General features: G+C 37.3%; 2 protein-coding genes across 2 annotated transcripts; one reads left to right on the forward strand and one right to left on the reverse strand.

Annotated features, from left to right (window-relative positions):
• Window positions 1-3529: 3529 nt before the first annotated feature.
• On the reverse strand, window positions 3530-40815 carry LOC127027754 (uncharacterized). The gene is made up of 13 exons (XM_050913593.1): window positions 40698-40815; window positions 18780-18980; window positions 15010-15137; window positions 12927-13007; window positions 11119-11241; window positions 10365-10457; window positions 8135-8195; window positions 7512-7660; window positions 6812-7015; window positions 6245-6411; window positions 5664-5815; window positions 4925-5002; window positions 3530-4094 (listed from the first exon to the last, which is right to left on the reverse strand). The coding sequence occupies exons 1-12, from the start codon at window positions 40813-40815 to the stop codon at window positions 4938-4940; spliced, it is 1542 nt and encodes a 513-aa protein (XP_050769550.1). The 3' UTR covers window positions 3530-4094; window positions 4925-4937.
• Window positions 40816-41629: 814 nt separating this feature from the next.
• ANXA1 (annexin A1) lies at window positions 41630-59429 on the forward strand. Its single transcript, XM_050913464.1, has 13 exons — window positions 41630-41691; window positions 45610-45688; window positions 47860-47953; window positions 48726-48820; window positions 50463-50576; window positions 51173-51263; window positions 52257-52336; window positions 53283-53339; window positions 54677-54770; window positions 55392-55487; window positions 56561-56619; window positions 57524-57646; window positions 59039-59429. Exons 2-13 carry the CDS (start codon window positions 45623-45625, stop codon window positions 59096-59098), a joined length of 1029 nt encoding a protein of 342 aa, XP_050769421.1. The 5' UTR covers window positions 41630-41691; window positions 45610-45622; the 3' UTR covers window positions 59099-59429.
• The last annotated feature ends 4758 nt before the right edge of the window (window positions 59430-64187 follow it).

The raw sequence follows: 64187 nt of genomic DNA on the forward strand, positions 1-64187 counted from the left end.
AATCATTTCAGAGACATTTCTAATGCTCTAAGTATAAGTAATATAAAAAAGAACTGATAGAAAAGCTCCAGACTTACCAAATTATTATACAATAAGTACCAGTAATGACATCTTTTGAGCTGGTGGGTATTAATAAAGTCATTCTAAGTTTTTAATTGGTATTCGCGGGAACTTTCAGGGTATTTTAGAATAGGGGGTTGAAAATTATTGCAGGCCTGCTTCTTTTTTCATATATGCCAGTGTTTTGTAACTCAACCTCATTGTCTTCCCTGGTAGATATTAGACAACCCACATATCTACATTCTGAGAGTTTTATCTTGTATTTTACTGCTGATGTTTTTAGTGTGGTGGTTTTTTTTTTTTCCTCCATGATCAATTTTTTTGTCACAGTGGCTGTGGTGAATCTTTACAGGACATTCAAATGCAATTTCAATGAGAAATTGATATGATCATCTTTTACTCAAAAACAATTCATTATTTTATGAACTAGATTAAATTTTTTCATTTGATTGTTTGCAGGTTAAAAGATTAGATGTGCTAAATAAGAGTTATGTTATATAGAAGTTTTCCTAAAGAGTACTTGACTTCTACAGCAAAGATTCTTCCATAGTGCGAGAAAAGTATTTTTAAATGAAGTTTCTGGAGAGCGTAATTTTTCTAATTAATTATTATTTGTTCTTTCAGTACATTGGCCTTTAATTTGATTACATTATTTTTTAATCTTTTTTTCTTTGTTTCCATGTACCAGAGGAATAGTAAAATAAAATTATCAGGGATTTATAATGATGCTGTGATGTATCATGATTTCCTGGTTTCGGCTAGGACAGAGTTAATTTTCTTCCTAGTAGCTGGTATAGTGCTGTGTTTTGGATTTAGTAGGAAAAGAATGTTGATAACACACTGATGTTTTTAGTTGTTGCTAAGTAGTGTTTATACTAAGTCAAGGATTTTTCAGCTTCTCGTGCCCAGCCAGCAAGAAGGCTGGAGGGGCACAAGAAGCTGGGAGGGGACACCATCAGGACAGCTGACCCAAACTGGCCAAAGAGCTATTCCATACCATATGACATCATGCCCAGTATATAAACTGGGGGGAGTTAACTGGGAGGGGAGATCGCGGCTCAGGAACTAACTGGGCATCGGTCAACGAGTGGTGAGCAATTGCATTGTGCACCACTTACTTTGTATAGTTTAATTCTTTTAGTATTGCTATTGTCATATTATTATTATTATCATTATCATTGTTTTTCATTCCTTTCTGTCCTATTAAACTGTCTTTATCTCAACTCACGAGGTTTTTTTTTTCCTGATTCTCTCCCCCATCCCAGGGGTGGGGGGGTAGTGAGCGAGCGGCTGCGTGGTGCTTAGCTGCCGGCTGGGGTTAAACCACGACACATGAGCATCTTTTAGAAGAGCAAACCAGGAGAAAATTTGCATAGGATAGAAACAGTCAGAATTCTGTGGAAATACAGTGGCTTTTTTTTTTTTTTTTTTTTTTTTTTTCCTCATTTTTATCAGTTGAGGATGATATAGGTACCCTTTTTTTCAGCTTCGGTATTTAAGTTCCTATTTTAATCTTGCTTAAACTAAAGTTCATTTTTTTTGTGTGTAAAAATGCACTAAAATGCATTGGTCCCTTCCAAACCAGGAAGCAGTTTGGGAGCGGATAAGGTAGAAAGACTGGTTTTCTTTTCAGTTTAAAAATAAAAATAAAGCAGGAAAGTATGAGAACTACTGAAAAATACCCCAAATAATTAGTCATTTGTTCTTTAAGACATTAGAAACTAAAATTTACTGTACTTAGTAGAATTTTCATTTTTCAGTTCTTTCAATAGGATCTAGATATCTCAGCTGTCTCTATCAGAGACATGTTTTCGCATTTTTAGCTTCAGAAATACAATTAAATATCTGGCCCAAGGGGATGAGAAACAAATTGTCAATTCACTAATCTCAGCTGGTACATCCTTTACTTGAATGATTCTTATCAAAATCAAATCAAAATGACATTGTTTTCTTATTCTTTTTGTCACTTATGGTATATTGGTTAATTTAATTAAGTTTAAAGTATGTAACAGCTGCTATTTTAAATGCTATTTTGTGAATCATTTTAATTAAATTTAATTCCCAGCCTTAATGTTGACATTAACACTAAGTAAAAATCAATTGCCTAGTAAAGAATTTAATCCTTTTCTATCTGTTGCAGAATTAAAAATGGATATAAAAGCTAGCAACTTGAACAATTACATATGAAGCCATGAAATTGCTTCAGTAAACTTGCATAGACATGAGATTAAGTGAAGGAAGGAGCTAAATTTTAAGTTTTAGTCAGATATTCAGAAAGGTTAGAAAAAAAATAGTAAGAATTGTGTCAAATCTTCTTCACAGATACAATCTTTTCACATGAGGACTTTGTTTAAATAGTTAACAAAGCTAACCAATACAGTTAATAAAGAAGTTATTTCTTTTTGGACAGTTTATTTTATTTTACACTACTATACCTAAAATATTCAATTGCTTTACACTAGACAGATTGATAGCTGCACCACAGTTCGAAAATCTCTTCTGATTCACAACAGAGCTCTGGCTTGTTACATGACTTCCATTCTTTAAAGCTGATTTAAAACTGCCCTTAACTGTGTCATCACCAAATACATCAAAATTCTAACTGCAGCAGAAAAATCAGTTGGTGGTCTATGTGTACATCCTGCATATAGTTTTTACAAATGTTTAGTTCTTTTCTCTGCCTGTGGTGAACTGGCACTGGTCCAGTCCTGTCTAATGCTTGGACTTATCAATGGTGCTGCATCCTGTAGTGGTACGTTCATCACTAAACACTCACAATCACCCTCTTCTTTACCCACTCTAGTTGTTTTTCTCTTGAGCATCATCACCATAATGCATCTACATTTTAATGACATCTATGTCCTTATTTCTGTTCTCTTGCATTCCCTTCCAATAGCCTTACTGCAGAAAAGTGGACTAACAGCTCAATTGAAACAGGCCATAAATACATTAATGGCACTCAGGAACAGACATTGTGTTCCCAGCAGTACCTCTTTACAATACACTTATCAATTTGTTTGCATAAAAGCTCCGTCATAGGTTTTGGATTAAAGGTTGTGGATGTTACCTTCTGAAAGCCAGGTCAGTGCTGGAATACAACTTGTTTTCAACTTAGCATATAGGCAGTAACGTTAGGGACTTGACTCAGCTGACTAGTGCAAATAAACCACTCATAGCCCCAGGTAGCTATGCTTGGCAGCTGAAAAAACCACCAACCCTAAGAGTGCACACTTGGTATCTAAATTTGCAGTGTGCACTTTCTTCCAGGAACTTAGTATTATCATCTTCAACAACCATTTGTTACAGACAACAAGTGGTTGTCTTCAACAACAACAACCATCATCTTCACCTTGATTTGTTCTTTGATTAATTAGAACTATGATTTTAAAGTTTATATTTCTAAGCTTTTCTTCGTATCTATGATTTCTTCAATTTCATTTTTTATTGAAAAAAAAAAAAGAGGGTGAAGACTTAAAACACTTACTATGCTACAAGAGCCAGCACTTTAAAACAACCACTGAATAGTATTTTGAAGTGGGACAGAGTGAAGTTTATTTTGGAGGCTTGTGCTTCACAGAGAAAAATTACCCTTTGGAGCCACCTCTCTGCATATGTTGCTTGTAGAGACATGTTAAATGTCCCATTTTAGGCAGCAAAAACTTAGTGAGATGCATCCCATCCACTTGCTAGCAGTTCTATAGCTGTTTTTCTCAAGGACTTCTTTGTTCAGTCACAGGCTCTTTCAGGTTATCATAATGCTGGTTTTTTGTTGTTTTGTTGGTTTTTTTTTTTTTTAAGATGTCTTAAAAATATTTCTTAAAAGGGGTAAAATTTTCAAAACACTTAAAAGCCTGCACAAGTTTTCTGATATTTAGTGAACGATGGGCTTTTAATTCTTCCAATTAATTTTCCACTCCAGAGATACTGCAGAAAGCGCTCTTCTGCTTCAAGCTTTCTCTCCAATGTCCCTCTCTAAACTGGGGACCTTGTTCCAGTGTTGGTATCTCTTACTGTTCCTTTGTTCTTCGGTAAACCTAAAAAACCAAAACCAAATCAAGCAAAAAAATGCAACCAATGGTATAATTAATAATTACCAACATAAATATTTTAGAGTTTGTGTTCATTACTTACCAATGAAGAATTTCTGTACATTAACTTGACATGATGGCTGTTGTGTTAATGTCTATGTAGGGGAGGTAAAGATTTCAGGCAATTTTGGGACTGTTCACTTTGAGATCCAACAACAGCAATATGATAAATGCATTATTGCACTCTGGTTTTTGTGGCATCACTAAAGTGTGTGTTTGGGTCACTTTCAGCCAAGAAAACTCAATTCAAACAGTTATTTCTTTCAGTTATTTACTCTGATGTAAATGCAGATGAGACAATATTTCATTTGTAACCTACTACTAAACAGGAAATCTGTGCATCCCAAATCATTAGATATATGAAAGACACTGACGTGCTGGAGCATGTCCAAAGAAGAGCAATGAAGGTGGTGAAGTGCCTAGAGAACAAGTCCTGTGAGGAGCGGCTGAGGGAAGTGGGAATCCTTTCATACACAAGAAAGGTGTGACCATATAATTCACTGGTTAGCAAAGCTATGTTATTCTTTAATGTAAATGTGCTTAGGGGCTACAGCTATATAACTGCAGATCTCTGTACATAATGCCCATTTAGATTTGCTCTTTGGAAAAAGATGCACATACAGACATCACAGGATATAATCCAGAGCAATAGAATATACTATAATAATATAATTTTGAGATATAATCTCAAATCCCTTAAGAACATTTAGAAAAAAGAGGGCATTTTTTAATATCCTCTTTAAAACCATGTGGGATGATACATCATAATATATTACCTTGATTTCCATTTTAAACTTCTGCACGAGTTCCTCTGGAGAGTGGCTCTGTCTCCTCAGAGCATGTTGCAGGGTCTTCTGGAGAGTTCCAGTAATTATATAGTTACATATAATAAACATATAACCCAGTAAATCTCGTAAATTAGAAATAGTCATTCTCTCAAACAGAAATTCACAACTGCCTTCCTTTCACTGCCTAAACCACTGAAACCAGGTTTTGTGTGGCAGAATCACAGAAAAAGCAAGCCAAATATTTGAAAAATGTTTTCTACTAGTCCTCTTAGAAGAACACAATGTGTTAAATTCATGCAATGGATATTTTGAAGTTTTCTTCAAAAGGGGTTACTTCCTTCTGAACTCTGCATTTGCTGTTGCATTCAGTGCATGGCTGTCAAATCTGGGGGGATTCTGGGTGTGTCTACCTTGGACACCCACTAAGGTATTTAGACACAATGTACAAAAGACACCTGATTTTCAAAATGACAAAGACACCAAAGAAAAGATGAACAGTGGGATATAAATGTGGAAACCATATGTTTACAAGCCATGACCCCGTATTAAAATTCATATAGTGATTCATTAAAATACCCATAACTGAAGATGTTTCATGGAAGACCTTATGGCATGGCAGCAGCATGCATCTAAACACATTTTACTGCTGTACTGTGTCTTCCTATATTCAGAAGTGAGTTGGCTGAGGATAATTAGGCTTCTCTGAATTGACAAGAGGATTTCTCACCTGTCAAGGCTACATAAAGACAATCCCTTTTAATCCAGTTGGGGATTTCCCCCGTCTGGATACAATCAAACACAATTTTCTCTGTTTCAACATATTCTAAATCAGACTTGGCTTTCCCAAGATTCCTGAAAAGGTTCGTTGAGACCTGTGTCCTGTCATTCAAAAAAAAAAAAAAAAAAGAGTTTGTAAGGAACTGGTTACTTAAACCAAAAGAAAGATGCAATTACCCAGAATATGAGGAAGAAACATCCTGTAAAAATGTAGGAAGAAAAAGAAGTTGATGTTGTAGCACAGGCTTGCCAAATAAGCTTAATTCAGCACATTTTATAACACACTGGATAAAACTTGCATAAGCCAGTTACGTTGAAATGTTTTTCTGCTTTTTGTAGCTGATGTTTCTAAGTTCCCTGATTTCTTTCTTAATATAAATGTAGACTCTACTTAGATTTTTTTTTTTCCCCCACCATAACTATGCATGGAAATTATAATAGCATTCTTTAAAATGTATTTTCTCTCTGTGAAAACCGCTCATTATTTTTCTGTATTATTTCTATCTTTGTTTTATTAACTATTGAATATACCTTTTGTCATCCATAGGTTCATTTCCATAAAATACTTCATAGGACAGAATGTCAGCCTGAGCGTTATTAAAGGCGTCTTTCCGATCAGCCCTTTCATCCTCGTTCTTCCTGATAAGCTGACTGATGTACTGTTGTACCCCAGGGACATCACAATATATGGTGTGAACCTACCATGGATCAAAAATTAGATCATATTTCCTGTAAAGCTAGCACAACTGTTTCAAATTCATGTAGTCCTAATAACTGGAAGGATAGAAAAAACATGTTTTTTCCCATGATGCCATTCTCATGCTTCACTAATTTATCTTTTAAAATAATGCCAGTTAAGCAGGGTTCAAGTTGGTCTAATCAGTTTTCTGTAGGCTGACTTTCAGTGGGTATTTATGGTTCTTTAATTCCATGTGTTATTCTGAAAATCTCACCTGTAGCCTTTAAATCAATGTATACAAAATAACTTTTCCAATTTTTTAAGACAATAACAATACTAAAACTGCACTTCTTTCCTTATTGAACTTTTTAGAAAACCCAGTAAATAATTTTTCATCTTTGCAGTAATCGAGTTCTTACCTTCTTGACAAGAGTTTTCAAGAATATCAGCACTGTGATTTGAGGATTCATTGCCTTGTTACACCTTCTTTCGCTTTGTAGGAGCTCAGTGACTTCTCTCTCTCGTTTCTGTAAAGATTCCTGTATCTTTTGCAGCATGGTGTGTGCTTGCCAAAGATATCCCTTTTCCACTGACCATTCAGGTTTCTCTTCTTCATTAGCTATCTGGGGGGCAACAAAGAGAACTCTTATATGTTAAGCCAGGATCTAGATTTTCCTTCCTTTCATATGAAATTGCCAAGATTTTAATGAGCAAGATAGAGCAAAAATAGAGAAAAGCAAAAGAAATATCGAATAAGAAGGGCTACTTGGTTCCAACATTCAGAATACAGTTTTTACAATTCAAGAAGTAGAATAATATAATAAAGAAGTAGATCTTTAAAGGATTTTGTAGCAAAGTTTATACTATCTAATATTATAATGAGAAAAATAGCACACTATCAGTGATTTCAGGAGAACAAGAATTAGTTTCATTACTGTGGTGTTTTAATCATTCATCATCAATTTATCATTCTCAAGCCATGTACATATTTGCACACAGTTTTTACTATCAGTTAGTCCCCTGGCTTACTTCAGCCTTTGCTAGAATCAGCCTGATTGCCTTTGAAATACCTGCAATAAACGTAAAACCAACCAGTTACATTTCCATTTTTGTGCTCACTTGTTCTGTTTTTAATTCTAAAACCTCTGACACATCTGCTTTTTCTCCTTCTGTCTTTTCAGACTTTTGCTGAAGAATTTTTATCTGGAAATTCATGAGGTCATGCACTCTTTCCACATACAGATTGATGTTGTGAAGTTCCTGCAAAGCTGAATTGAAAGCAATAGGAAAAACAGGTAAGAACAAGTTAAGCATTTCTAATCTGCAGTTCCTAGAATATTGTCTAGGTAGGCCAAATTATCTCCCTTTAGAGATCAAGAATTTATAATGAACTAGTACATTTTAATAATCAATAATTCCATCTATTTATTAAAATGCAAAGAATTTTAGAGAGGTCATGCTTTGTTTTGTTTTAAAGTTCTAAAGGGAAAGCTACAAGTGCCGAAATAAACCTACTCAAAACTGATGCTGACTGTAATAGCTAGTTATGCTAAGGAATTTGGAGTCATGACAGACATTATTTGTAGCTTCAACATTCCTTTATTATTCCATCTGTGACATAGTATTGCAATAGAAAAGCTTATATTGACTTCAGCTGGTATGCACCTCAGTGTAAACAGAAAAACAAACAGGAAAGAAAATAGAGAGATCAAGAAACTCTGTATCTGAAATACAAAACTCACTTAGTGTGTGCTGGGTATAAAGATAATCTAGGTTTTTACCCAAATTTTCTAGAATCCAGACCTGCAAGACAAGAAAATAAGATAGAAGAAAATCAATGTTACCCTTTTTCATTATATTTCCTTGGGGAGAATAATCAATAACAGTGAATTAATGTTTGTTGTGATTTAACCCCAGCTGGCAACTAAGCACCACGCAGCCACTCCCCCCCTCCCTCCATCCACTGGGATGGGGGAGAGAATCGGGGAAAAAAAACCAACCCAAAACCAAACTCATGGGTTCTCGTGGGTTGAGATAAAGACAGTTTAATAGGACAGAAAGGAAGAAAATAATAATAATGATAATGGTAATAATAAAATGACAATACTAATGCTAAAAGAATTAGAATATACAAAACAAGCGATGCACAATGCAATTGCTCACCACTCGCCGACCAATGCCCAGTTAGTTCCCAAGCAGCTATCCACCCCGGCCAACTCCCCCCCAGTTTATATATTGGGCATAACGTCATATGGTATGGAATATTCCCTTGGCCAGTTTGGGTCAGCTGTCCTGGCTGTGTCCCCTCCCAACTTCTTGTGCCCCTCCAGCCTTCTTGCTGGCTGGGCATGAGAAGCTGAAAAGTCCTTGACTTAGGATAAACACTACTTAGCAACAACTAAAAACATCAGTGTGTTATCAACATTATTCTCATACTAAATCCAAAACATAACACTATACCAGCAACTAGGAAGAAAATTAACTCCATCCCAGCTGAAACCAGGACGATGTTGTTGCCACTTACAGGCACAGTCTACACAAACGGGCTGTTGTGTAGTAATTGGCTGTTACTAGAAAAGAAAATATAGAAATAAACCAGACACTGCTCAGAGTCCAGTGTTTTCACAAGAGCCTGTACCAAGATGTCCTATGCTTATATTTTCTTTAGCATTTGTCCACACTACTGGAATAAGAGAAGAGACAAAAATTATAGAGAATCCTGCAACAGTTGAAGAACAAAAGGTTTTGGAATGACAGTCCTAAGGCAGCCCTGAAGAAAAGGTGGTGTGTGTCAAATCTTACCAGCATTCTGTGGTCTAACAGAAGGTATTCCTTCTTCCTGCAAGCCTTAGAACATTGTATCCTCATCACTTTTTACTCCTTATTACAAAATTTTTGCTATATTTGTTTCATATATAACAATTAGGTCAAGGGATTTGTAAAACCTGTGATGTTTCACAGTTTATCTATCAGGAATAGGGTATTATTGTGGTAGACCTTGTTAAAAATGTTTGAAAAGAGAAAACCTTAATTTTAAATACTGGTGCTATGCAAAATTTAATCAAAAGATGGTGCTATGTCATCTGAAAAAAAATAACTCTTTCCTGAGACCTTCACTCAGAAATCCTACAGAAATCTGCATTCAGTTTCATAAACGCAAAAAAGAATCTGGCTCTGAGACTCCCTGCCCCCTGCCCCACCACAAGGTTAGCTAAGATCTCCCTGAATAAGTGTCTTGGAGTAGTGCAGTGAAAATTGGTTGTTATAAAGCAACGTTGAAGACTTGAAAAATTACAGAAAGACTTGCACATATTACGTGGAATAGAACACTACGCAGAAAATAACAATTATCAGACCATGCTCACAGATGCTATCTATAGAAAACCAACAAATTTATTTCTTTTTCCACCTCTGCAGTCATCTCAGATCTTTAGTAAACTGAACTTGCATTATTACAGAGAAATTTGGAAAACCTGAGGAATTTTAAGCACATCGCTTTTTCCTGGGAACTACCAAGTGAGTTAGTTTTGCTGCTAGGTCAACCAGTTGCATTGCAGTGTTGTAGTAGCTTAGATGGGGTGAAGTTTTTCTTGATTTTTAATGCTAATAGCTAAACAAAAAATAATCTATGCATCCTACTGTGATTTTAAAATTCTTCAAAAGACATGAAACATGAAATGAGAGAGAGAAATGACAATCTAATAATTTTTAGTGGAAAGACTAATATAGTATGACCAAAAAAAAAGTATGTCATCTTCATTGGTGGTTAAAGGCTGAAAAACTACTTGGGTTCTCTGAAAAAAAGGAAGGCAGGTGCACAGCAGTTCAATCTTAGCTGATTTAGATGTACATGTCTAAAGGCAGACAGTGTGGTTTCCATGTCTCTTAGACCCCTGGAAACAGCACACACTGGAAAAGGTAATGAGAACACTGTCTAACTCCAAAAAGAAAATCCAAACTGGCTTTGTTCACCTTTTCTTCTTCCCATTTCTCTGTTTGTTGCTTCATTTGGTGCAGAAGATCTTCCTTCTCTTGGATCAGTTGTCTGTTTCTCTCCCTCAGGCTCTGAAGGCAGTAGAATAAGGCAAAAGGGATTACAATTCCAACACCAGTGCTTCATTTTTCAAAAAGGCCTGCAGTTTCAGATTTTTTGTTCCATGCATGTTGAGAAGTCATAACATTTGGACCAGGCTGCTAAGTCCTGGGGATCTCACACAAAAATAATATAAATCAACCGATTTGCAATGACCACATGTGACCAGAGGTGGCCTGCTTCTAAAGACCCTCCCTAAAGGCGTGAACAGGCTGAACCTTTTCCTTGGTAGCAGAACAGAAGGAGGAACAGGATAAACCTTAATATCTGTTCATCACAAGGAAAAGCATTACACATCCTATATATTCTGTGAATATTTTTACACTTTCTTTTCATAAAAACAAAGCTATTTCCAAGTGCGTAAGCACAGACAGTACAGGAGAACCCCACACTGAGTTTTCATCAGGGGCATGAAGATAGGCCAAGCTATGAAAGCTGTTTTGGAAACATAGTGTGTAAGGCTTTATTCATCTGCAGGAGACAGACATAGTTTCGTATTAATTTCACAAATTGTGTGTCTTCATCTGACTGTCTGTCCCTGAGAAGAAAACATTACTTACACAGCCTGTTCCTGCAACCTCTGCAAATACCTGCCATTCTTACTCCCATGTGAAAATTGTACTTCTTGGTTACCTTAACTGTATCTTGCCAGTGTGTGTTGCTCTTGTTCATCAGCTCTCGGTAAGCTTCTAACTGGGATTTCAGAATCCTCATTTTCTCACCATAATGTTTCTTTATAGTAGTTATAGTCTGTTCCTGTATTACAAAAGATTATTGAGAAAATGAATAGTGAGTGAAAACACAAAAGCCAAGCATGATAAAGAGAACAGTTTCCAGAACAGGTAATGCTTGGTTCTCTTCAATGCTTTTTATTGTCCACAAACATTTCTTATTGATCACAGGAGGTTTGTTATCTTCACCTACTGCAGACTTTGAGCAAAACTTACTGCTAAAGTCATTTATCTTTGCTCTGTTTTTCTGCAGAAGTAAAAACCAAAGCCTTTCTGAGAACAGACCAGAATGAATTCACTTTAAGCATAGCTAAGCAATTTTAAAGAAATTAAACTTTGCTCAGAAAACAAAAGCTTGGAAGTGTGGTAGCACAAAAAATAACTCTCAGCAACAGGAAACTTCTAAATAAGGCAATAAAATTTTATCAGAAATGCAACCAAATCAGAAACTTTAAATAGCACAGATATTTCCAGTGCTACTAGGAATGATTTTTATTTCAGAGATTTTAATTAATAACACATTACAGCACCCAAAATGAAAGAGGTTCTGTGAAGAAAGATCATTACAATCCCTGTGTTTGCATCTGTGCCCAGCAGGCAATTCCCTCTTACTATGCATCTGTGGTCTTCCTGTTTCTCTCTTTCTCTTCCCATAGTGATCTACAGAGTCAATTGAAAGTGTAAAATGTGACTGTGCAGGGGTTACATTCCTCCTGAAGCACAGAAATGGATTTACACAGGTATTGCAACACTTGTGCAGATGTGATAACCTGAGAACAGATGAAGTCCTGTTCCCTACTAAAGGATACCAAGCCTTTGTACACTACATACATGGAACTCTCTCAAGTTTGCTTGACAGTCTGAAGAGTTTGTTCACTTCCCCTTGGAGGTTCCAGAGGAATTTCTGAATCTCTTCTCTCTGTGCACCCAGAATAAACTTTAATTGTATGGAAAACATACACCTGCATAGTAACTAAGTGCCTGTCCTCCTCTGGATCAGAAAGGGAGAATGATGTGACAAATAAGCAGAAAGATGAAGCAGTGGCTGCAAGAAAAGGTTTCAGAATAGTGTGGCCAAAGATGATGTGGGTAATTTCATATTTTGGGAGAACTACTGACTAATGGAATGCAGAAATGCTTCCACTACAGAAAGTGAGGCACTGTGGGGTTATGGTCACAGGACTGGCACCTCTGGATCCTCATTGTAACCTTGCAGGGGTTTACAGGTGGAGGGATTCTGCTATTCTATAAACCGTATTGACAAAATATTGCAAGGCTAAAGCAAAGCTAAGTGCAAATTAGAGGAGAAAGTACCAACAGAGTAAGAGGCTGTAAAACTCTCCACTTCAGCAATGAGGGAAGGCAGTACAGCTTGGCACAACCCTTTACATCAAGATCATTCTTGAGAGGCACAACCTACATAAACGTAAATGTCCTAACCATGGTGTCAGTTGTTAGAGGAAGATGGCATTTAAGAGAAAAGTTTAGTAACAAAGTTTAGAAAAATCTCTGCAATTGTGCCAGACAAAAAGTAAAAGCAGATTTTACAAAGTTGTAAGGTTAAATACACTTAAAGATGCATTACTTCTGGAGACTTAGAATGGGTACCTGAATGCAGATGTAAATGTGAATGAAGTAGATTTTATCCCTCTGTGTCATTTTGATTAATGGTATGACACAACAACAGTGCTAATGCTCCAGAATAATTACCTGGTTTTCTTTCCTTATATTGTCTAGTTGTCTGATTATCTTCATGTGTTTGTTTTTCATTTGCTGCATGTCTTTTACAATCTGTAGAGGATGAAGGAAATTATCAACTCAGAGCACTAGCAACTCCAGTTACAACAAACCATCAAACAATTTTCAGGTACATTTCTCAAAATGACAGATATAGTACAGTGAAGAGTTTGATCTTGAAAACAGATAAACAGCCAACAGGACTGCAGGCCAAAGCTTTCAGGCTTCAACAACTAGAAAATATGTTATGTTATTGAATAAAAATCTGTATATGACTTGAAATGGTTTTTCTTTTCTGGTCCTAGTACTGCATCTCCACCTCTTCCTTTTTACTGTAGTGATCTGAATTGAATATGGAAGACATAATAATTGCAATTTTTCTAAAGTTCTTGAAAAAGAAAAACAGCATTGTGAAACATTACTGAGAAAAAAGTAAAAAAAAAAAAAGGCAGTGGAGAAGATTGCATTTTTGCATTTAAGAGTTAGATAACAGAAATTGGTTACAGAATACACTCAATTCTATTTTGTATTCCATTAAAATAATTTGAAAACCTGCAAAATTGATATAACTTTAGGGTGTACTACAGACATTTTTCATGACTAATAAAAACAAATAGATACATAAAGGACTGGCAAAGTGACCTTTTTCCTGTTTGAAAATGAGTCATTTAAGCTTAAAATTGCATCAGGATCCTTAGTGACTCCGTTTTATTCATTTTGTTTCTAATCCAATTCTTAATAGTCACAAAAGGAAAATTCCACTATCTCCCATCTCAGCTTCTGCTGTCCACTTTTCTTTTGACATACTTGTCTGGTAGGTGCAATGTCAAATTACACAACAGTGATACTTGTGCATCGTAAATGAGGCTAACAGATACTGCTGGAGAAATTACAGCAATAATGAACATGATTATATGTAAGTTACAAAAATCTAGGCTTTTCCAGGGATTTCCTTGGCTTCTGTTCTTCATTTAAGCTTAATATGATGTAGATTCTGCTGACAGTGAGCAGCTCAGCCGAAATAAAACTGAAAAAGAAAAAATCTCAGATTTTTTTGTGGTGGCTGATGCATTATTTTAAATTGTTGTGGTTGTTAGCATTGATCTACCATGACAGATTAAATCTTTGTGACTATTTACAAGCAGTTAATTTGGGAGTGAAAAATCTCTGCCATCTGACACTGTCACAGTTCAAATGATATAAAAGTAGCAAAGCTGCAATGTAGTATTGAAAGATACTGTCCTATTTACCCCCCCATCAAAAACACTACTGCGTAAGTAGAGGAATTTTAAAGAGACACAATTAAAAGGTTAAGACACAAGGAAAGCCTCTTCTAGGAGAAGACTGAAAAGATCCAGACTGGTTTATCCCTCTTATCACCCACAGAGCTCTGAGTCGTCTTAATTAGATTGCTTCAGGTATTTGAACTTGATTCTTACAGCTAGCTCAGGGGTCTGTAGCCTGTACCACAGAAGTCACCATAGAACTTCTTTGATGCATAATAAAAGAACAAAAGTACAAGAGCATATTTAATGGAATAAATAAACCAATGAAACCAATAAACCAGGATATATATCTACATGCACACATATACATAGATATTGCATAATATAAAATAAACTGGCTGAGCAGAAAATCCAAAATTATGCTAGTTACTGCTACCAGAAATATCACAATAGCAACAAAACCTCACATTGCAAGTCAAAAGCCACTTCCAACAATCAAGAAACATGATAAGAAATATATGGGAAGGCAAGGGTTTTCTCCATATACAATTACAATGGAGTTTTTTATCTTTAGACACCTACCTGCAACAGGCAAATGTAAGCAACTTAATATCTGATCTTAACTTAAGATGGCATTTCCATTTTAATGTTTGTATTTTTACGTCAATATTCAAAATTTAAGTGCAGGCTTCCAAATGTGAAGAAGAAACCTACTAAGCAATAAGATTGTGTGAACTGAATTCATATGATGAAAATGATTATCACCATTCATTTAGTATATCCTATGAAAAGAGACACTTAATTTAATTGGCAGTTGGGGTTTTTTTTACCTTGATGATATATAATGTAGCTAAGTCGTATGGAATATATGGAACTTCTTCTTGGGTTGTACATTGCTCCAGCTCAGATTCTTTGTGATAAGCATCCAAACAAACTCCAGATGTGTTCAGATGATCTACTGTATAGCAAAAATTACTTTATCAACTTGAAGTATAGAACTAAAATGCACAGCAACTCAGGATACACATATTACATTTTAAAATTTTTACTAGAAGCATCAAGTATAGTTTTAAAACATATTTTTTTTCTGATAACAAAGAACATGGACCTTTGGGAGAAGAATTTTAGCAACCCTGACTTGTCAGCTTTGACCTAGGGACACCATCACACATAGTTATGTGGTTTGACAATTACTTGTCCATGACTACTCTGATGTTAATTACATATATTTATGTCATTAAAACTAAAAAAGAAAACTTAGATTAAAAAAAATTATGCAGAAATATGCTGCCTCTTAAGAAAACTGGCTTTTATCACAGCTAAGAAGAGGGCACTTTAAAGCCTTCTTCAAAACTACCTTTTACAAGCTGTTTGATAAATCCAGTTTATATCAGACTATGATATGAAATTTTAAAATTTCTTTTTATCTTCTTTTTTGTTGATTAAAAACACATCGTTACTTTTTTTTTCCCCCCAATCAGATCTCTCTGGTTTAACACAGTAGATTACTTCCTACTGGAAAATTATTTTAAGCATCATAATTAACTAACAGGTGTATAAGGTCAAAAGAGACTGATGTGACTTGTATAGATCTAAGCTATACAACTTCATTCAATCAGAGCTTACATAAAAGAAAAAAAAAGAACAAACTTCCCCATTTATGTAATGTATTATGTGTTCCAGAAAGCAAGAATAATGTTTGCTATATAAAGATACCTCTTTCTAAAGCTCTGTTTTCACTCCATCCAATCAGGGAATTCAGAAATGACCACTTGTTTATATTCATCCCAAGCTTGTGCAGCCATGAGTTTCCCTCACCATCTGTTAACAAAATTCAGGTGCTAAAATCAGGTGAAAATCATTGTAGTTCTCTGAATTCTCTTGATTCACTAATTCATTGCATTTAAATGTGGTACTGTCATAGTTTAACCCCAGTCAGCAACTGAGCACTATGCAGCCGCTTCCCCTCCCCCTCCCAGTGGGGTGAGGAGGAGAAGGAAAGGAAAAAAAAAAGTAAAACTCATGGGTTGAGATAAGAACAGTTTAATAACTAAAGTAAAATACAATACTAACAATAGTAATAATAAAATATAATAATAGTAATGAAAAGGAATAAAACAAAAAAAAGGGGGGGGGGGAGAAAAAAAAACAGTGATGCACAATGCAATTGCTCACCACCTGCTGACCGGTGCCCAGTTAGTTCCTGAGCCATGATCTGCGCCTTCCAGCCCACTCCCCCCAGTTTTATATACTGGAAATTTGGGGATCAAACCTGTGACCTTTTTGCATTATTAGCACCATGCTCTAACCAACTGAGCTAACCACTGGGCATGATGTTCCATAGTATGGAATATCCCTCTGGCTAGTTCAGGTCAGCTGCCCCGGCTATGCTCCCTCCCAGCTTCTTGCACACCTGCTTGCTGGCAGAGCATGGGAAACTGAAAAATCCTTGACTTAGGATAAGCGCTACTTAGCAACAACTAAAACATCAGCATGTTATCAACAACATTCTCACACTAAATCCAAAACACAGCACTGTACCAGCTACTAAGAAGAGAGTTAACTCTGTCCCAGCCGAAACCAGGACAGGTAAGCACTAATTCTGTTGTGACCAAAAGAGTTTTAAATGAGTAAAAGGGATACAAAAGAATAACAGATTGGGAAGTCATTGAGAGCTACAAGCGTAAGAGGGATGTAACACTTGTTTGAGACTTGAATGGTTCCACCTGATCCTGAAAATAGAGATATATTGAATCCAAAGGCTGTACGCCAGACTTGTTTCTCATCTTCTGTAAAAATCTTTTCAAAATGTAATTTTCAAAAACTACAAAACAAACTGGATTTTGCCCAGTATCTTTGAAAGTAAGTGTGTGTGTGTGTGTAGGGGTGGGGATGGATCGCATTGTTAGATGAGCTATATCTGACCCAGGTTTATTAATGAGCACTCTGGATGCATGTAACGCTCCTGCTGAGAGAAAACCAAGCCACAACACCCAACATGAGCAACTTCTTCAAGAGTCCTGGTGTGAAAGGGAGAACTGTGTCTGAAAGAAGTCTTCTGGCTCTTTGAATTGGTTGAAACAATTACCAGAAATTAAGAATTTTTGTCCACTGGGGAAATCCAATTGTATAGCTGCCTTTTCTGAGCTCCTGAAGCAATATTAATTTACTTGCATCGTGCAGTGATTTTCGACAACCAAATATCTGTCTCTTCACATTGCTTTTATTGGACATATTGTAACAGAATGTACTGTTTTAAAATATTGTCTATCCAGCTACTAGATGGAATCATCAGATCCTATTCCCATACAGCCATCAAGTCTTGTTTTTCAAAAGTCAGTTTCGATGATTTATAAAATACGTAACTAAATAAATGTGTTGAGAAGAGTACCCTTAGCTCAAGTTATTCTTCTTTCTGAATTCATTATTTTCATCACTATACATTACATACATACATAAATATATCAGCTTTTGTTCTGTGAATTATGTTAGTGAAGAACGCATGTTAAATTCTGTGTAGAATAGCTACTTCTTAAAGGACCTCTCACTTCTACATCCTTTTGGTTCATATTTGGCTTTCTTTCCACCACCTTGGAGACTATTTGAAGCCACAGTTATTCTTGAAAAAGCCCTCCACTTCACATAATCCTACTTCGGGCAAAATTAACCACTGGAGCATCAGTGCTTGCAGGCCAAGAGTGTAGGTTCTATCTTTCTGTGTAGGATAAAGATTCATCTTAAACCCTTAATGGAAAACAGACGTACAGATATTGTTTCCTACTGGAAAAAATGCATATCAGCTGCTGAAATGACTGCAAAGTTCCCCTCCAGTCTGTAGCAGTTCATTGGGAAGAAAGATATTTGAAACTCCTACAAGTTAATTCATGAATGCTAAAAATCAGTCTACACATCTTCTCTTTAACTTAGCATGTGACTCCCAAAACTACCGAATATACCCTTTCACACCACTCTTGTGAGTTAACTCATGCAGAACTCTGTGGTATGGCAGTTCTTTCCTTTTTTTTCCAATGCCATCAGTCAGACTGGGTCTCAAAAGGCATTCAAACCACCACAGTACCTTGCAGTTTAATCCCTTTAGAATGTAAGCTTCCTCAAACCAGAAGTCTCCTTTCTCATTTTACAACTAGAATCAAAGCATATGGCACAGGCTAGGCAGCCACATTGCTGTTTCTGAATAATTGCAACTGTATTTTTTGACAGTTTTTAGAGAGTCTGGTAGGTTGCATACCTTGTTTTAGAAGTTACAGATACAGAACTCATAATAAACTTAGTCTTGTTCTGCTGGGTTTGGTTTTAATGAGTATAAAGCCAACAGGCATCTCTTGCACATGAGGAGCTTGAGGACCACTTCCATTATCTATATGCTGAATCATGACAGGAACTCTCCCAGTTAGTCCATACTCATATTCATCCATATTCAAGCTATATCAGCACTGATGATGCAACATGGACTATAATGCTTATGCAGTTCTGCTTCTGTGAGATTACAATATGGTAATGGGGTACCAATCTGCCCTTTTGTGGAAAACAATGAAGTACACTCTCATTCTGAACACCTGAGGCACAAAGTACTACTTACCCTCCTCAGGTGTGTCTTCAATCATAACACTTTTAATCACATGTGAAGGATGTTCTTGTATCTCCTCTGAATAATCAATAACGCTGCCTGGTAGAGGAACAGATGAGTGAATGGTGGTCTGTGGTTTAGTTTCACGATCAATTCTTACTGAATCTTCAGGGACTTGAGGGCCTGCAGGCATAACTGTTCGCACCCATGCTTCTGGAAAAACAAGCAAGTAATTGTTTTTAATAAAATACTAGGAAAAGGTACTCAGTTGAGAGGCTTGAGAACAGATATCATCAAACAAGATGAGATTTGTAAGATCATACCCCAAAATGACTTTAAGATAAAAATAATACAAACTATCAGCCAATTTAGAAGTAAACCTGGATGAGTTTCTGAGGCACTGATCAGAGCAAACCCATAGTTTTGGGTCTTTTCTTTCTGTCACATTTGAAATCTAACATGATTTGATGCTTTAATCTTGGTTTGACTGTCAGATTTAGCTGAATTGGCAAACACATCAAGGTCCATGAAATAAAGTTTCTAGGATTCACCATCTACCCTGAATAAGACCTGCCAAGTCTCATGCAGCTTCTACCCAAAAGCACATCTCAAACACATTCCTCCATGTGTAACTCTTGGACAACTTTGGTCTCTGGATCTCTTTAAGATGTCTGTTCTCTTGTTATAATCAATTTCCACTGTGTCCCCACAAACAGTTTTTCTATTTGCTGAATTTCAAATAAACCAAAAACATCTGTTAGCGGAAAGTCTTCCTTTTTTTTTTTCACCTTGCCAGCCTCATAACTTCCATAGAGAAAGACACTGCTTTCCAGCTCTTCAAGGTATATGGAACAGCTAGACATAAACTCCCATATGAGGAAGAAAATAAATACTTGGTTATGAACCTGGAATACAAAAGATAGGCTTTTCAGGAAGCAATCAGAGCACATGCACAGGAATTAAAATCTCGGTGGCTATAAGTTCAGCAACTGAACTCATGTCATGACAGAGTTTCCAGCTATCTTGCTATGGGTCTCACCATTGGTACTTGCTCACTGCCTGTCAACATTGCACTAAAAAGCCTAAAGCCTTTAAAAAATTGGCTTATGCACACTGAGAAGGCCTTAAAATTACACTTCCAGAAGTAACAGAGGTCATCAAGAATTATGATGTTGGCAAAGTAATTACTGAAAGCAATGTGGACTGGTTGAAGTTGTATATATCTAATGAAGCTGACAGAACGTTTTCATATGGCAGATTGAGAAATGCAGCTTGAGCAGGGATTGTGCTTTCTAAGGATAAAAGGTCCTCACCTGACCTTCTCAGCTAGAAAGGATAATAACATTCATGGCAAAGCTCAATACTCCATTCTTTCATAATGTTCTCTTTAAAGTGCTCCTGAGTTCCTTTCACGTAGAAAAAAAAAATCATAAAGTATTTAATTACCTTCTTTCTTGCCTGGGTGCTTTTCTTTTCAGAATGGAATCTATTGTGGGTGACTACAGAACACTGAAATACAGCACACCAGAGCAGTTGTTAAAAATACTACTCACTACTCCATCTCGCAAAGAGCTGCTCAGATTGCCATTTTACCCTCATGCCTCAGCGTATCCTGTAATGACTGCAGCTCTCCATTTTATACAGAAGGTGTAGCTTAAACTCGGATTCACCTGTAGCCTGCACAGCAGACTCCAATGCCAACAGACTTTTAATTTTATTTTTAGTGCTTTATCAGGGTAAATAAGTAGTTATTCCTCTCTTCGTATTTCCTTTCTTCATTATGCATAAGTGGTAGAAATTAAGACCTTTTTGAGACAGGAAAACACTTTATCACTGTTGACCAAAATTCCTAGGGAGAAAACTTTTGTCTCTCAGGGCTTATTACAAGGTTTTATCACTTTCCCTAGACAGACTAAGTTCAGCAGTGAATTTCTTGCTCCTCTGCTATTTTCTCTCCTTAATTACCTTCGCACTTCTAGAGAATCCTACAGGATTTTCATCAATAACGAAAAAGAAACAGCCTTTGTTTTATTCTGTTAGAGATATATTTTTTTGCTGGTGATTTTGAGCCACCAAAACCTCAAGATAATTGTATAATGTTTCAGTTTAATATATTTAATAACAATAATTTCACTATAACAAGCATCAAGCTGGTTTCAGTAATCCTTCCCTCCCAGCATCACCACAGTTGGGAACTTTTTTTATATTTTCCCAATCAATTTGCTCAGTAGCACTACACAAAGAAATAGCACAAGAATATGTTCCTATATAGATACCAGCTTCTGTTGTGGTTTAACTCCAGCTGACAGCTAAGCCCCATCCAGCCGCTTGCTCACTCCCCTCCAGTGCAATGGGTGAGAGAATCGGAAGGGTAAAAGTGAGAAAACTCATGGGCTGAGATGAAGTCAGCTTAATAGGTAAAGCAAAGCTCTATGTGCAAGCAAAACCAAATAAGGAATTAATTAACTACTTCCCATTGGCAGGCAGATGTTTAGCCATTTCCAAGAAAGCAGGGCTTCATCACATGTAATGGTTACTTGGAAAGACAAATCTCACAACTCCAAAAGGCCCCGCTTCCTCCTCCTTTCTCTGAGCTTTTATTGCTGTGCATGATGTCATATGACATGGGATATCCCCTTGGTCAGTTGAGGTCAGCTGTCCCAGCTGTGTCCCTTTCCCAACTGCTTGTGACCCTCCAGCCTACTTGCTGGTGGGGCAGTGTGAGAAACAGAGAAGGCCTTGACACTGTGTAAGCACTGCTCAGCGATAACTAAAACATTGTGTAATTATCAACAGTGTTTTGGTCACAAATCCGTAGCACAATACAGGCTGCTGTGAAGAAAGTTAACTCTGTCCCAGCCAAAACCAGTACAGCTTCCAAGTAGTCTGAAATGCAGGTGATATTAGGCTGGGAGTTGAGAGAAAGCCTATTGAAGCTGGAAGGACAACAATGGTTTTCATCCAAGTTAAATGTAATAAGCACTTAAACTTATCTATGCAATAAGAAGGTTGAAGCATAAAAACTCTGTCCAGAAAACAAACTTACGTAAGCTCTAGTGCTGAGTAGGAAGGTTTGATGAAGGCTACATGCAAATACGGTATTGTTTGATGGTAGTCGCTACGAGAGAGAGACTGAGAAGCACTCTCACGCACACACAGAAGCACTGTCAGAAGAGTGAAGGCAGCACCAGAGAAATATGTATAAATATGTTTTAAGCTAAGATTAAAGATGAGAGCGGCTTTTGAGCATAGCATTTACTAGTAAGAGGCTTGTATCTGTAAAGAGAAAGCTGTCACATGTTTGATTCTACTGTGGTCGGGATACAAACAAGGATTTTTCACACTCCCTTTTAATAAATAAGATTACACTAGAAAGTCCCTTAATCTATCATCAGTTTCAGTTCTGTACTTCAAATAACAGTGATTTAGAAGGAAAGGACTAAACCTAATAAGTTTTTATGCTCTTCCATTCATGCAATCAGGATGTTACCTATTTTGACTGAGGCTGAAAGTCCTTCTTCCTTTATGGCCAGGATAACTGGCTTGCAATCTAATGGAAGTAATTCCCAGAAAACTTCATCTCATGATCAGAACTCAGTCTAAATGAAAGTACTTTCACAATTCAAGAAGGTACCTAGTGATGATAGATGACCTGCTTCATCTGTATAGTAAGAGTGCAGACAGTAATCAATAATACAATATCGGAAGTAGTTTGGAGTTTTATTTAACCTGCAGTCATTTCTTTATAGTATTTTAGACATAGTATAACTAGCTTTGGGGTTTGGAGTGGGGGACTGGATCTTTCTACATAACTACACTTTACCATCCCTTCCTTCCCTGAGATATTGTCTATTTCTGCCTAGCATTATTGAACATGTAAAAGGAAAGACTTATAATTTGAGAAATGGAGACAAACAGATTCCTTGGCGTACAACCTGAATAGATTTGTTTTCTGTTAAAAAGGTTTAATAGAATCCCCCATGGCAGGGGGGTTGAACTAGATGATCTTCACAAGTCCCTTCCAACTGAAACCATTCTAAGATTCTATGACTAATTTTGATGTCATCCTCACTTCCAAAAGTCGATCTCAATATGTTATTTCTTTTTAGCTTTAACTCCTTGATCAGACTGTTTCCATGTCCAAGACTATTTTTGAAATGTAGAGGGGTATCGTTTTTACATAAAAGTTTTAATTTTCATGTAAAGTTTTAGTTCCTCTGTCAACATAGGAACTTTCTTCATGTCTTCCATCCACAGAAATTTAGCACACAGCACTCTTGTCACTCATTCTCTCAAGTGTTAGCTGGTTGTTGTCCTGTGTGTACATACAACTGCTAAACATTTGATGAGAAACACAAAATGTTCTCACATTCATAATCCTCATAATCCTGAAGTGTAAACATGTGCTTTGTGCAGTCTGCACGGCAAACACGATCAACCATCCTCAATGCAGATCATCAATGCATAACCAGCTACCAAAGGAAGGAAAGCGAACAACTGTCTGTGGCTACAGCTCCACTGGGATGGTTAGGGGACCTAGATGGCAGGCTGTGTTGAGAACCATATCTGCTTGGTTGAAACGAAATCTTAATTTACACTTTAAACCGGATGCCTGGGAAGCACAGAGGGATTTTTCTTTTTTTTTTAAATTAAAAATCACAATTTAAGATAGGAGCAGTCAGTCTCCTAGTTTACAGCATGCTTGGTTTATAGGTAGGCCACTCCCTGCTGATATTTTATGCATAAGAATTAACAATGCACTTCAGATGCCGTTGTAGCTGAAAATGGCTGATCCCCTATCATGTTACTTCTGCACTGCTTCATGCCAACTCCAATAAAATTTACTGCTCTAACATCTAGAGGTATCCAGCATAAATTCTGAGGTCTGTCTCGTAGCTTTACCACATCCCACATGCTTCACCATTTAGCTACTTTTTTGCTATAATGACTTCTGTTTTATGCCTCGCACCAGTATATACTGCCTTGTGACAAGGGGTTATTTTCTTTTTATAGAAGTGGCCACTAGCAATTCTGAAAGATGGACAGAAAGAGAAGTATCCTCATAATACTTCTTAAAACAGGCAAACAAGATGGAAGAGGACCACTTATTTTGGGGAATTTAACTCCAAAGCCTCATAGTTCTTACCTTTTGTTTTCCCAGTGCCAGAGAATTTTTTCCCTAAAAAAATAAAGATATCAAAGCATGCCAGCATCAAAAAACATGATTCTATTATATCATTATTAAAATATTATTATTATATTGCATTCTAACGACACATTTTCGTCATGCTGTAAAAGTATTTGCATATTTTAATCTGCATTTTTAAGTGATCAAAACAAAGTAAAACATAAAAAATGTCATTACACTGCACTCTCAATTTCCTCTTTCCTCATTACTAATCCCTCCTGAAAACAGATGAGAGAAAAGACGAAGCAGATGTGCCATGTTGTGTGTTGTTACATAAAGAGAATGTTTCAGAGGATCTCAGAGCAAAGGCAACTGGTCTGGCACTTGTTTTCTTTGCAGTCATGAAATATTACTTCTGTTTTGCATCCTTAGTAGTAACTTAGTTGAAAGGTATAAATGCTGCTATTGTAGTTACAGGAATATTGTACCAAAAGGAAAAGACAATTTATGACAAGCAAGTTGTGCCTGATTTCTCTTGCTAGAGTAAAGGAATGGTATTGTTAATACAGAATTACAGGCAACAGTAGAGTTTTGCTACAGAATTTTAATTTCATATTGACTAATACTCAGCTTTTTTTGCCAGGAGCAACCTTCCAGCAGTGCTCAGCTATTGGATAAAACATACAGATTTAAACCTCAAAACTGTGTGTCCTGCAGAACTTCTAAGATAATAGCAATCGGTCCAAATGAAATACGAAAGAAAAATTGTAGTCCTTTCATTGTACCAAAAGTACAACCTGGATAACGCATACATCCACATGAATCCTGTATATTTACAATCTATTTTTTTCATTATAAGATCAAAATCTTCAAGATAACATTGACTAATATTCTGAAGAGGAGACCTTCATGTGTTGTGTCTCTTCCAGCAACCACTTCCTTTTGTGAGACAGAAGAAGGGAAAAAGATGGAAAAAAGATGGAAGATGGAGACCTTTTTTGACTGTATTGGGAATGTTTTCAATCTAGTCGCTGTCCTAAGGCAGTGTAACATAAATTCAGATTTATTTGCTCTAACTGTATCTAAACAGAAAGGGCAATGTGAAGGGCATAATTTCTGCCCAGAAAAGACTGATATCTGTTAAGACTAATTATTTCATAAATTTATTTTTTTTCCCTGTACAATAAATATCAAAACTAAGAATTTAGTATAAATTGCTCACAAAGTCCAAATACAATAATTAATATTATTTTATTTGTCCACATTAGCATCATCTCAGGATATACTCTTATCTTTTGAGAAAATTGCCATCAACACCAACTTAAATATTTATGAGCGCATCTTTATATCATCTGGTTTACTTTTCAGGAAATTCTTTCCTTTCTAGTCAGGAAAAATTAGCCTGTGACAAAAATTCTCATTCTCTGAGGGTAAGATATTTCCATTGCCTGTTGAATTGTGCAATATATTTAGAGAGTTCAAGAAAACCAGATGTGGATGGTAATCCAATCTTTACGTTTAACTCCAGGTTTATCTGTGAGTTTACTGAATGGAAAAGGGGTAGGACGTGATGACCAGTTCTGATACAATTACAGGCACATCAGAGCAATCCCCTCAAAATGCTCCTATGCTCAGAATCTCAATAACAATGGACATTTCACAGGATCAGACCTTGTGAAATAGGAGCTTCACACCCAGAAATGCTGCATGCCAACTTTATCACTGAAATAAGCTTTGATTCAAAAGCATAGAGGCTTTGGGGTCAGATAGTGTATATAAAGCTGGGAGGTCTGCGGTTTCCTTGAGGTAAGAGTAGCTGTAATTTGAGGCAACATGCACACAGTTAGTGCTCATGTAGTTACAATTTTTGTATTTTTAATGATCACAAGCAGTACGCAAAAAGCACTGGCAAGTGAAACATCATGTGGCGTCATTGCCCCGTAATACAAACACCTGAGCAGCAGCCATGAGAACCTGCCTCAGGCCTACGCATGTCTTGCATTATTGCAACTAGCTTCAGAAAATTTCATAGACAGATCTATGCTGCATCATAGTAAGGAAATTGGCACATGGGTAAGCAGCACAGCATGGAAAGTTTGAGCATGAGAAGCAATGCAGAAAGGGGTGCCATGGGGCTGAGCTTTCCTACGTGTTTGCTAATCCACTGAAGCATAACCTGATATTCAACTTCCTAATCTCCAGTGGAACAAGAAAATAAGTGCTTGCTTTAACTTTATGAGTAATGCACATTTTGGAGTAGGTATCTCTGGTGCTGATAACAATTTCTGTTCTAGGTCCACTCTGAACTCTGTTATGTGTTTAATGTCCCAATAACCCCATGCAAGATTCTGATTTTGACAAACTGACACTCTCCTTGCACATTTTCTGGTGAAAATTTTGTCAGAAGAGTTAGTTCTAAATTCACAGGTTTTTTACTGATTTCATTCTGGATCAGATACCAGAACTAATCAGAACAAGAATCACTGTTCCAACAGCCTAATGTGATTGTATCTAAATGACAGAAAAAAAACCCCACAAGTAAAGCAGCAGTAAAATATCTTTCTTTGGTCCCTGATTTTGGATCATTGGGAGGTTTTACTTAAATTTCCTAAAGAATTAAAAGTTTAGCAGTCAATATCCTGAGTAACTTAAATTCTCATTGACTTCAGTAGGAGCTGAATTAACGTAGTTGTCTTCTGGCATCTTATCTCTGAGATTCTTATGCAGCTGACCTTGTTGAATCCTGCAAAGTTTATGGGCAATTATTTCTTGAGTTCTGAAATTTGCTAACCACAAAGCAAAGAGGATTGTATTTTGAATTGGTTACTTCTACTGAATGTAGTATCAGTTTGAGACCTAAAAAAACCTCTTCTGTCTCCCTCGTCTCATCTTTGGAAGAGAAAAAGAAAAGTGATGCAAGGATTGTTTCTTTACTAGTATGTAATTAAGTTTAGTTTAATGGATTTACAAAATGGCAAAGCCCCATGAAAATTTCTCTGTTTTAGTTTTTGAAATATTAATATGGCTTGTTAACAGCAGTATGACATCTTCCTCTGTAAACTATTCTGAACTTTATAGATCAGTCACTTTTCTACAGCTGGAGTCACTGAATTGTTAGGTCTCAATCTAACCTTGGGCGAAGGTGCAGCCATGTATTTAACAGGTGTGTTATTTATAGTTTTAAGGCTACTGCAATGTTATTACCGATGTTCACATAGGTGGCAGGTATATTCATGTTCTGTCCCAAAACTACCTAGAGACCCACCTAGGTTGGCTAGTCAGAGCAAGTCGAGCATTTAGTCACTGAAACAGATACTATTTCATACAGTGTCATAATTTTCCACTCAAGCAGCACGGTGACTGCTAACACACAATTGTCTGACCATAATACACAAAGGTTTAGCTGGCACATGAAAACAATTGGGCCAGGGACTATTGTAGTATATGCTAAAGCCCTGGATGGAAAGACAAGTTACCCCATTAGTCTTCCAATCTCAAAGATACTTGGTCTATCACAATGCCAATGTGCCAGTCAGTGTCATTCTAAGGTCATGTCTGAAACTAGCTATTGGTATGACACAACTAGAGTCTACTCTTCCAAATGCTCTTTTCTCTTTCCCTCTCACCCACACATTGAAATATAAAAAGAGGATGGTTGAGAATTTGCGTGGACTCCTGGACTTAAAGTAGGACAGAATAGATTAGCTTTATAAAAAAGCTAGTCCAGTATCAGTAATGTTCCAAAAGTCAGATATGTGCTGTTGGCTCAGCCACACTACATCCAGTCTAAGGGACAAGAGACCTCAAATCCACAGTCCTGTTTTTGTGGCCTATCAAAGGTTTCCAGTCTGGTCTAAGATGGTGCTCCCAGCTCCACATGTGTTATACCTGCAATTAGAGCAAACAGGCACTACAGTTTAGCTGCTGAAAGGAGTGATTCAGACCATCAGCCAAGTGGGACAGCTTGACATCTTTTTCTCAGGCTGTGCTTCAATGGGTTATATCTTATTGCTTAAAAAGTATGGTGGATAATTAATAAAACACCACACCTCCATTACAGTGGTGTCATATGCCTTTTAATAGTTTTCTAATCATTTGGTGTGTGCAAATGTTTGCAAATTAAAAAAGCTAATGTTACCTGTTTTGCTTTGGCTTTTAGCAGCAGGAGAAACAGAATTCTTCTTCTTCTTCTTCCACAACCAAGATTGTGATGACAGGGGAATACTTTCTTCAGAACAGGAATATTGGTCTAAATAAAAGTGCAAAAAACCCCCCCCAAAACCAGGAACAGAAACCCCCCCCACCAAATCACTTATTATGAAAAAGCAATTCTTATTCCAGTGGTTAGTGGAGCTTTTTGTTATTTAAAAAAAAACCAAAACAACAACAAAAATATATTCAGTTAATATGCATAGTACAGATAGCAATGCTTCTAAGACAATTTAGGAAAGATCATCAGGCACTCCTATTTATCATGTGTTATAGTAAAAGGAAAAAGTCACACTCTCTAGTATTTAAAGCAGATTATTTAAAGAAAATCTCCATAGAGACAGATTAAAATAAGTCATTTTATTCTGATAAAGCATGTTCATGTTCTGCATATGGTCAAGAAAAAATTAGTGTTGTAACCTCACATGGAGCTTTTATATCTTTGGGCCAGTTTTAATATAATGTCTCAGTATTCAGTCCACAGTGTGGGATGTTTTACATGGAGTATTGCCAGCTACAGCATTAATTAATTTAATGCCTTTCAGATGAAAAAAATCACTATAGAAATTCTCAGGATATTAGGGATTAAGAGTCTTCTCACAGATGTATAGGGCTGCTCCTCCAGAGATTCCCTGCACAGCAAATTCTAATGAATCTTCGTACTTTAATGCTAACTGCAATACCAACATTGTATGTTAAATGTCATATAAGACACAGGGAAACAGCTAAAACAATCCTGCGCTCTTAAAATCAGACTGAGCTTTCCTTGGCTTCTGGTTACACTTAGAACCAATCCAGACCAGCTCTGATAATGGGGCTCTCAGAGTCTCTGTAAATCATCAGATATGTAATTCATTCAAATTGCAAGTTTTGCAAGCATGTTACATGGCTGGGAACTGCTGGAACACAAGGCACAGCTTATTCTACTGAGAGGTGCTCCAGACATCAAAGAAAGGATGCTGTCAAGGGGTGGAGAAACCAGCCACATTTGTATGATATCTTTCCTTGATTCTGCAAATGCAGTATTTAAATCAATAATGCACACAGTTAAATATTCATGCATCTCACTATACGAGTATAATAAATCCCACACAGATTAATTTCTCTATGCAATAAACAGACATTTCAAGGCTATGGCAGAAAAACAAGATAGAAAAGCAAGAATATCTTTGCGTCTGTTTCTTGTTAAGCGTATTTAACAGTCATCGTGTGTCTTGTTGTATGACCCATTGTATGTCAAGGTATAGCACACTGCAATTTTCATCAAAATGGCAAAATAGTGGAGTGACTTTTAGCATTCACAGCAATTTCTCAAACCTCGCCAGGGCAGGAATTTGTTGAAATCTGTGATCTGTGAGGAGCAGTTGGGGCAAATTAACTTAGTGCTTGGTTTGGGCCCCACCCCTGTGTTGTGAGTAATACCACTAATTTTACCCACTCATTTTTAGGGACGTAGCAGTATCTCACAAAAAAGGTTGTCTGCAATGACAGAAGAATATATATAATATATAAAACAAATGTTCTTTTAATAACTTTGTATAGAGGGGCTGTCTGAGAGCAAGCTTCTTTATTGCTCCTTGTTACAGGACTGTTCTACTGATGCACAGACTCTCTGCTATTCAGTACTATCCATAATGCAAGTGCATACACTAAGCTTTCTTATAAGCTGAATGGAGCCTGTCCTACCCTCTGTGCTGTGATGCAAGACAAGGAAGGGCAGTGAAAGAGAGGACTTTCAGGGTTTGGTGGGAGTGTCTTTAAAGTATGGTTCAATAGAAGAGCCATAGTGAAAGAGAAGAAGACTGCTTCTTCGACTTGGGCAGACGTACAGTGTTTCCCCCTTTATTATGTGGAAAATGAAGTATGAAACTTGATGTGGATAACGAATAACTGTTCTCCAAATGCTCTGAACAAATGGGCACTGATAATCCAGACCACACTGTTTCTCCCTGTTGCTTACGAAAAAGTGGAAATTGTAATTTTTATTGCTGATGATGATCACTCATCCAAGCAGCCAAGTAACAGAATGTAGTTGCAATATTCAGCATAGCTGAGTGGTTGGAAATGGGCCTTTTGGGGCCTCTTCTCTTGTTTGTGGATGGAATAGTAGCTGCCTCTCCTATTTACCTACAGGCTGGACGGTCTTAGTAGTCTGGTCTTTCTTTCTCATTGACCACTGCATCACATTGATATCAGCTTATTCTATGATATTTAAGCCTGCATTTATAGCAATGATTGCTGTTATATGAATTCAGCCCTTGTATTGTTAATATGAAGGTTCATCCTCTGAGAAGGGCACCTTTTATAACTCTATCTCATCCCCTGAAAGTAACTTAACAATGAACTCTGACAGTATTTTACAGGTAGAGGTTTGTTTACATTGTTACAAGCTACAACTCAGATGTTTTCCAGATGAAAATGCATTATGCAAACGTTTTCTTCTTATTCATTCTGGTCAAACCACATTTTTTTTCTGACATTCTCAGGTTACACTGCCTTAAGCAACAGCCTTGCCCAATGGCATTGCCTAACAGAGTTGACAATCAACGGTGTTGTTTAAATTGTTATTTTTAACGTCTGGTGTGAAAGAAGGTTACACAGTCAGTCAGTTGACTTCTTTTGACATTAAAAATCCTTCATTATCCTAATATAGTACATTGACATGAAGAAGAGCATATACAGAAGTTATCAACTACTGAGTTGTCGATTTGGAACAAAACTTCCATGTCAATAGTTAATATTACAGCTTGTTATCACAGACAGCAAGGCTTTTTCTTGCCATATTTTGTCAATGTTATCGTTATTTTCCTCTTGAAAATCAAAGTAAAGGCACATGTTTCATACTATAAGCCACAGAGATACTGGCAAAGATGAGAATCTAGATTTAACTTTCCTTGGAAAATTATGTGCGTTTGTATGTTTATTTGTAGGCACAGCTATTCCATTCATGTTGGTTAGACTTGATATTCCATGGTATTCCCAACCTTTGCTCATTCATTAGTCAGCTGCCTGAGAATACAAACAGATCACAATGCCCCACTAATAAGTGCTATTCACCTCTAAATCAGCCATAGCAATCTTCCTTTAATTTTAATGTTTAGTAATGCATTTAAATTTTAAGCATAATGCTTGAGAAGTATATTTGACATCTCAGAAAAAACTACTTTTACTAATATGTGTGGGAAGGGTTCAAACATGTTAATCAATATTAGGTAAGAGCAGACTGTTCCCTCATGATTTATGTACAGGATCTGCAAGTTGCATAGAAAAAGCCACAGATCTTCCTCATCTTTCCCTCACACAGCTTTTCAGCAGCCTGCTCCCTAAGGTGGGGCATGGCAAACTATCCTGCTTTTATTATAGGCTTTGCATAACTGTTCATTTATTCTTTAATTACACACCCTTGAAAAGCACTCACAGAATCTGGCCTTCTGCTTTCACTTATCTAAACCCCTAAATGCATACGCAATAAAAGTCTCAAACTAAAACTGACTGTAGATGTTGAATATTTTGATTTTTGAGGCTTTGGTTACCTGCTAGCCCCCAAATACGGCCACCTCAGGGTGTGTATCAAAAAAAATGAAGTTTGAACACTCACAATAGTATCTTGTAAGAGATATTCTATTAAAAAAAAAAATTTTAATAGTACAGTTGCAATTTAATGACAATTTTAAGATGTCACAGTTAGGATACATGTTATGTCTGTGGAAAATCTAGTAGGAAAACCACAAAATTTGGCAATATACAATTTTTATCCTTTTGTTGTGGCATTATGTTCTCTTGTTTGAGGCAGAATCCTCTGGTAAAATCACTTGCCTTGCAAACGATTTTTTCCAGCAAACAGGAGTTAAGATTGCAGGGAAGAAATAAGCAGCAGGGACAGGAGAATTTGAGCAAAGGTCTAAGTTTTCAAAAAAATACTCCGAAATAAAATACATCATAGAAAAGAAAGTAGGACTACCTACTTAACCCATTTTTTATCACTGATCTAATATGTTGTTAAATGTCCTTTTAGTAAGCATGTTTTTTCCTTAAAGTCCAACTGAAACTCCCGCCCCTTAAATTTGAGTTCATTGCTTCTTGTCCTACAACCAAATTGAAGACTTTTGAGGACTTCTGAACTCGTTCTTCTGAGAAAGAACTTAAAGGTTCTTACATTAGACCACCAAACCCACTTTTCAGTCTTTCATCAGAAGTCATTTTCATTAGCCCTTTGATCATTCCCTTGTACAATTTTTCTTGTTCATTTTCTAACATTGTATTTCTTGAAATGACATACCTAAAGGGAGACACAGTACATAGACATGAGCACACATGGTCACTTGCCGTGGCTGAAATAATAGCCAATGATTTGTTGAGCTGTGGAAACTCAATCCTGTTTTTCTAAAAATTCACAAAATATTTGTAAATCCTGGAGTGGCTTTATTTAGAAGACCTTCATTTATCACACTTTTCTAAACATTTATGAAGACACGTACACAACTTTCCAACTAGTCACTAGCATTTGAACATACGTTTTCCTAGGTTAGCAAGACAGCTTTTGAAAAATAATTATCTGTATTCAAAACTACACTCATTCACTTGTGGATCTTTCTGCCACGTAAACAACTTAGCTCTTTTAGTACATCTTTCATATCAGTGGGTTCTTTTTTTTCTTGACTTTTGTTTACAGCTGAGAAGCTTAAAAATAGACGGTTATCCTCTTCACACTTTTCACTCAGCTTGTTTAAGGTAGTAGTGGCCTGGCTCCACCCTTCCACTCTCAACAACTGTGTGCCATAATATAACATACAGGAATATTTTTTTTTTAACTAAATAAATATTATGTCCTAAAAAATTACCTTCATCCATTGTAATCAGTCTGTTTCTCAGGGCCAGTGTTTCCACAGAGGTGAGAGTTAAGTTCTGGTATTTTCTGACAGCCTCCCTCACTGTGTACATAAATATTTAATCTGCAAAAATGCAAGAGCTTCACTAGGCAACAAGATACCTGCAGAAAGTAAAATGGGAGACAGGGATCAGGTTTCTTCTCACCGTGTCCCGTGGCTAGCAATGTCTGTTTTGCCAGGAGACCAAACTCACTAGATGAAACTCAAAGCTGTAGGCGACTTAACTATAACCGAAAAAAATACAGGCTGATGTTATATACCTGAAAGCACAAATACTCACAAGATTAGAAGGGTTTCATTAGAATATTTTACAAATGTCCACACTTCCTTGTTTCAGCTGAAAGAATGTGAAATATGATACTCTTGGTACATTTTCAGTAGTGGTGAAACTGGTAAAGATATAAGGGGTGTTTTATGCAATTTCAGCCTGAATTTCACATAAACCAAGTTATTAAATGCTTCCAGATGAAACTGTTATTACATTAGAGCAAAGTTTGCCCTGCTTTGGAGGATTGCTTCATGGAACTGTATTGCCGTCTCCCTTCTCTGCTAATTAAAGGTAAAAAACCTCATTTATCTTTGCCAATACCATTATGCTGAGACCAGTCTCAGCTAATCAGAGAGGCAGGTTGTTTTGAATTGTAGGTCAAATATGCTGTTCTCTTGCAATAAATCCAGGCACACAACTTGTGATATATTCCTATATTAATAGGAACAATACAGCAGCAGGAACTGGGAGAAGCAAGTACTACTCAGCAGTTGCAAAAGCAAATACAGAATAAACTGTTTGCAGGCTTGTATGATCCAGCTTAGGCAGGTGAGACCAGTGGCTCAGGATTTCTACTTCACTGCTATTGTTCTGCACCCCACCCTTATGTCAAAAAGGATTAAAAACAGGAGGTTGCCTTTAGACTGTAGTCCAAAAGGAAGGCTTTTGGTATCACTAACTCAACAAGCAGTTTCACTGTGGGTTTATAGGAAGCAGCTTCATTGGGAATCTTCTTCCAAATAATCCACAACTAATTAATTGGTATGACTAATTTCTCTAGTGTTCTATTTCGAATATATTATAGCTTCACTGGGATGTGAAGAATATAGCATGATATCGGACTTAGATAAAAGGCTTCTCTGAAAGAGTACTTTCCTTATATAAAATGAACTTTTTTGTGATTTTTCTTTTTATGAAAACAAAAATATAAAGGTGCACTTTTGTCATTTTTTCCCCCTCTTTTGCTTCTTACTACAGGGGGAAAAAAAGAAGAAAGAATGGAAAAGGAAAAAAAACAAGAGAAAAGCAACCATCTGAACAATTGAGGGCCTTTGATTTAAAAAAAAATTGCAATCTTATAAAAATAAAAACATTTTTGACAGATTATGTTTCCAAATTGTTTTACAGCAATAAAATCATGTATGACATAGAATTAGCACTGCAACTACTGCTAAAAAAAGGAAACTGGCAAAACAGAAAAAGACTTGACTCCAAGTTATATTTAACTATGGTGCTTTAGATTTCTACTTCCCTTTTCTAACATTCACTGTAATGTTTCTTGCTTTACTTAATCTTTCAAGAGGTGTGTAGTAGCCCCAGTCCTGAACTAGAACCTGACTGTGCTAGCTATTAAACAAATACAATAAAACAGATTGGCTGGGCCATAGATATCTTAAGATCTGTCCTTTCAGTACTTTTGTTCTGGCTGGTGTTCTTGCTAATCTTATGTTAGGAAGAATCTTTACCTGACAAACCTTCTTTACATTTTTACTTAAAACACCCTTCAAAAAATCCCTTTAGTAATCAATTCCACTATATGTCTTTTTCTTAAATCACCATCATCTTGGGACTCACTATTCCATTCTTGCCTCTGGTATTTTGTTATCAATAATATTTCATGCATAATTATAAGAAGGTAAATTTCTAGGGCTAGGAATCTCGTGTTCCTCTTTGTATATTCCCAATCACTTTGATACTCTTGAAAACCTTGTAGCAGCTCCAGGGATAAATAATTTATTGTAGCATAGAATTGGGCCACATTTGAAATGTCACATCTGCACCTTTCCCCTTTGAGGAAACTCAGATGCAAATCAAGCTCTGAGTTATGTACCTTTAGGCAATTCTATAATGGGACAAATTACAACAAATACAAACATGCCTTGAAGTTTCTTCTCTTTGAAAGAGAAACAAGCCTAAACCCTTTAAAATTTCTCATGAATAACTATGACTTGCACCATGTCATCCATTGTGCTCTATGTAATATTTCTTCCCAAGCAGCAACAGCCTTGAAGCAACCCAGTCTAGAGTAAAACCGAAGCACAAAAACAGGAGGTTTTTTGGTTTTTAGCTGCAAACACAACAAGCAATTGATGTTCAAAATCTGAATATAGAAGTCTGTAACAAATCTCCTGGATGCAAATTCTTCTGCTGAAAGTCAACAATGAGCTTATAATTAAATTGAGGAGAAAACACATAAAATGGAGGAGGCCAGAAAAAGTACATCTTCAAATGGAATACTGCAGTTTAGATTGTTCTCTATCTGTACTTTGGTTTTGTGAAAGTTTGAGGGAAAAGCACGTGAAGAGCTTCATTTGTTCTGAGATGAAAATATTCTAATGTTCCATACAAGCAAATCAGTTTTGCAGTCACTAATTGTGAATTAGTTCTGTCTGTTCTGCACAGAAATTTCACTCCTAATTTTGGCAGGTAAGTTACTCAGTGAAATAGTAACACCCAAGCTGTCTTGGACAACTTTTCCTAACCACAACAATCCCCCATTAATAATGGGAACAGTTAGGGTCAGGTATTTCAAGAGAAAATGGAATATCTAGTTTCCTTAGTTTTTTTCTGACTGTTCTTATCACACCCTGAATGTAGGCAATGAGCAAAACATAATTTTTTATTATTCATTTATTATGTCATTCCTGTTTCTGTGTAGTAGTGGGAGCAAAGCCAGGGCTATGCCACTCCGAACAAGTCTCAGCTTGACTGAAGTGATTCTTAAGATTCAGAATATGATACTAGCTCCTCATTGTAGACAGGGAGTAAGATATGCTTTATTGTTTTAACCTGGATGTTTATTGTCAATAGATCCACTCACTGGTATTCATTTCAACATACAGACACAACCAAAGAAGCACAGTTTGCTAAGGAGATATTTGGACATGTTTAACACATTAATTTTCTTTAAAGGAAAAAGAGAACCCAGAAATGGCAGTAGATGTAAAGATACTTCGGAGAATTAAATCAATTTCAGAATGCCAAATAAACTTTAAAACCCCAGAAGCTAAATTTAACCTACATATTGCAACACCACAGGTTGTTCATCTGTTCATTAACTTTTTGCTAGTTAGTGTTGTCTCTTATTTCTTTGAAGTTACAACATAGTTTTGCAGCAGGGTTCAGTCTCTTTTGAGATACAGAGGACTGCTCATCCTGCTTCTTGGTCTCACTGGAAGACACTGCCCAGTTCCACTCCTCCTAGGATCAGTTGTGACATGCCACCAGCTCTCCTGTTTTGTTTTTTTTTTTGTTTTGTTTTCACAAGACTTTTCTCCATTAAGGGCACTGACCTTTCCACAGCAGTCATATATTGTTCAATTGTGTAAAGTAAAGATCTGTCATTGGTGTTCCCTTCTCTGGAATGCCACTTCTGTTATTATATACCCCCTCTGATTAGCATTATAGACTGTATAGGACAGTAAAAAGCTTCCGCATTCCCACTTCTTTGTCTTGTCCTCTTAGTTCTTCCCATTGTATATGCACCGAGTTGTACCTTTCCCAGTGATTTACTATTTTTGTCACAACTTCATCATCGTACACATCTGTTTTGCTCTACTGCAATTTGGAGGAGGATTTGTGTAACCAGGGTTTCCAAAGCTTTTTTCCTAGAGGCTTCCTAGAAGGTCTGGATTTTCCTCATGTAGATTCCTTTGGCACACAACCATAGCGGAGTCAAGGCTTACGCCTGGAAAGCAGTCTGACAAGTTGAAAGAGCTTCTGGAAGCGTTTCTCAATCTGCATCCCTAAGATGAATTCCTGGTTCCATTAAAATGAGTGACAAAACTTGAGCTCGTTTAAGCTGAACGGGACTTCTAGTTCCTAAAATGATGGCATCTTGACATGACTTTACATACAGCTATTCTGCCTGTTTCTAGTATAGCATGGGCTATTTTTATTTCTTTATGTAGGGGGCAGTTCACTAACATTTTATGTCTTCTGGATAGCCAGGCTTTGGTTTAGCATGAGACTTAGAAAATCCCTTTACACTTCTAGAAATCTCTGGAGCTACAGAAAGGTATTTACTGCAACTAAGTTAATAGTAAGTATTAGAGGTAATTATAGAAGCAGGTGTATGTTTGATTAAAGTATGGAGTTCCCGTTGCCAGAGGATCAATGCCAATTCAGTATTTCATGAGGCGCTAACAAAATATTGGCTAATCCATGATGAAAGAGAGAGGTGAATGGTAAATATTTTGTGCGGCACAAAACCAAATACAATTAATCACAGAAAATTCCTCAAAAATATTTATGAACTATTTTGAATCAGTATCAAGACACAAATGCATGTTGTCCAATCTTTTCCCTATTTGCAAGATTGCAAAGAGGTCCACAGCTGAAACATGATCTGAATGGGAAATAACACATTAATGAAAATAAATCCTTTGAGAAGCCATAAGAGATATTACACAGTTTTGATTACGTGTCTTATGAATATCTTTTTTTTTTTCCTTTAAGCATGAAACTAAAAAAGAAGTTGTGTGTCCAGATTTGAAGCTCTGTGCCACCCAGACTATGGTATAGGATCATGGGGATACCCATAATCACAACCCGACTCTAGATGGACCTATCAAGAATCATGCAGATTAGGTGTAAATGAATAGAATTTCAGAATTCACTGAAATTGAAATCTAATCTGTTGTAATGTCAAAGGAAGAGATGGAAGTCTGAGGAGGCACTATACTTCAGTATGCAGAAAAGATATTCTTCTGAATAATGTAACTGAGACATGCTTCCTAAACCAGGAATTTGTACAGGAATTGGTAAATATGTGTTAGTAGAAGTACTGGGTTCGCTCTGGAATGTCTTGTTGGAAGTATTACTGCCTTCAGAAGGACTGCTGTAACTCATACAGCAGCGACATGACATGCTCTTAGATCTGTATCACATATATCACTGTCTCTATTACTTGAAATCTGAGTACAGCTGGTTACCCTGCAGGTCCTGGCTAAGGAAATGGAGTAATGTGTTTCTCTTCAGTTTTGTAGGGTGTGGATAAAAGCTACTGAAGATAAATGAAGTCACAAGGTGCAAAAGATGAGAGGCAGATTGCAAGTGGCTCTGGCTTACCATCAGCTGGCTCAAAATGGATGACTGTCCTGGTGGTAAATAGGCAGAGCTCTGTTTCATGACTTAGTGTCTGACTTAGTACACTCAGGAGCTCCTGTAGGATAATGCTATTTCATAACAATGCAATTTGTTAGCATCAACATTATGTTAATGTTCCACTTAATGTTTATCTCATAGGTAATCTGAAGGTCACTTGTAAAATGGGGTTGTTTGGCTGATTGTGGGTAGAACAGTCCTCTCCCAAATACCCCCAAACTTAAGTCTTCTTTAAGGCATCCCAGGTAGAACAAACACAGAGCTACAGCAGGGGAGGCATCAGCCTCTGAAATAGATGTAAGGGCTGTGGATCTTTCTCCCAACCTCCAACAAAATTCCTGACTCATTTTGCTATCATCTTGTGTAGGATGAATTGCTTGGGGAAACTCCATCTGCCCACTCAAGCTGTTATCACCAGCCTCAAAAGAAATATTTGGCAAGGCCAAATCTGGCAGTTTACCAAAAGTCACTATTTTTCTTTTCTATTTTTACTGAACATTTCCGTTTCTCTCAGCAGCAACTGTATTCCATACTATGTTGACTATTGTATCAAAATAGTGATACTAGCAGTATCTAAGAGATGTCACATTAAGTATAAAAGTAAAGAAAAATGTTTCTTTTTGCCTCATTTATACTATGACAGTAGATGCATGCTTTGCCACTCCTGAATAAACAATACCAGGTCAACAATAAAAAATACACAAACTGTTACAACTTTATTAAACAATGATGGAGTTACAGTTAAAAACTTAGCAATAAACACTAAAGCTCCCTACAATTAAATTGCATTTTTCAAGTGTAAGCATTTTGTACAATAAAGCTCTCTAGCTCAGATGGTGACTCACTCCAGCTTCAGGAAGACTATGAGTCAACATCTCCCTGCCCATTAAGAAGGAGGAAAAGCAAATGCAAACAGCTTCTGCAATAAGTTGTAGCACAATGCCTTCATGTCAGATCACTCTGAAAGTAGAAACACAGGCCTGAAAGACAATACAATTAAAAAAAAAAAAGTGAAAAACTACTATGATGAAAATGGGATAATAGTCCAATTATTGAGAAAGCGTATTAGAAAAAAGAGTCGACGTGGAAGAGTCTCTTACCAAATACTTGTAACACACTCATTCCTACTCTTATAGGCCTGCAGTAAATGCTGCTGTGCTGTTCTCTTTACTGAGAAAATGCCCCAAACTTATAAAGATGCTCTGAGCCTGTGTAACCCAGCTTTCTAGGTTATTTCAGTACTTCAAAAGACTCAGCTAGGTGCACTGGGGATATGCAGAGATTTCCAGCTTTTCAGTATAAAAAGATTGTAATTAGCCGTGCCAATTAATAGACAAGAGAAACAGTCCCAGAAAAAGAGTGTAAACAAAGGTTTTGGCCAACATCCGACACCAGTGAAGTAACACCGCTACTATCGTACTGACATGGAGATGGTCAGGAGGGCAGGAGTATTCTGAACTTCACACATCGTAATTAAATAAACAAAACCAAATACAACCTGACAGCTTGCTCAAAGTATCGCTGTCCGCTGGTAGGCCCCTTCAATTATTCAGCTTACTGAAAATACCTGAAATACCTTTGCCAAATACCATGTGAAATGTGCAGGAAAAAAGGAAGGAACAACATGCAGGGGAAAATTGCTGTCAGAGAGCTGGGGGAGCTGGGGGCTCCTGGGGGCCAGGACTGGGGGAGGGGGAGGGGAGGTTCCCGTGCGGATCAGCAAGGCAGGGCCTGGCAGCCCCTCTGGTCCCACTGCCCCAGCCAGGAGCAGGACAGCCGGGGGGCACTGGGGACACCTCCCTGGGGAAGGAGATGGGGATGGGACGGGCCCACAGGCTGGACCCAGCCCAGGTCCCACAGCCAGTCCCAGTCCAGCTGCAAGGCAGCGGGGCGGTGGCTCAGGTGGGGACCAAGCGCTGGGGCCGCAGCTGAAGGCAGGTCCCAGGGCTGGGGTGGCCTGGCCTCTGCCTCCCACAGCACTAGTGGAGGCTCTCCCCTTGGCGCGGTGGGATGGGGACCCCCTTGGCTGGGCTGATGCTAAGCTTACCTCCAGCACCCGCAACCAAACCCTGTTGGAGGGATGCGTTTATGGCCCCACCAGTTTCTACAGAGCTATTTTAAACAGAGGAAGGCGTAAGCAATGCTGGATTGTGCATGCAATGATGTGCTACATTTGAGGAATTTGCAAGTGTCCCCTCTAATGCTACCCAGAAGTCTGTTCCCCTTCCTCCTCATTTTTTTAATTGCTACACTTGGGTTTCAACGGCAGACTGCATTTCATGTACGTTCATGAAAGGCAGATCAGCCGTACTTCCTCTTTCGGGAGGTACCTGTGTGTTGCAGCAGGTCCAGGTCAGCAGAAAGCAGGACAACAGCCAGCTGGGAGGCCAATCTGCTAGTTGCAAATGCTTCTGGTTCAGGAAGTGGTATTTCTTCACTGAGCATCATGTTCCGGGCCAATCTGAGATGTTAGTGATACACCGTGTGGTGCTGTGCCGGACGTGCTCTGGAAAATGTGTTTGGCTGGCTTGGTGAGGAAGTGCTTGCAGGGAACTGCTTCTAGCAGGCTGGTGAACTCCCTCATCTTGTGCAAACCACTCTCACTTTGAACTTCAGAGTTTAATCTGAATGTTTCAACCTCTTTCTAATTATGTAAGTGCCAGTTATTTCCCTTTTATTAAGCCTGCCAGTTTCCATGTGTTTCTTTTCCAAAAAAAAAAAATTAAAAAAAAAAAAAGGGTATCAATATTAAGTTTTAGACATGTCTTATTCCTGGACCATTTCTGCCAAGGGCTTATGTGCAGGAGAAGCAGAGCTAATAGCCACCAGAGCTCAGTGAAGCCCCATCGACTCTTCTCCACTCTTTACTGTCTCAAAGTTTCACTGAGCAAAGATATATCTTAATATATTAATTTTGAAGTGGTATCAGACATGTCAAAATGTGAAGGGAGTAACTCAAGTTTAGTTTTTTAACATTTTAATCTTACGATGCCAAAAGATTTATGGCAATTTACTACAGTGAGGAATGTGGCCATGGCAGAGGAGGAGAGCTACCACGGCATGCTCATTCGTTGTCTTTTCCATTCTGAAATCTGCTCCTGCTTTCTCCAGCACATAGTTTTGCACTGACTTTTTTTGTGTGGTTCTGTGTTCTGGACAGCACCCAGATTTAGCTGCTGCAAAGAGCAGATTGTTGCTGGGGCTGTGGAAACACTCTGGTTGCTAGGTGGGGTCTCCTGTGCAGTGCTATAAAAGCATTGAGAGCTGTCTGCTTTCTTACTCCTGACTGTGCCGTCCTGAAAAGTACTATTTGTGAGGAAGAAGGTAGGTTTTTGTAGTTCTTTGCTGCTGTCTGTAGACCTGACAAACTTTAAGAATTGTATACTAAATTTGTCAAGTGACCTGGTGTAATTTTCTGTGGGTTGGATTTGCTGGCAAGGGAAACAATGGGTGGGGGCAGGAGAAATTCTTTCAGTTTTGAAACGTTTCATGTACACGGAAGGGCTTGGACAATTACTGCTTTTATTTAATGCATGTAAGGAATTGGAAAAAAAAGCTTAAAAGATTAAAAGCAAACTTATTTGGAGTTGACTGTTTCCTATGCTTTCTCTTTGCCTTTGTAGTAGGCTGCTGTAGAAATCTGCAGTAAAACTGGAGTTCCTGGAAAACTAATGTGCTCTGTATGGAAACTTAAGAAACAGCTGTTGTTACTTCAACAACAGTTTGCTGCTTTGGGACTGAAGAGGGGTCTTTGGTCATGAAAGTGACGAAAATGAGGCAAAGCAATCTTATAGAAACTAAGAGCAAAACCCTGGGTTTGTGACTGAGAATTTAGGCAAAGCCACATAAGTAAAGGCTGTGTCATCTGGCGTTTGTTCTGCTAAAACTTTCCACTGAATTTTCCAAGGATAAGATTGTTTTTCTCTCTGATGTTTTCATTCATATTCAGTAGACTTTGTACTGTATTGTGTTAGATCTACTGCCTGTTTTTCAGATAGAGTGTAATGACCTTAATTTACATCAAGATCCTGGTAACCAGCATTGGACAGTAACCAGAGATGATATATCTGATATGGTTATGGTTAAATAACCATGGAGAAATGGTGTTGTTTGACACAGACTGTAGTGTAACAGTGTAGTTTGTGTCTTTAAATATTTTCAATAAATAGTATTTTCACAACACTTTTAAAAATTTGCCTATGTCCAGTTCAAGGGTGCTTCTTCTGGGCACTGGGAGACAGATAGAAAGCAATATTACAGTAATTCTTGTGAAGCAACAGTTAGGGCTTTCAGTCTGGACCTCAGTTTGATTTTTCATTCCAGGTACAATGTTGATCATTCCAATTGGGAATGATAAACTGTATAAAAATTGCAATATTTTTCAAACTGAGAAATTTTAAGTTCTTGATCCTCTTTCCTTTTAAATGGGATGTCTACACATTCCAGTTTGGGAAGTGGGACACGTGGCCTGGACAATATTTTATTAAACAGAATAACTCTCAAATAGGTATTTGGTATGGAGTAACCAGAAAAAAGTGTCACACTTTTTTATGGTACCTTCTGTTTGCACCACTCCATAGGCACATATATTTTTTCCTCTCCCTGTTCATAGACTTTGTCCTGAGCTGAAAAGTAGACGAAAATATGTGGCAGAAAGCCGTTAGTTCTTCCAGTCCTTTTCATACTAAATTAAGATAATATTTTGACTGAATTTATCCCTCCTGGATCTAGGTATTGTTTACATCAGCTGTTTGCATTTTAGAGTGGCGTGAGTCAAAAGCGTTGGGAAAGACCTCAACTCTGTCAGGGGGCTGGCTGTCTTCCTAGATTCCAGTCTTCTTTTTTCTTCTTAGCCATAGTTTCTTATAAAGCAGGCAAACAGTTTTATATGTAAGGTGGTTTCTTAACTTTCTGAGCCAATTCAAGAGAGTAAGGTCTTTATCCCCTCTCAAGAGCCATTGCCTGCTTTGACTTCTATTAAAATTGCATTGTTTACTAGATGGAAATAGATGTATCTACATGCCAAAGTGGCTTTATTTAAAAAGGAAGAAAAAAAAGACTTAGTTTTTAAGGCACAGAATTCTTTTACTGTATCTCTAATTTAAATTAGGATAGACATAAAGGTTTAGAGGTTTAATAAACCCAATTTAGTGCAGGCTAGCAGCCTTCTGCTCTAGTCATCCCCAAGAGCAGCAAAACCTCTGGAGCTGAGTGTGAGCAGTGGGACTGGGGACAGGCAGAAGAAATGGACATGTTCATAGTTCTCCCTGGAGCCATCTCTCCCTGAGAAGTGTTACTTTATCAACCAAAATGCAGTTTTGGTCCCACCTCTTCTCAGATCTGGTGCTGTGAGACTGAATCTTTTTTCTTAAACGATTATACGCTCTGTGAATCTATTAGTTGACAGACATATCTGTACATGTCACTGTTGGTGACTCAGTGCACCTAGTATGGAGACTTTAAAATGTTTTCATCCTGCTGCATATGGCCTTTATGTGTGCTGTTATAAAATGCAGCAGAATTTTAGATACTATAGCACTTCATCTGGCTTCATGTACTTCTTCTGTCAATACAAGAAGGGTGCAGGAGTCACTATAACAGCTTGATAAAATGCTGTTTTTAATAGCAACGTTAAGTATGCTTTTCTGATCCTCAATAAAGGACACGTGCATAAAAGTTGGTCCTTAAAACTTAGACAGTATTCTATTATTTACCCAGATGAGACCTACTCTAAGTAACATACAAATCCAGATTCGGAGTCAGTTTCAGCTTTTCTAGCAGCACAGGCAGAGCTGAATTTTGTGCCCTCAGGGCTGAGGGAAAGGCACAAAAGCAAGAGTTTTCTGGGGAAGAGGGAATGTAGGTGGCTCCTGCCTTGGAGAGGGGAGGGAAGGGTGGAGCTGAGCTGGAGGGCTGGAGGAGGGCCGTGGGAGGTAGCTGTAACTTTGTTGGCAGCTGAACGTGGAAGTAAGTTTTACAGTTTTTCTACGAAGGAAAGAAGCAGCTGGGCCGCAGCTACACTGCTTGGTCCTAGGTGTGTGTCACTTTAAATGGCTGCTCTTTGCCCTTCCTATGGGACACAGGGCATAAGTAAGGCGAGTGTGTTTGCAGCATAAGCAACATCATTTTTTATACTCGTGTATATGATCGACATTATATGATCTGTATGCCAAGACCGCAAGTAGCATCTCGTCTCTTCACACTAGATTCAAAGACACTCCAGTTTACCCAGCAACGTTCTCTTTAGTTTATTGTTTATATATATGCCTTAAAACCAAGCCTTCCCTAGAATTCCCTATAGAAATGTGTTTTGGGAAAAAAAAAATCTATTTTGAGCAGACCAAAAATACTTTATCTGATAAAACATTAATTTCTTCTCTCTGTTCCCTCACTGTTTCTATTAGCAAACAGAATATTCCTCACATGAAAGTTGTTATGAAGCAACCTATTAATTATTTTTGGGTGCTTAATGTCAAATCACATCACTATTGGTGTTTTCCTCGCTTCCTGCATGGTATCTTATGGAAAATCTGGACTAATGCTCATTTTGAGTGGTAAAAAGCAAAAATTACTTTATTTCCCTTCTTAAATGGGTAATACTCTGTTCTTTTGTAGAAATTGGAGAAAATATGTAAGAAATAAGGAACAGTGTAGGTGAAACTCTCTGATTTCACTCGTCTTTCTTAGGAAGGGGCTAGTCAAAGAAATTACAGGAGAGTATATTTAACAAGGGAGTATCTTAACAAAACCCACAAAAGCTCCAACCTCAGTAAGTGATCAGACAAGAATACTTGTTTAGCACTGAATTTGAACAGAGTCGAATATTCAGTAAGCTAAACAGGCATAGCTGATACCTTAACTCCTGTGGAAAGACAGACTCTAATTCGTTTCTGGTAACTACCCTTTGTAAGTCAGAGATAACGCTTAGGTATTGCCATAGCAAATAAGCATATAGTCAACTAGTTTACTGTTCTATTGCTAATCTACAACTTCTGCAAGTAGCTAAGGGTGTAGGGGTGAGCAAACAGTTGTGGAGCATTGCGTCACCTGCCAAACGTAAAAGTTACCTGCTTCCAATAGCACAGGCCAACTACTGCTTGGGAAACTAACCCCTGCATATCATAGTTCAAGAGAAAGGATTTTGACAGTGGGAAACCTTGAGTTGCACTGGTGCTGAAAATTATGAAAAATTGTTTGTAACGTGATGAAAAATGGTTTATAACCTGATGTATCTCTTCCCAGAAACTCTGTCAATATGGCTATGGTATCAGAATTTCTGAAACAGGCATGGTTCATGGAAAACCAGGAGCAGGAATGTATTGTAAGTATTAGCAACTTTTGAGAACATCATGCTTACTTTCAAGTACTTTTAGAAGTGATTTAAAGGCATAGCTCACTGAACATCTTTCATATACTCAAAGGTAGGAAAAACAATGGCAAAACTCCAGCAGATTAGAACTGGAACCCAATTTATTGTGGCATATAATAACCTAGTCAGTCTACTATCAGATGAAAAATTACTCTTATTTGCACATATCAGTCTAGTTATCAGTGCCTAGGCAGAACTAGTTACTGTAATGAAATTGTAATTCCCAGTGGCCAATCACTGATTCACTCAAGTTGTCCTCTTTAAAGTAGTAATCTGATGCACAGATGTGTGAATGTGTAAGAACATGTTCGGATGACATACATGAGAAAAACAGGGACTCTTAGGCTGCGGTACAGGAAGCCATGAGTTGGAGCCCAGGAATGTAAAGGAGGAACTAAAGTCAGTAGTATATGTCATAGTTTTCATATCGTATGTCATGCTTACGGTGGAAAGAGTCACAGTATGTAATAAAACGGCTCAGACGATCAGTACTGATACTGATTAAAAGGGAGGCCTATGGTGGTAAGAAGTCAAGAGTTATTACACTACGATGACGTGGAGAGTCTTTGTGATAATGAGGTTGATTAAGATACTGAAATGACTGTCAGCAAAGGTAAAGCGGTACACTGTGAAGTCCCATGAGATCCTGAAAGAACTCTCATCTTGAAAAAAACTGAACATAGGGGGGAAATTTCAGTGAATAAAGTTTCTGCTTTAGACCTTTGTGGATTTTGTAATTTTGACTCCACCACATTTTGTACTCCACCATCCTGTCCCCCTTGCACTCCCAGAGTCCTGAGTCATTCTAGTTGTGGTGGTTACAGACAGTTTTTTGTTGCTAGTAGATAAGTTTGTAATGGAAACCAGTATACAAAGACTAACCTGGTATGCCTGGGAAACAGGCAGCGAACCAATCCTGTTCCTCTGTTGGCTTATCACACAAGTCCCAGTGATTTTTTCAAAAGTATGCAAGACACTGCTTTAAGTGTGCAGTCCCTCTGCTCTCATACAACTCCTAGTGATATAATTGTGTAGGGAGTTGAATATTTAATTTCAGACGTTAGGAGTGTACAAAATTCAATACAGAGTGCTGCATGTAAAACGTGTCCATAAGACCTTGCCGTTTCTCTTGTGCTATCTAACTTTAGCAGCAAAGGATTTAAAAGACTTAAAATACTGAGTTGTTGAAACAGGAGAAAGAGTATAGGTGATTCTGAAAAAGTTTAGCTAAACTACTGGGGATTTTTTAATTAAAAAACTCACCATATATCATACCAATGGGAATTTAATATAAATATTTCATCCAAGAATCTTGGGGAATTTTATAGCTTCTGTAAAAGAAGTAGACATCGGTTAGGTAGTGCTGTTGGGTTATAGGCCCTACCAGTAACTTGATTTGTCATGTTGCTGACTTAGGGCAAGCCACGTAATCTGTCATGTAGTGGAATTCATCATCCCTAGTTATTCCCAGAGCCCTTTAGATGTGGACTAGGGAGTGCCCATCTAGGAGTGGATTCACCACAGGCAGCCAGTAGATAATGCCTGTGAAGAAAGTGTGGCTTACGTCTCAGGTTTCAAAGAAGTTGGGTAACAGTTCTCCACTTCCTCATAGGATTAGGCTTGAACTCCTCTCCAAGATCTTGCATGCAAGAAGTGCTTGTAGCCTTAGGTATGAGTCAGCTGAGAAGTCACTTAATGTGATACACAGTCAATTTGCATAAGATGAGGAAAGAAATCAGTAGCACTTTACTGGCAGTGCCTGTAGGATTTGTGTCTTTAGAGCCTTTAAAATTTGGACATAATTGCCTAATGTGACAATTAAGAAGTATTTTCCTGTGGAATCCAACTTACTCTGAGAAATACATCTCCATGTGCCTAAAACAATATATGAAATACTTTCTGTTTAATACAAGAGGTGTGAAAGGAATAGATCCAATACATATCCATTACTGAGTCTGTTTAGGTCTCTGTAGTTACAAAACTGTGTATGTTCCTTGATAGTCCTATAACAGGCAATCCCAAATACATGGTTTATTTAGGCATCTAAAACTCCTTCTTTGCAAAAACATTCTTTGGAATGAGCAATTATTTTTTTTTATTTTATTTTTTTTTTGCCTCTGCAGAAAAGTTCAAAAGGTGGCCCTGGAGTACATTCATACCCTAACTTCGATCCATCAGCTGATGTTGTAGCTTTGGACAAAGCTATTACTGTAAAGGGTAAGAGGAGTAAATATTTAATCTGCTACATTAGGACTCTTCCTTAGGAAATTTTGAGAATAGCACTGAATAAAATATCAGAGCAAGAGCCAATGGCAAGCAGGAGAGGTGCCTCTGCTTTTGAAAGCGTGGCAATACATTAAATTATGCTACCTGGTAAAGAATCTCAACTCTTTGACATCCTGATGTTGTATTACAATTTCAGACCTTAATACTACATTCAAGTTCTTGAATACATTGAGTGAAGTATTGTAAAAATTTAATTTCTAGAGAATAAAAAAAATTATAACATACCATACTAATACTTTTTGATTTGATTTCTGTAAAATCCCTGCAAGAGGCAGTGAATATGCTGATAATGTAGTGTATGCTTTTATTGTGCTTCTTTTAATGAAATTCACACTTGACACTGCCTGTACTTTGAAACCTTTTTCAATTTGACTTACTGAGATTAAATGAGTATGCCATCTAATTATTTTTTTTTTAGTTGTTCTGTAGTGTAAGTTCTGCACTCAGAACACTTTAAGACTTTCTATATGAAATTGTAGAAACACAGGTTTCTGTGTTTTTGGTTTCTTCACTACATCACTAATTGTAAGTCAGTAGATGATCGCAGTTTTTCCTTTGGTTAAACTTCAGTGTGTCAAGAAATCAAAATATGACATAAAGCAAATACTACTAATAATAAAAATATTATTTGGCTAAATGATGCACTAGAGACTGCTATAATATTTCCAATATATTAGACATTTTGTTGTTTGGTGACTCATAGGTGTGGATGAAGCCACCATCATTGACATCTTGACTAAAAGAACAAATGCTCAGCGTCAGCAGATCAAAGCTGCCTATCAGCAGGCTAAAGGAAAGGTAAAGTATATTCAAGCCAAGCTTAAATTTACACCCAGAATATCAGTGTTGCTCCCAGCTCAGATGGTACATACAGCTTTAGCTTCATAGAACAAAAAGTTAGTCTTCTGCCTTCTGTAGTTTGTGAAAACCATGACAGAATGATAATACCCTGCAACTATATTGCCAGTGCTGTCTTTGAATATGGTGGCCATTATTTTGAAATAAAAAGAAAAATTTTGAAGTTCTGACTTTCCAGCTTTTTGAATGCCCTAGAGATCCCTTAAATCACTAAATTGCTGGGAATGCAGAGGTTTCACTACCACCTGGGAGACAGTCTGCTGAGAGAAAGGGAGGAGGGAAGAAGAAGGGGACTTGGAGGCATCTCTCTGAATATTTAAGTCCAGATAGAATACTAAATAGGATAGGAAAGTTGTAGGACCATAAAGCTGTTCTAGAAGTATACCAACACTGGTATAGGGATGGGTGTACAGGGGGCAGTGTTCTTCTACTTCTGAGTGGTAAAACTGCTAGTCCCTGGAACTGAGAAGCTTGGAAATTACTGCATGTTTCTGGAAAAGGTTTTAATTGCTCTTACTTTTCTCTATAATAAATTTTCTCCAGTTGAACCTGTAACTCTAAATTGAAATTACAATTGCACAGTGGGCATACCAGAGTTACTGAGCATTTGGAATCACCTTGGAAATTGATTCCTTTGAGTGTAACTTTTAAAGGCCAAATTAGAAAATAAGTGTAATATCTCATTTTAGCCTAGATTTCCTGTTTCTGTTCAGGAAACCTCACTTGTGGTTTTCACAGCCCTCTCCCCTCTCAGAGGAAGCTCCAGCCTTGCAATTATATTTTTTAAAGACCTAAATTAAAATATAACTTCAAAGACACAGGGAGACTAATGCTGTTAGATTATTAGATACCCTGGTTCCTGGCACACTGTCAAAAGCAGAACAGAGCTAACTATGGACACAGTGCTTGCTTCTGAAATAATCTCGTTGGCTTAGGTATCCTGACAAAGCAGGCTGACCTTCTCACTCTTACAGCCACAACCTGGACACATACTTGGTGGAGGACAGGGCTCTAACTCTTAATGTAACAAAATAGAGTACTGAGCATTTCCAGATAGGAGGCAGAATAAATTTTTTATTTTTTTTTTAAACTTAAATTTAGGTCAAATTAGAATGTAGCCCAAATCTTAACTTCAGGTCTTGCAGTTTTGTGTAGGGTGATATTACACTATGTCCAGAGTTTCCACAGCAAATTCTGTATCCTTTATGCAATAAATGGATGAATTAAAATGTTATCCAGATAGGCAACTCAGTTGTAATCATAACAGCAATATAGTATTACCTTCTCTTAAAAAACAAGCAGCCTATTTTCAGTCTTCTTCTGATACTGTAAATGGGTGGATATGGCTGAACTGCAATGTGTGAAAGTACTTCTGAATACTTACTGAAGAACCCTGACACTTTGATTAACATGAAGGTGACAAATTAAAAATTTCAGGTAGGACTTCATAATACTTTCTAGTAGCTAAAGGAATGTTGTAGACTAAGATTCATCAAAGATCAGACTAATTTTTGGACTGCAGCTGAACAGCAGTTCTTTACCATTCACTAGCTTAGTGTGTTTCTTATTCTTCCTGTCACAGAGTCTGGAAGAAGCCTTGAAAAAAGTTCTGAAAAGCCACCTGGAAGATGTTGTTGTGGCTCTGCTCAAAACCCCAGCTCAGTTTGATGCTGAAGAATTAAGAGCCTCTATGAAGGTAAGGCAAAAACTTCTGAGTAAAACTTTCCTAAAGAGCATAAATAATTATCAGGGCCTGTAAATGACACTGGACTTGGATTTCAAAGCTTGTGTATTGTCTTAATTTTAACCCCATTGTGTAAAATAAGTCTATACTGGTAATCCAGGTTCTGAGAACAAGACTCAGCAATCTCTGCTGAATTTCAGGGTTGGAGGAGATACTTTTTTGAGAATGAACTCCTTCTGCCTTCTGAAAACTGGTTGCTGATGTAGTGGTAGAAAGCCATAATGTTTACATACATGTTTCTGTAAGAGAAAACAAAAAGCAAAGGGGGTATTTTTCTTCATAAATTTTACATTCCTATCTTTTATGCGCACTGCTTGGTCCCTTTAGCACTTCTTTTGTGTAGCAGTGATATTAAATGTGATCAAAAATTAATTCCAAAAGAGCTGAAATAACAATATTGTATGGAAGCACTGTGTTTTTCATTTTTCTTTTTTGTTCCATGTGGGACCTTCAAAGCCAAGTCCATGATTTTCATCTTATTTCTGTTCTTCTAATTTTAAGTTTGCTGTATCAAATAACATTTCTAAAAATTCAATCACTTTTATCAGGGGCTTGGAACTGATGAAGACACCTTAATCGAGATTCTGGTCTCAAGAAACAACAGAGAGATCAGAGAAGCCAGCAGATACTACAAAGAAGGTAATTCAGAGCAAGAAAGAAGTATTAATTACCAATAATAACTGTAGCAGACACATTACAGTCACAGCCCCACTTCTCAATATGAGAAACTGAAATGACGTTGTAGGAGGCAAATGAAGCTTCACATAAGAATGGAAGAGTTGCAGGGGAGGGAGGTCATATTAACTTTTTCTGACCTACATAGATGCCAATACAGAAGGAAAAGGCACATCATCACTGCCAGAACTGCGGATGTCTCATGGAATGGGCCATGCATTTAGATGCTTTCTAGGATGCAAGCGAAACCCAGCTGCTTTTCTTCTCTTGTAACTAAGCCTTGGTGACTTCTTAAGATCTCACTAGGCTTAAAAAAAAAGCTTGTTGAGTTAGCAATGCAGATAACATTAGCAGTAGGAGCACTAAAGGGTGAAAATCTTTGAAGAGATAACTAAAACGTAATGTGGCATTTCTGGTCTACTGCAGTCAATCAGTATTGTCTAATTAAATCATGTTTTCTGAGATTATGGGCTAACTTTTCGAAGAGATTTCCATTCAAATAGTCTCAGTTAGAAACCCAAATTAATAGTTTGAATTTTTTGGAAGAGTTTTGTGATTAAGTTCAGTGCTGATAACAACAACCAGAAATAAGAATGAAAGACAAATGGCTCAGAAAAAGGTTCAAGCTTTTTTTGTACTTCACAAGCAAGAGCCCAAGACAATGCCAGCCACAAGACCTTAGAGAAGGACTTTTTCAGCAGATTTTGGGTTTAGCCTCCAATTTCACAGCACATCTCAAGGATTAGAGGACATGTTACAAATATACCTGTTCTCTTGAAGCTAAATGAGAGAAGGTAAGAAAACTACATTTCTAGTGGGCATATTTAAGTAGAAAATTAAGAATAGCCTGAAAAAATCATAGAATGATTTGGGTTGGAAGGGACCTTTAAAGATAATCTAGTCAACCTAGCTGATAACTTTAAAACAAACTACGAATCCTTTTTCTTTTGATTTCAGTGCTGAAGAGAGATCTGATACAAGACATTATCTCTGACACATCTGGAGACTTTCAGAAGGCTTTGGTTGCTCTAGCCAAGGTATGCTGTGCTTAAGCATTTTAAGTGACTTTATCCGTAATAAAAAATTAATGTTGTCAAGACTCTTTTAGAGAAAGATGTACAATAAATAAGGATTTAGGTAATATTTATTTCCTTGCATTATTTGTTACTTGCATATCTTAGACCGTATGAAATTGTTCTTAAACAAGCTATAATGAGCTTTTATCTCAAATGCATTTTGAAAAACAGTTATGTTTATTATTGTTTGTCAGTTATGTTTTTAAGACTTTTTTTTGTGGTAACTGTCTGTAAGCACTTGAAAAAACAACAGACATTATGTCATGTCGATTGACTAGAAAGAGAAAAAGAAGAAATGCTTACAATTAGAGAAATATGCCTTTTGTCTTGCTCTTAAGATAAGTTTCTAGTAGTTAGGTAACAGGACAGGGGCAGGGAGCTAACAAGTGGACAAAGTGTTTTGTGAATTTATGTTCAAAAGCAGATGAGTTTAAACACTGGAGATGCCCAATAAAAAGACCCTTTTAAAATGCATAAATATTTGATTCTGTGATTTTTGAGTACGTGTTTATGAAGCTTGTACATGCACACAGAATTATTTTTTGATACGTCCATGTGCATGGTTTTGATTTTCAGTTTTTGGTTTCAAATCAACTTGAAAGAAGTCTATTGAATGGTCATCAGGGAGCAAATCACAGCTTCTAAGCCTGTAACTTCACATTAAGAAACAATACTTCCTGTGGATTTTAATGTAGGACTTCAGAAATAAGTTGCTGATGGCCTTAGAAGTGTAAGCTCTGATTGATTACAACAGCTTTATTCACAGAATGATTGACATAACTGTATCTATCTGCAATTACATATTAAGTTATGTATGAGAATGGTAGGGCAGAACTCTAAAATGCTGAGTTTTGGTGAACTGAATGATTTTGAGTACCAGTGAAATTTTATTTATTTATTTACGTAGGCTGACCGATGTGAAGATTCGCATGTGAATGATGAGCTTGCTGACAGTGATGCCAGGGTAAGATCGTACTTGGCATTCTGAAGAACTTCTTCATCTGACTTGAAATTACAAACTCTGGCTGTGAATGTTCTACCTGAATCTTGTGCGTTGCAGACCTAACAGAGATTTATATGTTATGTAGCAATCTTTTCTGAGGGGATACTATTTTACAAAGTTCACCTAGGCTTCACTCTCTGAAGGAAATAAGTCTTCACCCTAAGGTCTAGTTTCAGAAACATTTCTGCAAGACCTCTTCTAGTTCATGTAAAGCATGCAGACCACTTGAAGTAGAGGTCAACAATTGGAGAAATTAGACGCAATCTTCCTTCTGTTTATAACACAGTTCTTGAATTGAGGGACAAGGGTGTACTCATGTATGTGCGGAACCAGCTACTATGCCTTGACCAGTGTGAACTCTGCAGTTTGTTAGCTATAGCTATTGCTTTACAATGATGAACCTTTCAAGATTATTGGGTCGTTTTCTGAATAATTCTAAAATAAACAACTGATCTTTCCCTTATTTCTTCCACCATTAGTGTGACTATTTTTGTTAAAATCTTGGTAAACCTTAGCAGCCTTTCCTGAGTTTTCACCTATACAATCTTACATCACTGTTACAATTTAAATGTAGATTGGCTTTAAATTAATTTTTAAAAAATCCAACCAAGAAAAGGCCATTGAGAAATACTGCTTTTATTCCTGCTACATAAAGAAATTAGTTTTGTCATCAGCCCTAGATATGAAAGATCAGTAAATTAATAGTCTGTCTGAGCTCAAAAGTTCAATACTATTTCTCTTGGTGCAGAGAGACTGCTGTTAAATCTTCTTTGCTGCTGTGTGGAGGTCTTTAGTTATTACTTCTAGAGAGGTTTGAGGATGTGAGGAAAATGAAGGAGACTGATTTTGTTCTTACTTTCTATTAAAGTCACTCCTGGAAAGACAAGGAGTACTTGGTGCGTAGGCTTCTCCTTCACATTTGTCCAGTTAATATCAGAGATAGTTTCGTCTGTCTGAAGAAAGCCTACCAGTCCTAAACTCCCATGCAGACTGTAAACTTATCATGATACATGAAAAATATCTTCATTCAAGATCAGAAAATGTCTGAAAATATGTTTTCTAGCTGCATAGTGTTCTCTAGGTACTATTATCACATAAGTGAAGTATGCAGTATTACTTGATAGAGCTAGAGTTAATTTGAGGTTGTGTAGAGTTTTGTTATGGATTGTGTCAAGAGCTAGAGTTCATTACTGACAAGCAATGGCCTACCTTTGGCTGGTAGCCTCAGAAATACAGTATTTCTGTTTGAGTTTTACTATACTGATGTTAACTTTACTACTTTCTTTTCTTTATGACAGGCCTTGTATGAAGCAGGAGAGAAAAGGAAAGGAACGGATATTAATGTGTTTATTACTGTTCTTACTGCAAGAAGCTACGTACATCTCCGAAGGGGTACGTTGGATGAAACTTTGTGCCTCTCTGGAATGGCATTTTGAACATGACTTGCTCATGAACTCAGAGAAGATACAGATTGTCAAGACATGACTCTGACTGGTACAAAGGTCTTTGTAACTGGACACGTGCTTGCTGACTAAGGGTGCAGTTGGCAGCTTGACTGTTCTTTCCATACTAGTGATGAGTAATATCATTTAGGTTGTTAACAAAACTATTACCATGAAGTCTCACATTGCTAGTGATCACAAGGCCAAGGGATCAGTGTGGTGGGGTTCTGAATGCTCCCCAACATGGTCTTGCTCCTCAGTCAGTTTGCCCTGGGTAGAGGGATATCACCTAATGACACAGGCTCCAGTGGAGTCATTGGACGACCTCTATCCCTACCAATGGGAACATGAACCCTACCATCCTAATAAAGTCCCATTCCTTATGCTGACTCCACCAGTCCATGCAGTAACATTGCTCTTAACACTGTACTGGCTGAAGAAAATGAGAAATGGCCTACAATCAGTCATGTGTGTGCACTGCTGCAGCAATGAGGGCAGAATAAGGCAGAGGCAATGCAGGGAGAATACTATATTTTCATCACTATTCACTGAGTTTTCTTCACTTATTTAGTCTTTCAGAAGTACACCAAATACAGCAAGCATGACATGAACAAGGTACTGGATTTGGAGCTGAAAGGTGATATTGAGAACTGCCTGACTGCCATTGGTAAGTGGTTCTGCAGATTGTAACCTACTATATATACTGACCGTATGAAAACCTACCTTTTACTGCTGTCATACTTGCTTTGATAGTAAACCATTCTGGGCTTACACTGCTTCATTGAGAAACTCGCTGAATAATACTTTGCAAAATCTAGTCCGAATATACTGATTTAATTGAGTTATTTAAAGTCATTTACAGTTAATGAATGAGTAGAAATACCTCTCCTGATGTGTAGAAAGGTCTTTTAAGGAGAACAGATGTGTCATCAACGTAGGAAGACCTTTACAGGAAGTCAATATGCCAAAAAGAGCTGTCAGAACAGGCACAATTTGTATAAAAAATCCAACAGTTTTAAACCTGTCCTCAAAAAACCAAGAACCAAACCCACTCTTCTCTAAATTTTGTTTTTCAAAGACATTTATAATATATGATTATTAAAAATATAACAAATTTCCTTCTGCAGTTTTGTGCAAGAAAATATTCTTATAAGGTTCGTGATAAAGGTGTATATTAAGACCCTTAAGATTACTGTTCCTCATGAACAATAATGTGAGGCAGTGACTCACTTAAATCACTCTTATTAGTGGACCAGGGATGGAATCAGCAGCCAGACACCCATCTTGTTCTCAGCTTTCGTATCACAGTCAAGTGTACTTTGGATAAAAGAATGAGTCCCATCATTAATATCAGAAGTGGAGGGCAAGTACTTAGTATAACTTAGTTTACAAAACATCAGATCATAACCTCCAGCTCTGCTGTAGAAGACACAAATGCTTTCACATTTTTCTTCTTGGGAGCTGCAACATCTTTCTTAATTTTGTGTCAGTAAACTAGGGAGCACAGTCTTGCCTTTACAGTAGCTATTCTCCCCTGACTGAATTGCTTTCTGAATAGACAGAGAAAAGGAACTGCTACTTCTCCCATATTTTGAAGACAGGTAACAAAGAAGTGGATAAATAGGATATGCTGGTAGGAACACTGAGACTGCTTTTAAAGTGTTTTCTTTCCAGACTTTTGCCTTTTGTTATGTGTTACATGTATAGCAGATGTGACCTGATCTCACTGTTTCATTACAGTGAAGTGTGCCACAAGCAAGCCAGCGTTCTTTGCTGAAAAACTCCACTTGGCGATGAAGGTAACCTAAAGAAAGAACTTCTCTTTGTAAACATGGGGTGCTTTGTAAGCTGAAAAATAACAAGCCAGCTAGAGCTCTCTAAGCCCTTTGTGTGATAAAAAAGGACAGCAGAAGGAAATTCAGTGTATTTCTCTCTCTCCTTCTGTTCCTTCTTTTGAAACCTCTGAGTGTCTTTCCATAGGAGAAGTTGTCCGCTATAGTGTGTTCAGGAAGGCATCTGTTCATGCACACATATATCTTTTACTCTAGACAGTGACAGAAAGCTAACTGGAATTTTTCTTATTTATGAAACCACAAAAATATTAGTGAAACATAAATAGGAAAGCAATTACAGATCTGGACAAGAACCTTGTAGAAGCCTAATCTTTGACAAGGTGTCCATGGTCCTTCTGGCAAATTTGGAATCTGAGTTGAGTGAGGCAGCTGGAGATTCTGAAACAGTCTAGTATGCAGGTATTTTCATAACTCCTGTGACTTGGTTAGGAGCAGTACGTGAAAAATTGAATGAAACATTATGAAAATACAGTTCATTGCACTAAAAGGCAGTGAAGTCTAGGTTGTCTCTGGTGTTTAGCAAGCACAGTGAAGGACATACCTCTTTTCAGGAAACAGCTAAAAGAAATGCGTAAAAAAAAAAAAAAATCCAGGGGTGGAGATAGCCTGTCAGAAGTGAATTGTGCTCATAGGGAACAGAAGGGGAATATGAGAGGACCCCCTCATGAGACATGTGAAAGGAATAGAATGTGGGCTCTGTTCACCCACAAGGAAGTCTGATGGATTAACACACAGAACCTTCATTTTAAGATGTTTCAATGACATAAGTAGCCTCTTTTTTTTTTTCTTTCTTCTTTTTTTTTTTTTTTCTTCTTTTTTCTTTCTTCTTTTTTCCTTTTTCTTTTAACAGGGCTTTGGGACACGGCACAAAGACCTCATCAGAATCATGGTTTCACGCCATGAAGTGGATATGAACGAGATCAAAGGCTATTACAAGACCATGTATGGCATCTCTCTCCGCCAAGCCATTATGGTAGGTTTTCTCTCAGATGACATATGAAATGCAAAACTGAATGATTTTGGAAGTCCAGTAAGGTTTTGTTGACTCGTCTGCTCATCAGTCACCAGTTCGTACTGAGTAACTCATTGTAGCTGAGTAACTCATGTTCCCAATGATCCACACACTGGTAGAACTAATTAATTTTCTGGGGCAATGTTTTTGTCATGAATGCTGTAGCAATTTGTTAGTAGTGGTATGTCTCAGGAAATCATCTTACAGTAGAAGCCAAGAGCTAAATGGAAACTACAGTATCCCCAAGTTCCTGTACTTGGGCAGACATAAGGTGCATTGGCAGGAGAGTGGACATGATTGCACTGACAGGTCTATGGGAGATATTTGATGCAACTGGCTATTGTTTTTTAACATTTGAGGTACTCTGGCAAATACCTTGTTAACTTAACATTTATTTGGCCTGCTTTCCAGATGACTTAAGTAAATGAGTTAAACTAACAAAAATATCTTCTTAAAGGGTACAGACCACCCAATGTATTTTCCAGAAAATTTAGACCAGTGAGGAACTTGAAGAAAGCTAAACTTGCAAAGCAGCTTTGTGGAGGGTAGTAGACAACACTAAAAAAACCTCTTGGTTGGAGTAGAAACATACTCCCTGCATGTATCAAAATGCCTTTTTGATTTTTATTGGTGTCTCCTACTTTTTCAGTTAGGTGCCAAAGATCACTTTTTTTCTTCCCTCATGAGTGTGTGTGATCTGTAATTTGGTATGTAATTACATCACCTCATCATGTTTCAAAGTGGTGATTGCATCCAAATGGCTTGAGGTGTAGCTTGGCTATACGAAACAATTCATATGTCTCTGCAAAGTAGATTCAAATTTAGTAAAACATAGCGTGTAACAACTACATTGCAGACTTAATGCATTTTTTCCAAGCTGAGTAAGTGATCCTATGGTGAATCGAGTATCAATGTACTATTAGCCTATGTTTGAGATAATCCTAGATACAATGTGTATAGTGTTTTAATATTAATGAACATTTGACATCACTGGTCAAGGAAGGCATTTTCGCTTTATCTAGAGAAGAAAAGCTTAAGCTCCTGGGCAGATAGAAATCTTCTGTGCTTCTCTTCTTTCTTTATGCCATGAGACCTCCCAAGATTTTTATTGGCCTTGTCTGCCTCTGCTCCACTCTGGAAATGCATGTGTTTATTTCCAGGTCATATGAATAACTTTGGTGAGGGTACTCAGTTCAAGCTCAGTCTGTGGCTAACATATATGTGTTATCAAGTGATTAATTTATTCAGGTGAAGGGCTGATGTTTGGTACAAGTATATTGGATGCTTACTGAAATTTATTTCACTTGAGACCATTATCCTAACAAGTGTGGGTTTTTGTACTTAAATTGACAGGATGAACTCAAAGGGGATTATGAAAACATCCTGGTGGCTTTATGCGGAAGCGATAACTAAGTTTTGTGTTCCTGCAATGCACTCAAGCCCTGTTGCTGAAGGTCTTTATATTTGTCTCAGCTGTCTATATAAAATACAGGCTTTACACAGTGAGGTTTCTCTGGAATGGTACTTAGTCCATATATGTTATGTTGAAAACCTGTAACCTGGAATGTATTTTTTCAGTATCTTTATTCTGAGTGGCACTAATATCTCTTGTTGCCATTATTTATTCAAATTCAAAGAATGCTCCCAAGTTTCTATTATTTGCTTGATTCATCATGAAAAAGGTAAAGTTTTCATCTATGCTAAGCAAATAAACTTTTAAAAATAAAATTAACCCGTGTGGAACTTCGTATGCCCTTTGTTGCTTTTCTGCATTTAATTTCAAGTTATTTTCCAAGATCTATAATTCCTACCCTACCATAGTTTTCTTTGTTAGTAATCCTTATTGTCCTCATAGGATAAGTGGAAGAGAGAGATTCCAGCCAAAGAAGTTTATGGGATGTATACATGATAGTCATCAATTAAAACAGAAAAACAAAAAACCAAGCAGACATATGCACAGAGATTGTGTGCTGAGGGATCTGTTGGATCAAATGACAAGCTTCAGAGGAAACAAAACCAAACCACTCTGCATGTTTTGAGAGTGGCACTAGCAAAAGATGCATTTTCTTAAGAGGCAGATGTCAAGACAATGCAATTCCCCAATCCTTTAGTCCATAAAATGATGAGTTGGAAAGGTTGATTGTGACAGAAGTTGATTGGAAGGAAAGTTTAACTTTACTGAATATGAAGTGAAGATAATATCTTGATTCTTTACCAGAACCCCCTAGCTTCCTTTCTCACTAAAGAAAATGCATAGAAGGGAATGATTAGTTGCAGCTGTGGTTTCCTTCTGAACTTGTGGTGATAATCATGTATGTTTTGATTATATGCATATAAATATGTATATAAAAACATATATGCATATAAAGCATATACGCTTTGCTAACCTCTTTGGCATGGGTAACAACCTATTAAAAGTGAAGAAACTTCAATGAATGGATTTTGAGATACTACCTGTGTTGCTGGCCGGACCCTTGGAGAAAAAAAACAAAACAGAGCAGACCTCTACTCAGTGGATGGGTCATAACTAATTGACTTGTAACCAATAGATTATTAGGCCTAATGGTGAAACTCTTGTTTCAACATTTCAGTCATTGTGAAATTGAGAGGTGCTGTAGCTATGCAAAGGGAAAGAATCTGATTTCATCACCATAGGAAAGAATTTTTTTTCAAGAGGTGTATTCACCAGAGAAACCAAAAATCCATCAAAGAAAGCTATAGCAGGTTTTTAAAAATTACTTCCAATTAAAGCTGAAGGAATGACTGAAAAATTAAATTTATTTGAAGTGGTCTCTTTCTTTTTGGCTGAGGTCAAGAGGGTCTCAGCAGCAGTATGTTCTTTGTGAGAGCCCAGTCTAACTATTCAACTTCAAAATGTGAACAAATGAGCACCTAGAATTTTCATTTAGAGTAAAGGAGGAGATGGTATGAAGTTAAACATGTTATTAATAGAAAAATGGTTGTTATCTGATTACTAGTTTTTCAGGACTGTGCAACAGAAGGAAATGATTACTGTAGATAGCTGCATTCTAAACAGCTCTCCTAATTTTAAGACATTTCAGTATAATTCTATGTGTATCCTTGCTAGAGGCAAGAGTAGCTGCATCTTGATTGTATTCTGTTTGTGTCTATTTCTACAAATGCAAATGCTGCTTGTTTTGAAGAGGAAGGATTGGTGGAGGTCTGTGTAGTGGTGTATCAATGAGGAGTCACAGGTTTATTAGTATTGCAAGCCAGCTAAACCCCCTAAGCATTCACTTCTGTCTGAGAGGTGCACATTTCTGTACAGTGAAGGTACTACTTCCACACGCATTTAAAAAAACAGAAGCTTTTAAAAAAAAAAGTTCTCCTTATATGGCCATTTCATAAGTGTCTTCAATGTTATAATGTATTTATACAACTCCTTATTTCCATGGGAAATTTGCAGGCAACTATTATAGTCCAGAAACTTGAGCGCTGCAGAAAATAGGGCTTAGGTTAATATTTGTGCAACAGAGTGATTGCACCATCCATTTCACTGCCAGAATGCTCCCTGATGGTCTGAGTGGAAGGAGACGATATTTCTAAACTGAAAAAAAATATAGTTTTCAGTTATAGCAATACCCAAGTGGCAAGCTGGTTTCCTGGCATTAAGAAAGGGCAGTCCTTGTCCTAAAGAGCTATGCTGCACAATTGAGGGGGGAGAGAGAGAGAGAACTAAATGGACCAGCACAAATAAGGCGGTGTTTTCTATGCAAATTAATAAGAGCATCAACAGAGCAGTATAAGTGAAGCTCTAAGTATAAGTCACCCCAATCAGAATATTAAGAGAAGCTGGGTTACCACAGAAGACAAGTAAACAGAGGTCATTTGGATCTTGTTTGCTCTTATCTTTCTGCCTATCAAAGGACAAAATGTCACTTAAAATCACTGCAAATGAATTTGAAATCTAAGTCCCTAAGGACTCCATTCAACAGCATGCTTCTATCTGTGCTGAGCTTCAAGCATGGGATGAGTCCACAGATTTCTACCAAGGAGGGATGTTTGCACATTTCCTCCAGCTGTCTTCCTAATTAATATTAGAAATTAAGCACCAAAACAGATAAGAGGGTGGAAAATAAAAAGGTATTTTCAAGTCTTTCTAAACTTATCTCAAAACCAAACAAAAAACCCACCACACCAAAATTAGACTGTAAAGAATCGGTCAGTACTCATTCAGGCTGTCTGGAGGAAGGCTTCCTTGGGCATAGTCAGTGTGCTGGAATTTTCACCACTATTTTAGTGAAACACAATGTATGAATTTTATAATCCCTCTTCTGAGGTGGAGAAAGTAATTCATAACAGCCTACAAAAGTAAAGAAGCCTTTAATCAAGTGCGAACAGGGGATAGAAGGAAAGTAGCCCATCATGTTTTGAAGACAATCAGGTGTGCTTTTTTGGAAAGACATATATTAGACTTGCATCAGGGTGGGGCTTTTTGCATTCAGCTAAGACTTCTGAGGAATGGTAGCCCACCTGCTTAATGGGGAACGGCCATTCAGCCATTGAAAGCTTATAAAGGAGAGGTGAGGGATGAAATCAAGAGGAAAGGAATTGTCAGTAAATAAGTTACAGAAAAGGCCATAGTGAAATTCATGGGAAGACTTCCTTGCTTTGATGTAAGTTGATGAGAGGGGAGAGGATCAAGAGGTCACAAAAAAAGCAACAAGATGATTGAAATGTGAATTTTTTTCATCATTGTACACTTGTAGCCTATAAGCAGGGAAGTACTGTGAGGACACAGCTTCAAAGCAACCCTGTAAATGAAAGAATCACCCTTCATCTTCAGTGATGCAAGACAGGAAAAGCTTTCTTACAGGATGGTGATTTTTTAATCAGTTAGAAAGTATTGGAAAACCATTCCTTCAAATAGCACTAATTCTCTCACTACTGTTTGAGAAAATGCACTGGAAATGCTAAATTTGTGACATCTAGCTTATTATTACTTTCTGATTGGCCATCTCCTGCACCAGTTGGACAGGTTCTCACTGTGAATACTCTTCTGGCCCTTTTGGCTTTGCCCTAACAAAACAAATGATAAATTTGCAGCAGGCTAGAAAAAGGCATCCGGAGTTTCCGAATGGTGTTGCCAAAAATTTGAGCTCTGGTGCCACCTCGTGAGTAAGTTGAGAAAAAGGACAAGGAAATGTATTACAGCAGAACTTCAGTCGTTAACAAGTGAAGATCTTATCTGGGTAGTGTTTATCAGGCTGTTGGAGTGATGAGAACTAAAATAGTTCAGTTTATTATGGAAAATGGGGCTTTTTCTCCAGTATCTTGTTTTGGAGCTCTGGTTTCAAAAGGAATGAGCAGGGGAAAAATGAACTAGGACTAGCTGATGTATTCTTAAGGGGAGACACAAAGAGGTTTCTCAGAACACCAAGGCAGACAATTACAGAATATGGAAAAAAAAAAAACCCGAAAACAACACCAAAACTCCCCAAAAACGTACCAAACACGTATGGGTGCTTACACCAAACCCCACACTTGAAAGAGAGACTTATCCACCCCACAGCCTGTCTTTCTGTCTCTTGTGTGATACACAAGGGGCTCTGAGCAGAGGTATTTAAGAGATTATTATTCAGCAGATTTGGGCAAGTAAGGGTGAACTTCTAATAGATACCATAATAGAAGGTGCTATGGTAAGGTGATACAGCTAAGGAGCCCTGTGTTTTTACCTAGCATAAAGATAAAGAGACATCAATATGGTTTTGGCAATTAAGCTGTTTTTCCATTTCCATTCCAGAGGTTGACCTGTGCAGAATGTTTTCAATTGCTTTTTGCATTTATTATATGCTTGTTTTTGTTAAAATCATTGGAATAAGGTACACCAAAAGGTCTTTGAAAATCTGGCCTTTAATTTTTCAGTGTCTTGTTTTGCAATCTATTGAAGTACCTCCTTCATTCAGCTGGACCAAGTATAGAAAAGCTAAACAAACTGCTTGAAAGGAATTCAGATATTACAAAAGTGGTGGCAACTTGTCATAGCTAGAGAAGGTGACCATCACCATATTTAGTATCGTTTTCTACACTATTCCTCACAAATCAATGGATCAGGATGTTCCTGGATTTGTCTGAATAAAGAAGGGCAGAAATTAGATCTTGTGTGTTCTTTGATCGTACTATGCAGAGCCTTTCATTAAATTGTTCACTGTGATACTAATGTAGGTTTCCTGAATAGTTGCAGTTAATTAGTACTGTCTAATATGCATTTATATGACTCTAGCAATAATAACCTACATCTGCAATTAAATTTACTATGCCTATTTCAAACTCTGCTTAGTCCTTCCTTCCTATCCACATCAAATGATTGTGGGTCATTATAAAAAATTGCCATTTGATTTTTCCAAATAGCTGATGAATGTAAATTGATGAATGAATGGAAAGTTTGGACTTCTTACTACTCAGTTTTATCTATTTTGAAATTCAACACTTTCTTTTTCTTCCACCATTTCTTCCCATAATCTAACCTACGTTAGAACGT

Source organism: Gymnogyps californianus, chromosome Z (genome assembly GCF_018139145.2).
Source record: "Gymnogyps californianus isolate 813 chromosome Z, ASM1813914v2, whole genome shotgun sequence".
In the NCBI taxonomy this organism is placed as follows: Eukaryota; Metazoa; Chordata; class Aves; order Accipitriformes; family Cathartidae; genus Gymnogyps; species Gymnogyps californianus.

Bases quoted from the DNA above. Each gene is read 5' to 3' on its own strand.
- LOC127027754 (XM_050913593.1), bottom strand. From the start codon at position 40,815: ATGATGCTCAGTGAAGAAATACCACTTCCTGAACCAGAAGCATTTGCA. The intron at 7,661-8,134 runs GTGAGTTTTGTA...CTTTCAATTCAG, and splicing joins TTATACCCAGCACACACTAA to CTTTGCAGGAACTTCACAAC. The intron at 5,816-6,244 runs GTATATTCAATA...TTTGAATGACAG, and splicing joins GAACCTATGGATGACAAAAG to GACACAGGTCTCAACGAACC.
- ANXA1 (XM_050913464.1), top strand. From the start codon at position 45,623: ATGGCTATGGTATCAGAATTTCTGAAACAGGCATGGTTCATGGAAAAC. The intron at 54,771-55,391 runs GTACGTTGGATG...TCACTTATTTAG, and splicing joins CTACGTACATCTCCGAAGGG to TCTTTCAGAAGTACACCAAA. The intron at 55,488-56,560 runs GTAAGTGGTTCT...GTTTCATTACAG, and splicing joins GAACTGCCTGACTGCCATTG to TGAAGTGTGCCACAAGCAAG.